This window comes from Prionailurus viverrinus, chromosome X (genome assembly GCF_022837055.1).
Source record: "Prionailurus viverrinus isolate Anna chromosome X, UM_Priviv_1.0, whole genome shotgun sequence".
Taxonomy (NCBI): domain Eukaryota; kingdom Metazoa; phylum Chordata; class Mammalia; order Carnivora; family Felidae; genus Prionailurus; species Prionailurus viverrinus.
This window is the reverse complement of record NC_062579.1, coordinates 17,927,164-17,999,252: the sequence shown is the minus strand read 5'-3', so window position 1 is coordinate 17,999,252 and position 72,089 is coordinate 17,927,164.

The following is a 72,089-nucleotide window of genomic DNA, read 5'->3' as shown; positions in this document are numbered from 1 at the left end:
AGAGCCTTTAAATAGCTAATTATGGGGCACCTGGGTGGCTCAGTCAGTTAAGTGTCTGACTCTTGGTTCCAGCTCAGGTCATGATCTCACAGTTCATGGGTTCGAGCCCTGCATCGGGCTCTGGGCTGGCAGAGGGGAACTTGCTTGGGATTCTCTCTCTCCCCCCCTCTCTCTCTCTCCCTCTCTCTCTCTCAAAATAAATAAAGTTTAAAAATCCTAAAAAAATAATAACTAATCATGCTGTGATGAGTACAATGAAAGATATGTGCATGGGGCAGTAAGAGAGAAGTAACTAACTCAGGCCCAATAGAGGACTGTGTCTGGGAAGTTTCCTCTCGGAAGAGGGAAACCATAACTGATCAGAAGGGATGAGTGAGGCAAAGAAACGGGAAACATATTCTAATCCAAAGCAACAATAGGAGCAAAGCCCCAGAAGCAGCAAACAGCATGACCCAAGTAAGAGCTCTATGGGCAACAGTGGTGGTGTGAGAAAATGGCAATGAAGGGCGCCTGGGTGGCTCAGTCGGTTAAGCATCTGACTTCGGCTCGGGTCATGATCTCGGGGTCTGTGAGTTTGAGTCCCATGTGGGGCTCTGTGCTGAGAGCTCAGAGCCTGGAGCCTGCTTGGATTCTGTGTCTCCCTCTCTCTCTGCCCCTCCCACACTCATGCTCTGTCTCTGTCTCTGTCTCTCTCTCTCTCAAAAATAAGTAAACATTAAAAAAATTTTTTAAAAAGAAAGGAAAATGGCAAGGGACGAGGAAAAGAAGCAAAGTAAGGAGGCCAGGAGAGCTGTGCTGCACAGTGTGGTCTGCATCCCAGACATAAGGGAGAAAAAGAAAGTATTCTGCATTTCAGATGGACTTCCCGGCAGGCAGGCCTGAGAAGGCCACAGCAGTAAAGGCAGGGAGCCGGCAAGGAAGTGCCGCAAACCCCAACAGCCACGTAACCCGGGACGCTAAACATCTGGGTAGGAGGATGCAGAAGGAAGGTGACCGGGCTGCCGGTGTCCCTTAGTACAGGGAACCCCCAAATCGGCAAGTATGGACAGCAGGCCAGTGTGGTAACAGCCACCAAAACCGGGAAGGGATCCTGCTTGATTTGATTTGGAAAAGGGTGCCTTCACCAAGGTGATGGTGAGGCAGTAAGCTACAAAGGGGCAGGAGCAGTCTAGGCACCACACACTTCAAAACTGACAGAACACGTCTCCCTCCCCAAATGAAAGCCCACAATGAGGATAAAATGCGGAGAAGAAAATCTACACTGAGCAAGACTGAAACAATATAAACACCTTTGATAATGAGGTCAGACAGAAGTGGAGGAGGGGCCCAGAAGAGACGATCCCAGAAAGAGTGAGATCATATTCTCTCTCACTGTGAAAAAGCCTGAGAAAAAGGTTCTGTAAATTGGTGAGGCCAGAAAAGCTACCTGGTCCACCCTTCCCTTCTAAAAGTAAAGGAGGGGCTCCTGGGTGGCTCAGCCAGTCGGGCATCTAACTCCGTCTCGGCTCAGGTCATGATCTCATGGTTTGTGAGATCGAGCCCCGTGTTGGGGTCAGCGCTGACAGCACAGAGCTTGCTTGGGATCCTTTTTGGATCCTTTTTGGGATCCTCTCTCTCTCTCTCTCTCTCTCTCTCTCTCTCTCTCTCTCTCCACCCCTCCCCCACTCGCACTTTTTCTCTCTCTCAAAAGAAATAAACTTTAAAAAATAAGTAAATAAAAGTAAAGGAAAATTCATTCACAATTGACTTTCTACAGAGTTACTTGACAAAAAGAAGGAAGAGAATAGCATTCCTACAAAGAAGGCAATCCAAGAAGTCATGCCCACAAAACTGATTAAAAACAGTAACGTGATATTGCCACACAATCTAACACTTTTTAGAAAATGGCAGAAGCTATGAAACAGCAACACAGATCAGAACTACGAAACCTCAAAAAATAAGGAGATTAGAGAAAAGGGAAATTGGAAAATTGTCTTGAAAATAATTCCAATGAAAATAGAATATATCAAAATATGTACAGTACAGCTAAAACCTATATAAAATGAAAAAACATGTAAAACCACCCATGAAGTTGTCATGCCCCCCCAAAATCAAATAGAAATCTGATAAAGCCTCCAAATCTACCAATTTACAGGCAATTCAGAGGACAGAAAATCATGTTAAATGACACTTGTACAAGGCTTCAATCAACAAATCCAGATGAATAACAAATCTATAACCATCTTCTTCAACAAATGAGTGGGGGTACAGGAAGCAGGTGAAGAGACAGAGAGAGAAAGGAAAACCAGATTAAAAGAGATTTAAGAGACATATCGGCCAATCGAACCGTAATTAAATGCAAATGAAGTACATAAACTATCTTTAAAAGTTATAAGACAACATTGAAGAGGGCATCTTTTGGGATGAGCACTGGGTGTTGTATGGAAACCAATTTGACAATAAATTTCATATATTAATAAAAATTTTTTTTTAATTTAAAAAAGTTATAAGACAATCAGGTAATTGTGAATGACTACATAGCTGATGATATTAAGGAGTTACTGTCAATTTTTAGATATGATGGTGGTATGGTGGTGAGGTATTTTTAACTCTCTATCCTTCAAAAATAAATTTTTAAATATTTTTTATGAATTCTCTCCCCTAAAATGTTTATAGACAAAACTATATGTTATTTGGGATGTTCATCAAAATAATCAGGGGTGGAAGGTAGGTAGGGCTCTATATTAAATAAGATTGGCCAGGTATTGATAATTCTTGAAGATGAGTCCCTTACCACAGCATGTCTGCTTCTGTATATGCTTTTTAAATTCCATTTAAAACTTCTAGGGTGATCTTGCACTGTTGGTGGGAATGCAAATTGGTGCAGCCGCTCTGGAAAGCAGTGTGGAGGTTCCTCAGAAAATTAAAAATAGACCTACCCTATGACCCAGCAATAGCACTGCTAGGAATTTATCCAAGGGATACAGGAGTACTGATGCATAGGGCCACTTGTACCCCAATGTTCATAGCAGCACTCTCAACAATAGCCAAATGATGGAAAGAGCCTAAATGTCCATCAACTGATGAATGGATAAAGAAATTGTGGTTTATATACACAATGGAATATTACGTGGCAATGAGAAAAAATGAAATATGGCCTTTTGTAGCAACGTGGATGGAACTGGAGAGTGTGATGCTAAGTGAAATAAGCCATACAGAGAAAGACAGATACCATATGGTTTCACTCTTATGTGGATCCTGAGAAACTTAACAGGAACCCATGGGGGAGGGGAAGGAAAAAAAAAAAAGAGGTTAGAATGGGAGAGAGCCAAAGCATAAGAGACTGTTAAAAAGTGAGAACAAACTGAGGGTTGATGGGGGGTGGGAGGGAGGGAGGGGAGGGTGGGTGATGGGTATTGAGGAGGGCACCTTTTGGGATGAGCACTGGGTGTTGTATGGAAACCAATTTGTCAATAAATTTCATAAAAAAAAAAAAATAAAAAAAAAATAAAACTTCTAGGGTGAAAACTAAAGAGTTTTTTTTGTTAATTATCCTAAAAAATAACACATTATACCAAATGAGTCAGTTACACCAGAGAGCAAATCCATTCACTGGGTTGTGTAACCAGTCACAAAGCCAGGCTCTTAGACTGGAAAAATGAACCACTGTTATTGTGGCAATGAAGCCAAGCAATTTCCCAAGTATTAAGAGAACTGCCCAAGCCCAGACCTAGGTAAGCAGCCACAGTAGAGTTTCTGGGCACCAAGCTTGCAGAACAAGCAAAAAGCTCCAAAGAGAAGGAGGATGAAAACAGAGGAGTGCCATTTCCATCATTTTGCACATTTATAGCAACTTCCCTCTGCTGATAGATTTATGGTGGCTCAAGTATCCTTCCTGAGGCCAGAAGACGCTTATCTCCCATGTTTTCAGACATTTTTGTAGAAATCCCTGGGACGAAAAAGAGGAACGTCACACTTGTTCAGTAATGTGATCAGGATTCATGTAAATGACCTACATTGAACATAAGTCAACAGACTCCTCTCCTACGGACGCCTAGAGATCAGAGATGTTGACCCTATGTTCATCATGTTCCTTCAAGATTTGAAAAAGCCGAGGAAATGCTGATAAAAGTGTGGCTTCCCCACAGTACATCAAAAGGCCTTGTCAGTTCTCATTAGTATCTACTTAGCAACTCAGATACTTGAAGTTCTCCATTTACAAATAGGAAACAATCTCTATTACATCATAACCACTTGGTGAAGACAAATAAGTTGTGTCAAGCATGGTCTTGATGCATATATAAACACTGAAGTAAGTCAATAGGTCTCACTCTACTTCAAGCTGTAGCCAACATCTTGAAAACACAGGTTTCTAGTTTCCATTGACCTGGACTCTGATACCTCAGAGCTTCTGAACTCCCATGTATTCTTTTCCTTAACTTTCCTCTTGAGCGTCCTGTCAAAGTGAGTTACATGAGATATTTATGTGCCCCCGAATGTGTGCTGAGAAAAGTTTTTCTTTGTCTTGAATTCCTTCGTCACCTTTGTCCTTAAAGCATAATTTCCATGACATAACTATGGCTCTTGGATCTAGTAAACTTGACAGGCCTTTAAAATGTCACAGTCCTGAAGGCTTCCTAACAAGGCAAAACAGATGCACTGACAACCCGTGGCAAATCTTCCTGCCAACCAGGACTAAATTTTAAGGCCTCTGGGATCTTTTGCTTCTAGTTTGATGTGATCCTGAAACCATTCTGGTATCTTACCATTAGAAAAAAATGGAAATGGTGGGGAATTGCAACCTGAGCTGCTCAAAAGCACTGGTGACTTTTTGGTTTTGTCACCAAGACAGCTCAAAAGTACCACCTTCCTCTGAGTGGAGCTGGCATCTCATCCTCTTGCACTTAAATCATCACCCTTATTCCCTTTCTGCTTCCACTGCTAAATGAGCTGTCAAAAATTACACCAAAGATAATATGAGTGTAGTAGAAAGACGCCGGGTACAAAAGAGTAATGGCAAAAGACCAAGAGCAGTGAGTGGCAACTCGCAGTGAGTTTTAAGAGGAGACACTGAAGGGCACCTGGGTGGCTCAGTCAGTTGAGCGTCGGACTTCAGCTCAGGTCATGATCTCACAGCTCGTGGGTTCAAGCCCCGTGTCAGGCTCTGTGTTGACAGCTCAGAGCCTGGAGCCTGCTTCACATTCTGTGTCTCCCTCTCTCTCTACCCTCCTCTGCTCACTCTCTCTCTCTCTCTCTCTCTCTCTCTCTCTCTCTCTCCTTCAAAGTTAAACAAACATTAAAAAATTTTTAAAAATTTAAAAAATAAATTAAAAAAATAAAAGGGGACACTGAGAAATACCAATGGACAGGCGCCTGCATGGCTCAATAGGTTGAGCATCCAACTTCAGCTCAGGTCACGATCTCACAGTTCATGGTTTCAAGCCCTGCGTCGGTCTCTGTGCTGACAGCTCAGACCCTGAAGCCTGCTTCAGATTCTGTGGCTCCCTCTCTCTCTCTCTCTCTCTCTCTCTCTCTCTCTGCCCCTCTCTTGCTCACACTCTGTCTCTGTCTCTCTCTCAAAAATAAATAAGCATTAAAATTATTTTTAAAAATACCAGTGTGTATCTCTAAAACAGAGACTCTGGCAGTATTCAATTCAATCCAATTCCTGAAGCATGTACTAAGCATCTATGACAGGTAGCATACTGGGTGGCAAAGAAAGCGGAGGAGTGGGTGGTACTAAGTCTGTGATGAATCTCAACTAGGAACAAAGCTGTGAACTCACAGCCCAGTAGAGTGAGAGCAAGTGAAAAGAAAACGATAATATTGTGTGATAGGCACAAAGAGAGCCCACCTAATTAAGACTTGGAGGTTCTAGAAAAGCCATCAAAACAAAAAGGATAATGTTTGCTACATGTAACTGGGAAAATCTGAATATGGTCTGTATACTAGTAATAGTGTTTTATGAACGTTACACTTCCTGGAGGTCATAGGTACATTGTACTTATGCAGGAGAATGCCCTTGTTCTCAGGATGATGTATTTAGGGATAAAAGGTCATGACATCTACAATTCCTCAAATAGTTCAGTGTAAAATAATGCAGTTGAGTGGGGGCAGGACAGGGAGAAAGGGGGAACGGTTGAGGGGGGGGAGACAAGAGGAGGAGAGAGAATCATTAAGAAAAAAAAATTCTCAATCTAATCCTGAATGTGAAATCTAAAATCATACTTTGCCCAGCTATGCTGCTAACTAGTTGAAAAGAAGGGATTTTACATTCTGTTTTATAAAACAGGTAAAACGAGCCCACTTCCAAAGACATAAAGGAGAGAAGACCTTATAACCAAACTGAAGGAGAGAATCACTTCCAAGCTGTGGACTGTACAAGACAAATCCCCCAGAGGCCAACGTGCACATGAAAAGGAATTCTCTGGCCAGGGGGTGGGAAACAAAGAGACCTGGTCGTGATCCTCCCCATGGGCTGTGAATTTGGCCTCATCCCCTTCTTTCCTCATTGTTTGAGCAACCAGACACCAAGACTCTAATCAAACAGAGGCCCCAGCACAAAGCTCTACCAAAATCACAGTCAGGGGAGCGATTTCCCACCCATTCCAACTCATATTTCAGACCTCACTGGAAAGTATTAGTTCCACATCACTATTAGCAGCTATGGCAGTGATCCAGCTAATACTAGACATTTCTATAAACTGGGAAGTCCTACAACCAAGTACCAGTCATTGTGCTTAGTAGTAGTAATTGTAATTGTTAACAGCTTTGTTGAGATATAATTCACATGCCATGCCAGTGTATAATTCAATGTGTTCGCTATGTTCACAAGTCTATACAACTATTACAACAATTTAACTTTAGAGCGTCTTTATCCCCCTAAAAAAAAACCCCATTAACAGTCACTCCCCTCCAATCCCCATACCCACCAAATCCTAGGTGACCGCTAATCTATTTTCTGTCTCTAGATCTGGCTATTTAGGATATTTCATATAAACGGAATCACACAATGTGTGGCCTTTTTTGTGACTGGCTTCTTTCACTTAGAGTGTTTTCAAGGCCCATCCATGCCGTAGCATTTATCAGTCCCACATTTCTTCTTACGGCCAAACAATAGTCCATGGGATGGATAGACCACATTCCCTTTACCCATGTATCAGTTGATGGGCATTTCAGTTGTTTTCACTTTGGGCTATTATGAATAAAGCTGCTATGGCATTGCATGTGCAAGCTCTTGTGTGAATGTATGTGTCTATTTTTCTTGGGTATATGCCTAGAAGTGCAATTTCTGACTCATAAGGTAACTCTTAATATTTTTAGGAACCGCCAAACTGCTTCCCAAAGAAGCTGCACCATCATCTCACATCCCCACCAGCAGTGGGTGAGGATTCCAATATCGCCACATCCTCTCAAGCATTTGTTATTATCTGTCGTTTTTTATTATAGCCATCCTAGTAAGACTGAAGTGGTATCTCGCTGTGGTTTTGACTGGCATTTTCCTGATGATTAGTGATATTGAGCATCTTGTCGTGTGCTTACTGGCCACTAGTACACTTTCTTTAGAGAAATGTCTATTCAAATCCTTTGCCCTTCTTTTAATTGGGTAATTAATTGGATTACGCCTTTTTGTTACTGACTTTCAATATTTTTTTATTTATTCTGGATACAAGTTGTTTATCAGATATATAATGTTTATAATTTAAGATAATATTTACTGAGCATCTACCATATGGTGAGCACTATACTAACTTCTCCCCAGTTATTATCTCATTCAATCCTCACAACAATTTATGAGATCAGGTACTTTATCATTCCTATTTACAGATGAGAAAACTGAGGCACGAACACCCAAGCTTATGCCACTAGTAAGTCATAAAGCAAAAATTTGATGCCAGGCAGTTAGGTGCCAGAACCCACATCTTACTACCCCAGATTTATACAGGCAGGCTCCCTTTCTGCAGCTAGAAGAATCTGGCCAATTTATCCTCTGCTTATTTCACTAGATGTTATGAGAATATGGTAGACCAGTGTCCCTGAAGGAACAGGATTCATTAGAGAAATAGGTTAGAGCAAAATTCCCCAATGTATTATCATTTTAGCCCGATATCATTCTACTCCTTGAACAGCGTTTGAGAGAAATTGCCTAGGAAATGTTGCAAGTTCCATCCCTCTCTGGAAGAGTCATAATGCATCTCAGTACATTAAAGTCTAGAATTCCTGAAATTAAAAAAAAAAAGTGTTAACTTTTTGAGTGGTCATGCGTTTGCAAAACCTATATACCCCCCAAAAATCCCAAATCTCAGAATATATTTTAGAAAATACCACACTTGGGGTGCCTGGGTCGCTCAGTCAGGTGAGTGTCTGACTTCATCTCAGGTCATGATCTCACGGCTCGTGAGTTCGAGCCCCATGTCGGGCTCTGTGCTGATAGCTCAGAGCCTGGAGCCTGCTTTGGATTCTGTGTGTCCCTCTCTCTCTGCCCCTCCCTGGCTCATACTCTGTCCCTCTCTCTCTCAAAAATAAATAAACATTAAAAAATTTCTTCTAATTAAAAAAAAAAAAGAAAATACCACACAGGATAAATGTATGATCCGCAGGAGGAGGTTTGACAGTCACTCAGTGCTTCTAAACTATATAATCTCCCAGGCTATTTTATGCCCTAAAGCTTCAGGGATTGAACATAGGTGAGATCAAACCAAGACCTTGACCTGCTTTCCACTTTTCTCGGCCCTTTTTTAAATGCATAAGATCAACATCTTAAAAGGTGAAAAACAAATTCTGTCATTGCTCAGATAGCTACTGTCCACATCTCTATCTAAATTTCACATCTCTGGACCATCAGTGCAGAACAAACCTCTTCACATTGTTAGTTATTTTTATTGTAAGTATCCAGTTTTCCATTTCCTTCCCTGTCACTGCTTTTCTGCGGATGGGAACCATTTGTGTCATTCAAAATGTGTTCACTTATCCATCTCAGATAATGTTTCAGAGTGGCAGACATGTTCCCTAACTCATAAGTGGATTATATCTGGACGCTGAGGACCAAGAAAAGCACAGGTAAGTGGTATAAACTGGTATAAACTGGTAAGTGGTATAAACTTGGTTGGTAAAACCAAGTATCTGTATTCTTGACTTTTAAAAGAAGTGAGAGAAAGAGATACGAAGACACATAACTTCTAAGAGTATTTCTATAATCATACCTATCATACGCTGTTACAGAATTAATCATTTGAGAGTACTGGCACTTCTTTTTTTTTAATGTTCATTTATTTATTTTGAGAGACAGAGAGCATAAGCACAAGTGGAAGAGGGGCAGAGACAGTAAGGGAGAGAGAGAATCCCAAGCAGGCTCCACGCTGTCAGCACAAAGCCCGACTTGGAGCTCGATCCCACAAACTGTGAGATCATGACCTGAGCTGAAATCAAGGGTCAAATGCTTAACTGACTGAGCCACCCAGGTGCCCCTACTGGAACTTATTGCTGTAGTTGTTTTAGAAATGTCAATTTAGGAATAATTCCAAATTTGATGCATTAATAGTGATTAATAGTGCAGGTTCTTAAATTTAAACTGCCAGGTTCTTTATCAGTTAGCTATTGCTACATAACAAACTGCACCAAACTCAGTGGCAGAAAACAACAATCACTTATTCTTACTCACCTATCACTCACTATAGCTGAGCTGGGGTGGCTCTGCCTGTCTAGGCTGGGATCAGCTGGGCTTGGCTTCCCCACTGTTGGTTGGGTATATGTCTGCTCAACATGTTTCTCTTTCTCTTCAGATCAGTGGGTTAACTGGGGCATGTTCTTCTCATGACAATGGCAGAAATGCGAGAGAACGGACTCAATCACATGAGCACATTTCAAGTCTCTGCCTACATCATTTCTGCTAATAGCCCATTGGCCAGTTCAAGTCTATGGCCAATCTCAAAGGCAACAAGTGGTAAACTACACTCCATCAACCATGAGACCAAAGGAAGTCACATAGCCAAGCCCAAAATCAGTGGGAAAGGCAAATATATTCCTCCCTTGGAGTTGTAGGTGAGAATATGAGGATTTGTGATCAATAATCCAATCTTTCACAAAATCCTGTCCTGGTTTTGCCACTTATGCTATGTAGCCTTGGAAAAGTGTAACCACTCTGTTCCTCACTTTAATCTTCTGGTAAAAGGGGAATAAAACAGTGCTTGCATTACAAGCTTGTTGTAAAGAGTGAACAAGGAAATTCATATAAAGTATGAGCAATCATTATTTGATTATCACCAGCATCAGCAGTTGCAAGAATGATCTAAATATTACAGAGACTTTATTTTTCTTTAGACAGTGACACAAGGTTCCCTACTTATGAGATGTAAATAACAAAGCATGTTTATAATGGCTAAAGGAGAGACTCCAAACTCCTTTTCAATATGGAAAATGTCTACATTAATACAAAGGAAGATGAGAGAGACAACCAAGGCCATGTTAAAAGCTCTGACCCAATGCTAACCTTATGACAACGATCTAGAAAAACAAATGAAAAAATACATATGTGCCTTGGTTATTTGGATACTTTATATAAAATCTTATCTACATTTTTTTACCTCAATTGTAGAAAGCTGAATTACCCAGATAGTTGTTTCAGTTCTCCCTATCATTTCATATAAATTTGTAAAAAACAAAAAACAAAAAACGGGCAGTGTATGGCACTACATTTTCCCTATAATAAACAAGTATTAAAAGGAAAAACATCTTAAGACTATTAAATAGACCTTCATATAGTATAGGAGTTTTGCCAAAGGCAAGAGACCCAGAAATAAAGTATCCTACATTGAAAGACAACTACTGCGGTCTGTTTTTCCATAACTCAGTTGTAAAAGTAATTCATCCCAAAAAGTTTCTAAGAAACTGACTTAAAATTGAACTGCCTTCCAGAGTATACATTCTACCCATCTAACTACTTCTCCAACAGCTTGAATTCTGAATCCTGCTTTCTCCTCAGGGCTTCTGAAGACCTTACTATCATTCTCAATGATTCAACACTTACCTACAGCTCTGAATTGTGACAAACCTTTTTTTAGGTACTGTAAATATGGCTCATTCTCCAATACAAATGGAATCAAGTCAGGGTTGATGTCCCTTCAAATTTCCCTAAGGAAATCTGTGCCTAGTACCTAGTACCTAGTACCTAGGCACTTGAGGGTTTCCCATAAATACCTGACTAGCTGAACCAGTTGTCTACATAATAACCCATTCCTTCAGTCCACAGAAGATGTACAAGCGATGTCCAGAGAACTCTTATTAATGACTTGAAAATCACCATGTTTGTGTGAATAGGTGAAAACTGTCCACATCTTCTCTACCTAGTAAGGTCTGTACTTCTAGTTCTCTTTCTCATGTTTACCTATAGGGTCATGTAGAGATTAAGCTTTTTAGGTTAGTCCAGTTCAGCTACAAATATATGAATATATCAATAAAGAATGCCCACAGAAGGATTTTATGGATCTCATTTCACTCAGAAGCTCAGGCTGAGAACATGAATAGAATCTATGATTCTGAACACTACACACACACACACACACACACACACACACACACACACCCTTAATTACCAAGGTCTCTTGATCCCATCTCTACAATATTTTTTGAAGTGTCTACTTCCCTCTATCTCTGGTGCCACTATCCCTCATTGCCACTCTTTCAGATGATTGCAACTGACATCTGCCTCCTCCTGCTGAGGGCTTGCCATATTCCAACCCATTCTCTATAATACAAATTTAAGCATGACAGATCAGGAAAAATCTGACCACACTATGGACAGCTCTTCCCATCAAGTAGAACATTTGTTTCTCTACCCTTTGAATCTGAGCTTGATCATGTGACTTGCTTTGGCCATTGGGACATTAATAAGCAGAGACTTCAAAAGTGCTCACACATTGGTGCTCGCCCTTTAGCCATCATTAGAACAAGCCTAGGATAGCCTAGCAGAGGATGAGGGACCACACAGAGAAGAATCCCAGCCATCTCACCTGAGGTCCCTGACGTATGAGGTCTTCTTACATCATCCAGCCTCAGCTGAGCGGGCCTAGACCAAAAGAGTAGCCCGGCCTATCCACAGATTCATGATAAATAATAAAAGGCTATCATCTTTAGCCACACTAAGTTCGGGGGTAGTTTGTCATACAGCCAAAGGTAACTGACCTTTCTGTCCCCTGTTGAAAATCCCAGAACAGATCCCCTCAAGATAAAGCCCAAACACCTCTACTTGCTAAAACGTGGCCCTTCACCATTGAGCACCAGCTAAACTCTATAGTTTCATCTCTCACCATTCTCTCTCCCCCCTCCCAACTTTTGCCATATAATTAACAGTTTTAAACCTTTAAAACCCTACCTAATAATATATCAGTTTCATTTATGTCCCTGGCTAAGCCCCCATTATTCTCTGAGTCCTTCCAGCATCCTCGTAAATAGCCATTTCTTGTTGATTTTAATTTATTAAATACATACCACTCAATTTTCAGTGCCCTGTAGGAGGTTTTTTCACTGTATAATAAAAAGTTGCTGCTGTTTATTCATATTTTAATGATACTGTGAATACAATGGTGCATATTCTGACTCCTATTCTTAGAAAAATGGTCTCTGTTGGATTCTCACTGCCATTCATTTTTCTATTTATTGTTGGACTTTGCTATTATAATTCCAGATACATCAAAATAATATCATCATGGGCCAGCTGCTTTGTTCAAAAATGAGCCACCTTGTCAATTTGTTTCCTCTTATATTCAATGACAGAGCTTACAGCCAGATTAATGTTTTAATTGAACCCCACACGTGTTTGTAGCTCCCTGTAGAAGGCAGCTCCCTGTGAAAACACTGGACTCCCTTACGCTTCTCCAGCTGCTCTAAGCTAATCCACCATCACTTAGTTAAAAGGAGTCATATTCTTTCAGGCCAACAAACATTTGCCATGATACACAATATACAGAAAAGGTCGTCATTCTGGCTGATTTGATAGCTACCTGGTTATCCTGATAAATGTATGCAATAAAACTAGATCATTCTGGCTCCAAAGCACATACCTAGTGACAGCGACCTCAGATTCCCACCTCAGATTCCCACTTGGAGCTGTGGGTCCACACCATTCACTCATGTACCTCGCAAGCTAGAATTCTCATGAAACTCAGCAGAAAGGAGTGAAGAATCTCCTCTAAATTCCAGGGTACATGGGCAAGTACTCATTTACATGGTTCAAACAGCATCCTAGAAATGTGTTCTTTTTCTCTATTCCACTGCCCACACATACAAAGCCACTTTTAGCAAGACTCTTACATTTTCACAGTGATTCTGTGGACAGAATGTTACTACAAAGAAACAAAACTAAACCTGAGCCAAGAAAGTGGTCACTTCAACAAAACACTTCACTGTGTTTCCCTGTCATGCACCCACTGGCATCACTACCCCCACCTCCTAGGGACCCTCCTACGGGGACCAGCTAAGACAGCACACAAAATCCACTGTGACGAAAGGGGGACTGGTTTTTAAAAATAGTCCTTTCAGTTTTATAGCTAAGTTACAATTATGCTATGCAACACATTTATATGAACAGCCTAGCTGCACTTCTTTATTAGACTGCAATTCATTCACAGAGTCAACAAATATTTACCTAACGTCCGCTAAATGGCAGCCATTCCCTATTTTCAAAGACTCGGATGAAACTCATGCCATGATTTACAGGACTCCAGGTAACATGGCTCCTGTTCCACACAATTCACCACGAACTCTTCCGACATCCATCGTCTTCCTTCAGGTCCCACACGCAGTCACCAAGTCCTGTCAATATCATCTTCTAAGTATCATCTAGCTCTGCCCCTTGCTCTCCATCTCTACTCCTACCACTCACATATGGGCAAGGACTTACCACCACTTCCCAGTCTTCTCTTCACGGCTTCACCTTTTTCTCTTCCAGTCAGAATGACAGCCTAAAAGGCAAACATGAACGTGTCACTCCCCAACTCAAAATCCCTCAAAGCAAAGGGCCCCCTAGTCTATAAATCCCTAGATCCTAAGGATGGCCTAAATCCCCCTTTGTCACCACCATTGAGGCTTTCTCTCTCCTTCCGGGGCTGTGAAAAGGGAGCTCATGGGGCTTTGGGGCAGCATGGCATAAAAAGTGCACAAAGGCCTGAGCCACACCGGATTCCCTCTTCCACCAAATCTTAGTCTTCTCCCTCCCAGCTCCTTTAGATGTTGAATTATGCTATTTTTGGCATCCATGAGGCAGAGAATCAGGCTTGGGCAAGTAACAAAAGAATTGGCTAAATCATCGCCTTTCTCTCAGGCTTTGCTTCACTGAAGCTGAAAATCAACGATGAGGAATTGACTCATGAGCTACTGCGCAGGCTCAGAGCAGCTTCTGTTTTCCACCCAGTTGTGGAAACCTGACCACAAGCTGTGTAATTCAGGACCAGGCACTAACACGAAGATTCTAGCCTAGAATGGTGATTATGAAAGACCTGAGCCTACCCTGAGGGTTAAAGTCTACCCACAGGCTCAGAGTGGCCCACAGAAAGACCAGAGCCTTTGTACCGACCCTGCCTTGGTTCACCATGCCCCATCAGCCTGGATACCCTGTACCAGAACATTGTGGAACTTCCCAAAAATTAATTTTAAATAACATTTATATTTTATATACCAGAAAAACATGGGCTTATTTTTTAAATGTAGAAAATATAGTCAGAAAGAAGATACCAAAATTACTTATCATCTCATTACTAAGGTATCAGGTCCATGTACATTTTTAAAAGTTTTTATTGAAGCATAATATACACACAGAAACATTTACATAATAGCACCATTTACACTTTGGTGTTATCTTGATGGTCTTTTTTTTCTATGTGTAGATATGCATATATTTTCACCAAAACAAGATTACATTGCACACACTTTTTTATCTTTCATTTTTTATTTACAACGCATTATGAACAACGAACATCTTTTGAGGGCATTAAGTATTTGTTCTATCATTTTAAAATAGCATCAGATTCCATTGTTCAATTTAGCCAATACCCCAACCTAGATGTCGATATTTACAATGTCTTCACTTTTCATTACCATAAGCAACAGGGTTTTTTGTTTTGGTTTTTTTTGTTTGTTTGTTTTGTTTTGTTTTTTGAGCAGATTCCACATCCACTGTGGAGCCCAACGCAGGGCCTGAACTTATGACCCTGAGATCAAGACTGGAGCCAAGATCAAGAGTCAGATGCTTAACCGACTAAGCCACCCAGGCACCCCTAAACAACCATTTTAGATTTAATCTTTGCATAATTCCATATTTCTGAGATACTTAAATCTTAAAAAACTCTTGAACTATATCTTGAAAATTTATCAAACCAGTACATTTTTCTTAAGCATCATTTTATCTGTGGTTAATATTAAAAATAACTGGCCAAACAATAGCATTTGGGGAAATTAATTAGATGGTTAAGTTTCTCAGAAAAGGGTTATGGTTTTACCTTTAAACATACACTACTTGGTCACACTGGGGACTAGATGAGAGAAAAATACAAATCAAATCAAATGTCTTTCATATATATAACAAAACCACAAGAGGATGTTTAATTGGGAATTCTGACTGAGATACTAGGATATCCAGTAACAAATGACTTGTAAGACAGGCCACCACATGGAAATTTCATGAAAGTAGACAGAGTGGCCAGTTAGGTATTTTACCCACATCAAGAATGCAAAAGGAGACTGTTGGAAATTAAAAGGATTTGTAAGGAGCATCACCTTTGACTTTCCAGAGAGGGCTGATTCTGAGTCTCACCACTGGGCCCTCCAAGGGGCTGGGAGGGCGTGGCGGCACCACCTCCTTCCCCAAGCCGGCTGAGATGCGCTCACAGGTACCACTTGGAGAGTGTAATAGGTGTTCAGAAGAAGAGGGCACAGGGTGAAATGATGGCTGACTCCTACTTTAGGAAGCCAGGGCAGCTGGAGACATCAGCTAAAGGGCTACATCGAGGAAGTAACTACACTTCCCTTCAGTGATAGGTCAAATCTGTATAAATCCCAGGGACCATATGTGGATCCTGCCCAAGAGGACATCCTGCTGGGGTTCGGAGCACACAGGACTGTGAGGCTGTGGGGTGCATCACCAAGGCAGAGATTGAGAGGGGGTGAGGGCAGCTGGCTGAAGGAGGAACACTGCCCAAATCCATGGAGGCACACAGAGGGTCTCTGCAAAACTCAAAAACACGCTCTAAGACAATCAACTTCCAACATTTGACCAGAGTTTTGCGAAGCCACTCTGACACAAGGCCGGCAAATGAGAACACTGCTGCTCCTCTTTCCCTTTCTCTCTTCCCATTCTCTGATTCCGAAGGGGCCAGAAACCCTAGGAAGCGCGCTGGGGAAGGCAAGCGGGGAACAAAGAGAAATTTCACTTATAGTCAGGCTTGGAATATCTGGGCCTGGACAAGTTTCACTGAAATGAGATTGAGTATACAAGTTAACTTGCTTTTTTCCTATTAGCACCCAGGAAATATCGGGACTGAAACAAGGTTTTAAACAGTGGCTGGAGAAGGATGCTTTCCACAAAACAAATGTAAAGGGACAATGGGGAACAAACAAACAAAATGCTGGCACTTTCTGAGTTCATCCCAAGATTCCCGTCCATGTGATGTACAGTTACACAGCTTAATATATGTATAAGTTACATGAGCCAAGAATTGGGCTAAATTTTTTATGCATAGTTGAACTAAATCCTTACAACTCTATGAGTAGGTACTATAATTATCCCTATTTTGTAAGTAAAGAAAACTAAGGTCCAGAAATGTGAAATAACTTATCTAAGATCATGCATCCATTAAAGTAAAAACCAGGTCTGTTTGACTCCAAAACCCATGTTTTGAACCATTACTCTGGTAAGTTACTGGTAAACACTTTGGTATGGTAAGGACGAGTCTCAAATTATAAGGCTTGGATTATCACACAACTGTTAATGTAAACAGATTGCACATACAGGACAAATTACCAAGATACAATCTTTAAAATAAAAATGGCAAGTGAAATGCTCGATTGTGTATTACTCAGGGCTTAGAGCAGCTAAAAGGTTTCAGCAACGTTATACTGCATACAAATCGCAGATTAAACATGTCCGTGGAGTGTCCCCATGCAGTCGCCATAATATTCTATTGCAGAACAACAGCACAGGTCCTGATCCCTAGCTCTTGGTAAACATGAGTAGCTGGAATCCATTGTTGGAAGGGCTTAACATCCCCCACACATGAACTTGGCCTGAAAGCAAGTTTTCCAAGGCCTGACATCAATGGAAACCTCTTTGCTGTAGATTTGATTTTTATGAATTGGGATCAACAGAATGAGCATACAGTAACCACAGTTATTAGGGAATGCTTTCATCAACTAAAGCCGACTGGAGGAGGGAGAGGGTTATCCAAACAGCTCAGCTGTACGTCTCTGCTAACTGTGACTTAATCCCAGTTTATGAAAGCACCTGTGTTATTTGTCATGGGTCTCAGTCCTGCCCAACTACACCAAACAACGCCAACCTCTGTGCAGGGGGTGCGGAGAGAGGGTTAAATGATGCACGTCAATGTCTAGAAGGATTAGGATGATGTAAGGCTCATTTTCACAAACATCCTGGAGTACATTTTGAATGTCTTTCCAGAAATGAAATTCTACAGCACCATCTACCACCTCCACTCCTTACGGCAAGTTTAACTCATCTCAGGGGGACTGGGCTGTATTTACTCCTCTGCCTTCCCTGGAATGGATACTTCTTTGTTCCTTTTGCGGGGGTGGGGGGGGGGGAATAGATTGGGTAGTGCTTTATGCCCGAGAAGCTCTCAACAAATTGTTAGGTGCACAACTTCTTTTGGTTTTCTTTCACTGACATGTCAAAATGTAAATCATCTCTCTCCCTAGGCTCAAGGCAAATCAGCACTTGAGCATAAGATCATCTGTTCTTCCCTTCACTGTCTCATCAGCCCACCCTCCTCTTTCACTGTGATTCTATTCATCCTCTCTTCCATTGACTTACCGGGTGGAAGGCAACTGCCAAAATCCCTTATATTTCCTGTAACCAAGAATTAAAAGCATGTCTGAATTAAAAGCATTTCCAGGGACTAAGGAAAGATTTCTCTGCCTTCTACAGCGTAACAAATATTAAAAGATAGGTTGCAAAGACAAATGAACCTGGATGTCTGCAAATTTAGCCCAGGAATCAGAATTCGGATATTTATAGTGTGTCCCCAAGAATTCTAAATCCTTCGTCCTTCTCTGAGAACTGCTATGCAGAGCTTTGAGTGACAGGCAGTATGGTGCAAGCCACAATTTCAATTCCGCTTGCCTCATTCTTTGCACAGGCAACATCGGGCTGATAGAATGCAACTGAAAACATAATTTAGATGGGAAAATACAACGCGGTTTTCCCAGGAAGGGGGGCGGGGAGGGAGGAAGAACGGGGACATGGCTTGATCCAACCAGCAGAGGGCGCAGCTTACACATGTAAGTGTAAACGAGCCTTCACTGGAAGCTGTAAGGGCTCCTGCGATTTTTGTCATAAATTTCGCATTTTCGAATACCATGTGCAAGCTCCCGAGGACAAAACTCTGCTATAGTCAGTAAGTTCTCCTCTCTTGTTCAAATAAGACTATTTTCTACTGCCCCCAGGTCCAGCCACTCAAACTGCCACTTTTCTGCCCCTGGCTCTGGCATGGGAAAGAGAGTGAAGATAAACTCCCTGAAAAACAGCTTCCCAGAAAGGGTGACCTGTATTCCCAAGCAGCCTTCATTTGTTTAAGAGACTTGCACCTAGAATTTCTTGATCAAAGCTAATGCGCTGTAAATTTCTTCATTTAACAGACTTAGTCTGTTCAACTCTTGACACTGGGAATTGGGATTTCCCAGAACTATTAGCACTGCACAGTAGGCGCTCCACGCCGGCCAAGAACGGGGGATTAACAGGTATTTGTCTCAGCTAATTTCACTCTCTATACCGGGTCTATAGAGACTGGGGCTTCTTGGCGGAGTGTGCGCCACCCTGCTAATTGGCTACGAATGTAACTAGTCCAGCATGCCAATGGAGAGCACAGACTACTCCGCAGTCTTAGCAGGCTAGAGGCAAAGGGATCCTTACATCGGGCGTTTGGGAAAGTTGAGGGTTGCTGGGCAGCACTGTAATTGTAAATGGTTCATTTGCCAACTCTTACCTCCAGCTGGCCATCAAACGCTCACTCTGTAGAGCATTTGGTGATCCTTTTTAAAATTATGCTCAATGACAAATGCATCTGTGAAATCCCGTAGTCACAAAGAATCTCCGTACATTCTATTCAGAATGCATCTGCAGAATCAAAGGTCCTAGAGGTAGCTCACATAAAATACATAATTCCCCGAGTCAGATAAAATCATTACACTCATCGGGATATTCACAGATTATGTATGTCATTTCTGGGAAGAAGACCATAAATAGAGAGTTGCTAGGCCCTTTTCACATACTCCACTCTTTCCCTCCCTGCTGAAAATGAGACTCTATTATTGATAGATCCTCCTTCTGAAGCTTCTGATACAGGAACCGAAGAGTCAAATATTAAATAATATTATGTGTATTGGCTACACAACAAATCTTCTCGAACTCAGCAACTGAAAACAGCAAACGTTTATTATTTCACAGTTTCCTTGGTCCAAGAATGCAGTAGCAGTTTAGCTGGATGATGTCGATGTAGTCTCTCATGATGCTACCAAGTGTGGATGGGGGCTGCAGTCACCTCTAGCCTCATTGAGGGAGAAGCCACGTCAAAGAGCGCCCATGGCTGTAGCAGACCAAAGAAGACCCCCTTCCAAGCTCACTAACATGTGCCTCTCCACAGGCTTGCCTCATAACATGGCAGTCCACTTCCCCCACGTTGTAGACTGAACATTTGTGTCCCCTTACAAAGTTGAAGCCCTAACCCCCAGTGTGGCTGGAACTGAAGATGGCACTTTTAAGGAAGTAATTAAGGATCACGAGGTCATAAGAGTGGAGGCCATATCCAAGAGGATTAACGTTGTTAGAAGAGACACCAGGGTGGCTCAGTCAGTTAAGCATCCTACTTTGGCTCAGGTCATGATCTCGGGTTCCGTGGGTTCGAGCCCCATGTCAGGCTCTGTGCTGACAGCTCGGAGCCTGGAGCCTGCTTCGGATTCTGTGTCTCCCTCTCTCTGCCCCTCCCCCGCTCACACTCTGTCTCTTTCTCTCTCAAAAATAATTAAACATTAAAAAAAAAGAATAAAAAAAGATACCAGATGCTTGCTTGCTCTCTCTCTCTGTCTCCTCTCACACACACAAAGAGTACATGCCAGCCCATTCAAGATGGCGGCCGTTTATAAGCCAGGAAATAGGTCCTCACCAAGAACACAATCAAGGAGCACCTTGATCTCGGACTTCCAGTTTCCAGGGTTATGAGAAACTAAATTTCTGTTGTTTAAGCCACCACATGTGTGGTATTTTGTTATGGCAGCCCGAGAGGACTAATATACCCCAGAACAAGCAGTCCAAGAGAAAGCATCCTGAGATGGAAGTCACAGTCTTTTTATAACCTAGTACCACAAATGGCACCCCCTCACTTCTGCCATACTCTATTCATTATAAGCAAGTCAATAAATCCAGCCCACACTCCAGGGGATGTAATTACCCAAGGGTGTGGATACCAGGAGGCAGAGATCATGGAGGGTCATCTTGGAGACTGCCTGCCACACTATGTGTGAGCCAATTTATTAAATAAAAATGTATCTATACTTACACTATTACCATTGTATAGGTTACAATACAAGCAGTACATGTTACATTATTAGCATTTGTAAGGAAACAAAACCAGATTTCAAATCGTGGGTGCATTTTGAAAGCTGGCTCATAATTTGGGAATCCACTGCTTTACAATCCCATTCATGCATGTACTCTTCTTTTTCTCCCCTTTTCCACTCCTCTAAGTAAATACGTGCATATGGATACTACTTCCGGTGCCACAAATGTTGCCAGGGGGGATGCGTGGTTCACCATTCCAAGCTTGCCGTCTGGGCTGTCTGCCACATCTGCCACCCAATAGTAAACCTCTTATTACAAATCCCATCTTTCTATCAGATGGCTACACCCTTGATTGATTAATTGAGCCCCTCTCAACACTGTCATAATGATAATAATAACAATAATACACTTCCAAGTGTGTTTGCTTTACCATGATGAACTGTAGTGGTCTCATTATCATTTAGCCACCACATAGGCCTTGGGATATAGTATTGTTCACCTCAAATTTATTCTTACATCTGCACTAATACTTGAAATGGAAACTTCTTCAAAGATAAACACTGGGGGAATAAAGTAAGTTTATGGTAGGATAAAAAATTTCTATGTCAGGTTTATTCTATCTTGCATAATTTTTTTCAACAGATGAGTTTCTGGATTATAGTTCCTGCATTTCCTTCATTGTATGCACTGAAATGATATTAAGTCTTTTAAGGGATATCTAATAATTCTATTGTATCAAACTAATGTAAGTGTCCCATGTGTCATACAGAATGCACTTGACAGCATTCATCAAATTCTTAATATTTAATTTGGCATTTAAACATAACTCCAACATTAGGAAATACTGAAATGCTGAATTATTGCTTAAAATAAAGAACTGCTGTTTGGAGTAATGAAATGATTTGTGTAAAATATCTCATACAGCTGCAGAGAGCTCAAAGTCATATTCCAAATAAATACTACTTGATATTAAATTCTGGCCATAAAATAAAGTGTAAACAAAAAGAACTAAAGAGAAACCACCCCTGCCCCTGGAAAAAAACACACACACAAAAAAAAACAAAACAAAAGGGTGAAATGGATTCTGTATGGATCCAGAACTGAAAATAGGAAACAGGTTATACTGACAGGCAATCCTTCGGCCTCCCCATCCCATTAACATACAAATCATTAACACTATGCAAATCAGTAACACAATCAAGACTCCCAGAGTAATTTCTATTCCCACCTCTGCACAGAGATCTAGTCTAGTTAGTTGTAGGGAGAGAGCTTCCGGAAAATTTGATTAATTGGGGGAAAATATGATAGTCAAAAGCAAAAACTTGCACTTAATCCAAGTTCAGTTAGTCAAGGTTACAAAGAGGGGAATGATCTAGGCTACTTAACCTTGTTTTAGTAAGAATTCCATTCCTCAGCCACTAATCTACCTCTCACTGCAGCCAAGCAACTCATAAAACTAGGTGTTTGGGTAAAGGCATGCATAATGAAGAATCTGAATGATTTTTAGCATTCCTACTGAAAAGTAACCCCACAAAGCATTCCTGCTACAGTGGAGCAAGATGTGACTGAGACAGTCATATCTTCTTCTATAAATACTGGCACCAACAACTCCCAACTCAAAACCCTGCTGGCTAAAAGGCTAAAATAACATTTAGGAGAGAAAATTCCTCCTTGAATTTGCTAGTGCCACCCAATATTTCTATGTGACAGTCAAGCTTCAAAATAACAGAGAAACCTAAAAATAACATTCCATTTTGGAAAATATACTTAATTTACATTAAGTTAAAAACAAAATTTTTCAGCAAATAATGGTGAGGTTTTTCTGTTTAAGATGTGTTCTTTTTTAAATAAGCACAATTTACAGGCAATCGCAAAGACAGTAAGGCACTGTCTATCCCATGTCCCCTACACCCAGTTTCTCCCAACAGCTACATCTTATGTAACTACAATACAATTTTAAACCAGGAAAGAGACGTTGGTTCAACACATGTGTATAGTTCTATGCCTTCTTATCATGTGCTGATTTGTACAACAACCACTATAATCAAGATACAAAACTCAACGGCACCTGGGTGTCAGTCAGTTAAGCATCTAACTCTTGATTTCGGCTCAGGTCAGGTCACGATCTCACGGTTCGTGAGTTCGAGCCCCGAGTGGGGCTCCAGGCTCCGTGCAGACAACACGAAGCCTGCTTGGGATTCTCTATCTTCCTATATCTCTGCTCTTCCTCTGCTCTCTCTCTCTCTCTCTCTCTCTCTCTCTCAAAATAAATACACTTAAAAGATAAAAACTATTCCATCACCACAAAGATTTCATCATGCTACCTGTAGAGTCAGGTCCACCCCCACCACCACCCTTAGCTCTTGACAGCCACTCATTTGCTCTCCATCATCTTAAGGGTGCTATTTTGAAAATGTTATTTAAATGTAGTACACTGTGTGACCTTTTAAGACTGGCTTTTTACATTCAGCAGAATGCCCTTGAGGTCCATGAAAACTTGGTTCATACATAAATTTTTAGTGGTTGCTCTAAGTATTACAGCATACGTTCATAACTTTTCACAATATGTTGGTGGTGAAACTTTACCAGTTCAAGGGAAATGTAGAAACTTTACTTGCCTTCAGATACCTTTGTGCTCCTCCATTGATAATTATCTTAAACATTTCCTCTACACACATTACAACCACATCAAAACATGAATTTTATGCTTCCCCTGCCAGATAGGAGTTAGAAGACTGAAGAGGAGGAAGTCTACAACCCATATTTTTACTCTTTCCTTTGTTCTCTCTTCCGTCCTGAGGCTTCAAGATTCATTTCCATGTAGGCAAGAACTTCCTTCGGACATTTTTAAGGGTAGGTCTGCTAGGTACAAATTCTTTCAGTTTGCCGTGATCTGAGAATGTCTTTATTTCCCTTTTACTCCTGAAGGATAGTTTCACCAAATATAGAATTTGTTGTTGACACTTTTCTTTCAGCACTTGAAAAATGTGCCATTTCTTTCTAGCCTCATGATTTCTGCTGAGAAACGCTGTCATTCAAATTATCTTTTCCCTACAGATAATGTGTCATTTCTCTCTGCCTGTTTTCATGATATTTTCTTGGTCTTAACTTTTTGAAGTTTGATTATGAAGTGTCCTGGTTTAGATTGCTTTGGGCTCATCTTATTTGGGATTCTCTAAGCTTTCTGAATTTGTAGGTTTGTGTCTTTTGCCAAATTGGAATTTTCAACCATTGTTTTTTTGATATCTTGTCGGCCTCGCCCTCTTTGTTCTCCCCTTTTGGCACTCCAACCACACAAATGCTACAGCTTTTGTTATAATCCCCCAGGTCTCTGAGCCTCCATTCCGTTTTTTCAGTCTATCTTCTCTCTGTTGTTCAGACTGGGTATTTCTATGGTTGTATCTTTAAGTTCACTGATTTTTTCCTCTGTCCTCTCCATTCTGCTGAGGGTTTTTTTTTTTGGGGGGGGGGGTTGGGGGTTTTTTTTTTGCCTTTGGTTAATTTATTATTCAGTGATCAAATTTCCATTTGATTCTTCTTTATATATTCTATAGAATATATTTCCTCTTAATGGACTGGTTGAAACCAAAAATAACAATCCCAGCCACCTGAGTCTCATACAGGAGATTTGTTTATTTTGATGAAATGCACAGAATGGCACAATAGCAAACACACTATCAGAGCATTAACTGAAGATATAAGAAAACAGAAGCCAATATTCTGCCGGCAAGAAAACATAGAGATATATATACCCGGTCATGAAGAAGCCACCGAATTACTCTGTTTGTGCAAGCTTTAGTGTTTCCGTAGGACTGAAAAGCAGCTATAGAATTATTCACTGGTCAGTCCAGGCACCGATGCACCTCCAACTGCCCAAAAGAGAAAAGGCAGAGGCATGACTTCAGGCATCTGAGGAGATCGGGGTTTCCCAGCATTGCAATCTCAGCTGATAGGACAAGCAGACACAGGAATTGAAATTAACGTATCACTTGAGAAACAGGGACAAACCATATAACCCTGTGCTTTACTTTCTACAGAGACTCCTTCCCATCTTTCTCACTAACCACACAAAATGAATTGGGGGACTTTCTCACTATGTGTAGTCTCTAAAACAGTGTGTATGGAAGGGTCCAAGATGGCAGTGTAGTAAGATACAGAACTCACCTTCTCTCACAGACACACTAAATCTACAGCTACATATGAATCACTTCCCTCTAAAAAAAATTAGGAAAACCAGCTGAACTGCTTGTCCACAGCAAAGGGTGAAACGACCCCATGAAGATGCATAAGACAGGCAGAGACAGGTCTCAGCAAAAAACTCTACCCCCCAGCATGGCAACACACAAGAGAGAAATTTCATCAAACAGGTACTTTTCCCAGAGAAGCAAGGGGTTGGTGCCCCACATCGGGCATCCTAACTTGAGATCTGCACTGGAGAGATGAGTTCCCAGTCTGGCTGAGACAAGCCAACACATGGCTTAGAAAACCAATAGGGCCAATGTCCAAGGGACTGAAAGTGCTATCGGAAACTGAGATTCTCCCTTTAAAGAGAATCTCACTCAACCCAGGATTCAGCACAAAAGTGCCAATTTGAAAAGCACCTGACTGTAAAGGAGTTTCATTTGCTGGTCAATGGCATCTGCCAGACAGGCAGGGAGTACTTCGGGCTCTCTGCAGAGACGAAGGGGCTGGGAGACATCATTTGCCTACTCTCTACCTACCCTGCTAGCACAGACAGGCTTGCTCAGACACAGCGCCCTCCTTCTCCCTCACCTGAATGGGCAGAACAGTCTTATTTAGCACTGTCTCACTGCCTTTCTGAGGCCAGAGAGCAAGGGCAGTCACAGCGATCCCCCACTTCCTGGCTGGGGCAGGCACACAAACAGCCACGGCATTCTCTCGCTCCTTTGGTAAGGTCAGCAAGCACGGCTGGTTGCAACACTCCTCAACACCCTGGCTGAGGCTGCAAGCATGAGCGGTCATGGCATCCTCCTGCCCCTCACATGGGGCCAGTGCACAGCCACAGCCAGAGCGCGCTCCTACAGCCTCACTGAGGCCGATGGGCACGTGCAGGTGAGGCATTTTACCATGGCCTTTCCGAAGCCAGGGAGCCTACCCCACCCCCTACACTTTCCAGCTGTCCTGTTAGGACTAGCGGGTATGTGCAAACCTCACAGGGGGTGACCCTTGTTCGTGTGGCCCTGGTGTCCAAGGGGGCTGGCGTTCCTGAGCTCCAAGTAACTCTAATAACCAGAAAGACACTTCTTGGCAAGCCAACACCCACAGGGCGCTGCACACAGAGCAAACAGAAACACAGCCCCAGTCTTCTGGGAAAATTTACTTACCAGAGAGCTTTAGCCCAACGGACAGGTTTTAGGTTTTCCACAAATCTAAAGACTAAAGAGGCACTCCCTGGGAATGCAAGTAAGGGGACACCATTCTTGTGCACCCCTCCTTGGCCTCACTACAGCTCAAGGAGACCTCCTAAACAGCTTATACACTCATCTAGAGCCCCAATTCTTGTCACTGTTGCCCAGGGAAAACCTCCAGGGCTCCCATTCTGGAGGCCAGGAGGGTTTTACAACTGCAAGCTCACAAGACTATATATATTTGTATACCTTAGAAGGTACTGCTGGAGTGTCAGGCTTCCGATCAGCCTGAAAATAGGTGCTCAATGAGATTCCTGTCCCTTGCATCACTGACAGGTCTGGGCACACCCTCAACAATGGGAACATATCAAAAATAAATTCGGTGGTTTAGACAATCACAAAGGTTTGGGCAAGGGTGAATGACAAGGTTCATCACCTTCACAAGGCCATTCCTTCAAGACTGAAATACACTGGAGAGCCTGGGTGGTTCAGTCAGTTAAGCGTCCGACTTCGGCTCAGGTCATGATCTCACTGTTCGAGCGTTTGAGCTTCTGTCCGGCTCTGTGCTGGCAGCTCAGAGCCTGGAACCTGCTTTGGATTCTGTGCCTCCCTCTCTCTCTGCCCCGCCCCAGCTCACACTACTCACACTCTGTTTCTGTCTCAAAAACAAATAAACATTAAAAAAAGACCAAAATACCTATTTCACATAAAGCACAGAAGAAAATCAGAGTGCCAAGCAAAATGAGGAAACAGAAATATGTTCCAAATGAGAGAGAACAATACAAAAGGTACGGAAATAAGAAATCAACCCAATAAATAATTCAAAGTAGTGATCACAGAGATGCTCACCAACTTGGATAAATATGGATGAACAAGCAAGAACCTCAAAAAAGAAAGAAAAAGTAAGAAAGTACCACACAAAAATCACAGAGCCGAAGAATATAATAACTAAACTGATGAATACTCTAGAAGGAGTTCAACAGCAGACTGAATGAAACAGAAGAACAGATCAGTGAGCCGGAATACAAAGCACTGGAAGGCACACAGACAGAGCAGCAAAAACAAAAAAAGAATTTTAAAACAGGAAGATGACTTAAGAGATCTACAGGACAGCATCAAGGAGAATAGCAACCACATTATAGAGGTCCCAGAGAAGAGACAAGGAAGGGACAAATAACTTATTTGAAGAAAAAGTGGCTGAAAACTTCTGTAACCTGGAGAAGGAAACATCCAGTTCCAGGAAGCCCAGAGAGTTCCAAAGAAAAATGAACCCAAAGAGATCCACACGAAGACACATTATAATTAAAATGTCAAACATTAAAGGTAAAGTGAGAAGCTCAAAAGCAGGAAGAGAAAAGCAACCTGTTACATACAAGAGAACCTCTGTAAGATTATCAGCTAATTTTTCAGTAGAAACTTTGCACACTAGAAGAGAGTATCATGACATAGTTGAAGTGTTAAAAGGAAAAAAAAAACTTCCAATCAAGAATACCTTGCTAAGTTATCGCCCAGAATTGAAAAAAAGGTAATGAGTTTTGCAAATAAGCAAAACTAAAAGAATTCATCACCACTAAAGCAGCCTTACAAGAAATGTTAAAGGGATTTCTTTAAGCTGAACAGAAATAGCACTATTAACAACAAGAAAACATACAAAAGCAAAAACCTCACTGAAAAAGGTGCATGTATAATAAAAGTAGTGGATAAATCACTTACAAAGCTAGTATGGTAAGCTCCCTGATGTCATTCTAAGCAATGCTTTTTTGCATCTGAGTCAAAAGGAAAGGACAACAAAAGCAAAAATAAATAACATTACATCAAGGTAAAAAGCTTCTGCACAGCAAAGAGACTATCAACAAAATAAAAAGGCAACCTACTGAATGGGAGAAAATATTTGCAAATCATATATCTGATAAGGGGTTAACACCCAAATTATGAAGAACTCACACAACTCAATAACAAAAACACAAACAATCCAATTAAAAATGGGCAGAGGGGAGTGGGGTTAGGAGGGACAAAACAGGTGAAGAAAACCAAAAAGTACAAACTTTCACTTACAAAATAAATAAGTCATGGGGATGTAACATACAGTATAGGGAAGAGAGTCAGTTTTATTGTATTAACTTTGTAAGGTGACACATGGTAACCAGACTTATTGAGGTGACCATTTCACAGTGTATACATTGTGAAAGGTTGAAATACTCTGTACTACACTTGAAACTAATATAATATTCTATGTCAATTATACTTTAATAAAATTTTTTTTAAGTTTTTATAAGATAAGATTCATGTTGCTCTAAATTTTCATAAACTTCATTTGTAGAAACATCCAACCCAGGTGTTTGTGTTTTGTTTGATGTTAAGGGTGGGCTTTTGGGGAGGATTTTATGGGCAAATTCTTGACTACAGATAAATCTTTTTAAAGAGTATGGATTTATTCATGTTTAGTATTTCCTTTAAAGTCAATTTTAATAATTTGTATCTTTTAACAAAATTATCCATTTTGTCTCAGTTTTGAAACGCAATACTCCCAATGAATATATCCTTAATATATAGGCAGTTTGTAAAAGTAGAGAAGAAACTCCTACACTAAAGAAACTGTATGATAAATCAAAATGGGGAGACTGCCTGCTAAAATAAAAGAATAGGACCCAGAGTTTCCTAACATAATAGCCGAAATGTCCAAAATACAACCAAAAGTCACCCATCATACAATGGACTGGGAAACTCACAATTTGAATGAGGGAAGACAAGCAAATGATGTCAACACCAAGACAAATCAGCTGTTGGACTTAACCTGACAACAATTTAAAAGCAACCATGATAAATATGCTTCAATAAGCTATTATATATTCTCTTAGAACAAATGCTAAGGTAGAAAAATCTCAGCAAAAGAAATAGAAGTTATTTTAAAAAGAACCAAATGGAAATCACAGAACTAAAAAACAAACTAACCAAAATTAAAAATTCTATCACTGGGTTCAACCAAAAAATTTATAGAGCAGAAGAATCAAAGAATTTGAGGACACATCAATGGAATTCACTCAATTTATACAACAGAGAGAAAATAGACTAAAAGATTTAACAAAGCCTCAGACACCTGTGGACCTATGAGCAAAGACCCAAAAAAAGAAGTCTGTGAAGTCCAAAAAAAGAGGAGCAAAATCCAAATGGAGAACATGAGGCTGAAAGAATATTCAAGGAAATAATGGCAAAAAAAAACTTCCCAAATTTGGGGGAAAAAAAACAAAACATGAACCTACATACTGAAGGCTCAACAACCCTCAAATCAGATAGGCACAAATAAATCTATGCCAAGATGTGTCATTAGTACACTTATAAAAACTAAAGACAAATAATATTGAAATCAGCCAATGAGAAACAATCTATAGGAAAAAAATCAATTCAAATGGCAACAGATTTCTCCTTTGAATCTACAGAGGCCAAAAGGAAGTGGCCCAACGTTTTCCAAGTGCTGGAAGAAAAGAAATGTCAACTGTGAATTCTATATCTGATGAAACTATTCTTTCAGAATGAAGAGGGAATAAAGACATTCTCAGATGAAGGGGAACTAAAAGAATGTGTCACTAATAAACCTACCCTTAAAGAATGGCTAAAGGAACTTCTCCAAACAGAATGAAAATAATCACTTGGATGTATATTGGTTAATTTCCAAATGATCAGAGAGGAAGTCAAAAATGAAATAAATTACCCATGACACCAAAATAAAATGAAAACAAAACATGACAAAACAAGCAGAAGTACAGAAATACAGAAGTTCTGAGAGAGGAGTTTATAGCACCACATACTTACAGTACAAAAGAGAAAAGGTCTCAAAACAATTATCTCCTTTATTAACTCAAAGCAAGCAGAGGATGAGATAGGAAATAAATGCACTTGAAAACATAAAAACAATAGAGAAAATCAATTTAAAAAGCTGATTCTTTTGGTGCCTGGCTGGCTCAGTCAGAAAAGCATACGACTCAATCACAGAGTCATGAGTTCGAGCCCCACGTGGGGTGTAAAGATCACTTAAAAAAATAAAACTTTTTACAAAGCTGATTCTTGGGGCACCTGGGTGGGCTCAGTCAGTTAAGCATCTGACTTCCGTTCAGGTCATGATCTCATGGTCTGTGAGTTCAAGCCCCATGTCAGGCTCTGTCCTGACAGCTCAGAGCCTGGAGCCTGCTTGAGATTCTGTCTGTTTGTCTCTCTCTCTGCCCCTCCCCTGCTCACTCATGCGTGCTCTCTCTCTCTCTCTCTGTTAAAAATAAATATCAAAAAAAAATTAAAAATAAATAAAACTAAAAAAGCTGATCTTCAAAAAATTCAACAAAATTAATAAATCTTTGGAAGACTGACAAAAAATAAAACAGAGAAACACATCACCAAAATCAGGAATGAAATGGAACATTAGTAAAGATCCTGGAGCTGTTAAAAAGATAATAAGAGAATATGACAAACAAATTTATACTCATAAATTTGAAAACTTCGGAAAAAGAGACTGATACTTTTAAAGCCATGAAATTCCAAAATTAAACCAAGATGGAATAAATAATCTAAATAGTCCCATAACTATCAAAGAAATTAAGTTCATTATTGTAAAATCCTCAAAAAATAAAGCTCCATGCCCAGATGATTTTATTGGAGAATTCTACCAAATTTTTAAAGGAGAAGTAACACCAATTCTACACAATCTCACGCAGAAAATAAGAAATGAAGGACACTCCCAACTCATTATATGAGGCCAGCATCACCCTGATACCAAAATTAGACAAATACAAAAAAAAAAAAAAAGGAAAACTACAAATCAGTATCTCTTATGGGAGATAAAAAGCTAAGATGGAAAGAAGATGAAAGATAAAAAGGGACAGCAGAGAACTGTCCTATAGAATCCTTTAGCACTAGTTAAGAAAGAAGATTATACTACCCAAAGCTATCTACACATTCAATGCAATCCCAATCAAAATTGCACCAGCCTTCTTCTCAAAACTAGAACAAGCAATCCTAAAATTCATATGGAACCACAAAAGGCCCCGAATAGCCAAAGGAATTTTGAAGAAGAAGACCAAAGCAGGAGGCATCACAATCCCAGACTTTAGCCTCTACTACAAAGCTGTCATCATCAAGACAGCATGGTATTGGCACCAAAACAGACACATAGACCAATGGAATAGAATAGAAACCCCAGAACTAGACCCACAAACGTATGGCCAACTCATCTTTGACAAAGCAGGAAAGAACATCCAATGGAAAAAAGACAGCCTCTTTAACAAATGGTGCTGGGAGAACTGGACAGCAACATGCAGAAGGTTGAAACTAGACCACTTTCTCACACCATTCACAAAAATAAACTCAAAATGGATAAAGGACCTAAATGTGAGACAGGAAACCATCAAAACCTTAGAGGAGAAAGCAGGAAAAGACCTCTCTGACCTCAGCCGTAGCAATCTCTTCCTCGACACATCCCCAAAGGCAAGGGAATTAAAAGCAAAAGTGAATTACTGGGACCTTATGAAGATAAAAAGCTTCTGCACAGCAAAGGAAACAACCAACAAAACTAAAAGGCAACCAACGGAATGGGAAAAGATATTCGCAAATGACATATCGGACAAAGGGCTAGTATCCAAAATCTATAAAGAGCTCACCAAACTCCACACCCGAAAAACAAATAACCCAGTGAAGAAATGGGCAGAAAACATGAATAGACACTTCTCTAAAGAAGACATCCGGATGGCCAACAGGCACATGAAAAGATGTTCAGCGTCGCTCCTTATCAGGGAAATACAAATCAAAACCACACTCAGGTATCACCTCACGCCAGTCAGAGTGGCCAAAATGAGCAAATCAGGAGACTATAGATGCTGGAGAGGATGTGGAGAAACGGGAACCCTCTTGCACTGTTGGTGGGAATGCAAATTGGTGCAGCCGCTCTGGAAAGCAGTGTGGAGGTTCCTCAGAAAATTAAAAATAGACCTACCCTATGACCCAGCAATAGCACTGCTAGGAATTTATCCAAGGGATACAGGAGCACTGATGCATAGGGGCACTTGTACCCCAATGTTCATAGCAGCACTCTCAACAATAGCCAAATTATGGAAAGAGCCTAAATGTCCATCAACTGATGAATGGATAAAGAAATTGTGGTTTATATACACAATGGAATATTACGTGGCAATGAGAAAAAATGAAATATGGCCTTTCGTAGCAACGTGGAGGGAACTGGAGAGTGTGATGCTAAGTGAAATAAGCCATACAGAGAAAGACAGATACCATATGGTTTCACTCTTATGTGGATCCTGAGAAACTTCACAGGAACCCATGGGGGAGGGGAAGGAAAAAAAAAAAAAAAAAGAGGTTAGAATGGGAGACAGCCAAAGCATAAGAGACTTAAAAACTGAGAACAAACTGAGGGTTGATGGGGGGTGGGAGGGAGGAGAGGGTGGGTGATGGGTATTGAGGAGGGCACCTTTTGGGATGAGCACTGGGTGTTGTATGGAAACCAATTTGTCAATAATTTTCATAAAAAAAAAAAAAAAAAAAAAAAAAAGAAAACATTAAAAAAAAAATTAAAAAGAAAGAAGATTAAGGAGGGAGAGGGAGACCAACAGAGAAACAGAGGGAATCATGCACACTCATGTACAGAGAAAAAAGGATACAGAGAGAAAGAGCCCAAAAGAAAGAAAGTAAAACACACTGTGAAAACATTAGTGAGCAGCAGATTTCCCACAAGAGACAAGAACCACACACAGAGACCTAAATGAACCAATTAAACTGAGACTTAAAGAGAGAGACTCCTCAAATGTGTAGAGGTAGTTGTAACTTTGTGCCACGGAAGACTCTAAAACCTTGCTGCAGTTTTGTAACCATGAGAAGTTTCTATCTCTGGTGTAAAGAAGAGGTGACAGGACTGGAAGAAAAAAAAAAACCTCTGCAATAAGCCACCATTGTGGACTTCAGGAGCTCCCCTAATTCTTGGGTTTTCATTTTTTTAAGCTACAAAATGAAGACAAACCAGATGTCCAGTAAGTTTCCTACCAGGTCCAAGCTTTCATCACGATATGGTAAACTTTCTTGGCATTTGGCAAGTGACGTAAAGGCTTTTTCTAAAATAAGGGCTTGGGGCACCCGGGTGGTTCAGCAGGTTGGGCTTCAACTCAGATCATGAACTCACAGATCATGGGTTTGAGCCCCATGTCAAGCTCTCCTCTCTCAGCGCAGAGCCCTCTTCAGATTCTCTCTCCCTCTCTCTCTGCCCCTCCCCTTCTTGCTCTCTCCCTCTGTCTCTCTCTCTGAAAAAAAAATTAAAATTAAAAAATAAATAAATTAAATAAGGGCATATCTTAAGAGTCAGCCTGTGGGTCAGCTCTCTCTCTCTCAAAAAAAATTATTAATTAAAAAAAATAAATTAAATAAGGGCTTATCCTAAGAATCACCCCGTGAGTCAGGAACTCTTCTTCCCAGACCTACACTTTTCCATGGAAAAGTGAAAAGAAAAAAAAAAGATAAGTAAGCTCTCATCTTTAGGGGAGATTTATGAAAGAGAAAGGTCTATAATGTTCCAGATTGATGGGAAAAGTTCTTAATTTTAAAATGTTCCCCATAAAAAGGTATTCATTAAATCACTTGCCTTTGTGTTAATCACATGAAGTAAAAAAAAGAATTGTAAAAAATATTATGCTTCTATTTCTCAAACTGAATTTTCTTCTCAACCTAAGGCACTCCTAGTTTAATTTTCTCCTTTGTTTCTTTTAGTTGTTCCAGTCTTACTCAACATTTCAAGAAAGACTTGAACTCTGAAGACATTCAAAATAAAGTGCTGCTAACAAAGCAGTGAATCGGCCTCTTACGTACATATGCACATGGAGATAACACACAAGCTCTCCCAGCCTAAATATATAAAGTCTAGTGCAATAGAGACCTACTTGGAGGCATATCCACCATAGGAATGGGGGCCACAATCCCAAACACTGGGCTTTGGAGAGCTTCTCTTCCAAGTAGCCCTGCTAATTAGTGCTAAAAATACCCAAGGTTTAAATACTCAAAAATATGTCATATATACACATACATACAACTAGCTCATAAACATCATCTTATAAAACCAAGTAAAAAAGATATGTCCCTCCCCTACTGTACTCACACATTTCAGGCCTAGGACGCTTTTGTTGATCTCTCTTTTCAACTATTGGGATTCACTGGGATTAAAGTGTGGTAGAAAAGGCTCCTGGGGTCGGGGCGCCTGAATGGCTTAGTTCGTTAAATTGATTTCAGCTCAGGTCATGATCTCACAGTTCGTGAGTTTGAGCCCCCATCAGACTCTGTGCTGACAGTGCGGAGTCTGCTTGGGATCCTGTCTCTCCCCCATCCCCCCTTCCCCTGCATGCTCTCTAAATAAATAAACTTTAAAAAGAAAAGGCTGGGCGCTTGGGTGGCTCAGTCGGTTAAGCGTCAGACTTCGGCTGGGGTCACGATCTCGCGGTTCGTGAGTTTGAGCCCCCAGTCGGGCTCTGTGCTGACGGCTCGGAGCCTGGAGCCTGCTTCACATTCTGTGTGTCCATCTCTCTCTGCCCCTTTCCTGCTCATGCTTTGTCTCTGTCTCAAAAAAAACAAACATTAAAAAAAATTTTTTTTTTTAAAGAAAAGGCTCCTGGGGTTAGCATCCAGCTCAAGATATTCCCTGCATTTTCCTAGAAATGCAGATTCCTGCTCACAGAAACACTTAAACCTTCACACAGCTAGCATCTCACTTTGCAGTATGCATATAAACAACCTATAGAAATAAGCTTCACAGCACCGCATCAATTCCTGTCCCATTCTGTAGCCCCTCAATCCTGTTTTAGAGAAAAGTGAAAGTAATGGAGGTGAAATCTATCAACCGCCTCCACTCCTCCACACATATTTATAGCTACATCTATCCTGACGGCTCTATCCTACCTACCTCCTCTCTTTAAGAAGGTGAACTCTCTATCCATATTGGTACATTCCTTCAATTATACCTCCCTCTCTGGAATTTTCTCTTTCCTGGCTCCTTCTGTTCCAGTCATAGCACTTTCAAATTTCCTCCCACACTATAAGTCAGTGTGGTTCTCAAAATGTGGTCCAAGAACCCTTGTGGGAGGCTTCCGAGGTCCTTTGAGGGGATCCACAAGGGTCTTCCTTTTACCAGCTACACACCTGTGTAAGGCCAGATTTTTTCTTATTTACTTCAACCATGGCAACATATTACGACAGATTGGATGCAGAAGAATCTGTTTTTTTTTTTTTAACTAAGTCAGATATTAGAGAGATGTGCAAAAATGAAAAACAGTGCTGCTCTTTTCACTAAATGTTTTTGTTCTGAAAAAGTTATTTTTCATTAAAATATGATATGTTAAATAATGAGCTTATTATTTTAAAATAAATCAATACCTATTTTTAAAGTTCTGTGTTAATATGTAATACGGTAAATATTATCCCACATAAAACATGCAAGATCTTTGGGGTCCCCAATAACTTTCGAAGACTAGAAATGGGTCCTGGAGCAAAGGGTTTAAGAACTGCTACTATAAAAATTTTCTCAGTCCTGCTACCCCTCAGGATATTTCTCTTTCTCTTTCCTTGCCTTTGCCACTAACATCCCCTGTTTCCATTTCCTCAGTTCCAATGATCTTCTCAGTCCACTGGAATCCAACTTCTGCTTCCCATCACACCACTGAAATTATGCTCACCAAGGTCACCGGTAACGTCCTCTTGTAAGAATTTTTATCATATTCTTTTAAGATTACAAGAGTAGTGCATGGTCACTGTAGGACATTTAGAAAATGCATATAAGCAAAAACACACAAAAAAGAGCAATAAAAAAAAATCACCCCCGATCAGACTGGGAAGAAGCGTGCCAGGAGCCAAGAAATTCACGCAGCCTCTAGAAGCTGGAAAAGATCAGAAAACTAAAGAAGTTAAATAACATGATAAAGACCATCTGGCTAGAAAGTCACATACGAAAATACAACAAGGGGCTTTTCACGCCAAAGTCCATGTTCATTCTTCTGTGCTCTGCTGCCGCTGTATGGATGGGAATCGCCAAGTTTTTTTGTCCCCTGCTCAGCTACTATCTCTTCAGAGAGATTTAAAGAATGAGGATGACTCAATCTCTCATTGCTGGTTTGAGATAGAGGAAGGAGGGCAACAGGGAAGGAATGTAGGCAGCATCTGGAAGCTGAAATTAACCCCAGCTGACAGCCAGCAAGAACTGGGACCTCAGAAAGCAACCTCAATGAGGTTCAAAGTAGAGTCCTCCCTTTAAAAAAACAAAACAAAACACTGCTAATCCCACCAACCAGAGGTAACCACTCTTAGAAATTGGTCCCTTCAGAGTTCCAAATGCACTGTGCTATAAAAATGGTATCAAAGAGTACAGATTGTTTGGACGTGTGTTCTACATATTGTTTTGGAAACCGGCCTGTTAACCGACTTAGTCACTTATTACTTCCTAAGTGATAAATCCTGAGGTTTTTCTTATCAATGTTTAGTCTCCTTAACATCATCTGGCATCATCTGGCAGTGCCAACCATTTGGTCTTTTTGGACTCTTTGCTTTCCATGCAGGAGTCTCTCTTGGTTCCCTTCTCCTCTCTGTCTGCTCCTTCCCTGTTCCCTCACATGAGCCTATTCTAAAGCTTTAAATGCCCCCTATATGTAAACAACCCCCAAATCGAACCCCTATTTTCTCCAGGGCTCCAGACCCAAATTTCTAACATTCCACTGGTCAATTCCACCCCTACATTTCACAGAGTCTTCAAACCCAATATCCCAAAACGAATTTTTTCATATCCGTCTCCCAATTTACTTATTCTGAAATTCCTTATCTCAGTTAATGGCACCACTTTGCCTAAGAGAAACCTGAAACTGAAGGACTACTCCGCACTTTCCTTCAACCACACTGAACAATTCGTTTTCAAACACAGCGAGTAGTCTCCCCCCAAGGTCTATAGACCCTCTCTTACTCGTGCCCTGCCACTGCTCTCATCAGTACCCATCTTCCAGGCGTCCCCCTCTCTCCAGTCCTCCCTTCCTCAAACCCAACCAGAATATGGAGTTAACTTCCTGAAACACAAACCCGATTATACTTTTCTATCCTTCTATGGCCCTCCATGGCTCAGGGGACCCCTTCACTGTGTGGTTTCATCTCACCTCTCCAAGCTCTTCTCTCTCAAGTCACACATACATATTCTGCCCTTCAGCCACACCAAGCCACTCGTGGCTCCACAAACACTCCGTGCCCTTTGATACACTTTGCGTTTGCAAGAGCTCTCCTTCCCCATCCAACAAGCTCCTCATCTTTAAAGACTCAACTCAAAAGCCACCTCCCTTGAGAAGCTTTCCATGAATCTTCCATAGACAGTTAGTTGCTCCCTTATCTCTCCTCTTAGGACTTGGCAGCTCTTAGTCCTTGTTATACTGTATCGGGGCAGCCACACAACCTGTGTATGGTCACATCAAGGGCTGAGATCTTGTGTTAACCTGTCCCCTCATCTATATTGGACAGCCGTTGGATAGATAACTGAACCGATATTGAACAAAATTTGCTTTGTACCCTCCCTACTTGGTATACCATTCTATGAAGAAACTATAAATCAAATAGATAAACTGCCAGACATCAGCACTCATTCATTTATGTTCACAGAAGCAACATCGGAGGTGCGAAGAGAGTCAATCCTCCAGCAAACCAGCACAGTTAAACACACCCCCAAAGTAGTACAGGGATGTTTTCTCAGACGACACGTTCAATGAACTCGTGCTAAATCCTTTTCTGAAATGTAATGCAATGAACTACAGTAACAATTGAGCAATGTAGACAGAAAAACAAGTAGCACTATTCGATGGGGTCAGCTCCGGCTTTTATTTGTTGTGTCACCTTAGGCAAGTTACTAACTCCCTCCGAACCTTCGTTTCCTCATCGGTGAGATGAAGACAGATCTTTGGAAGACGTTTTTAAATGGAGAGACAATATTTGTAAAGACTCGAATACAGTTCTCTTCAATAAGGTAGAAATTTCAAAAAATTGGCCCTCTGAAAATGTCTACGTTGGGAAATATCTGCGACTAGTCAGCTTTAATAAAGGCCATTTCAGACTGCACCAGATAAAAAGTTCAGTACAGAACCAACTCTAAGGGGGGAAAAACTGCTCACGACCAGAATGTTGTCTTAACACCAAGACTTGATCATCAGCCAGGCTCAATTCTTCGCTAATTAATAAACCTCAGCCCTTCCACACACACACACAAAAATGCCTGGTAGGACATCCCACTCTTAAACCAAGAACATATTACCCAGGGACTAGGAAAATCCAAATGTTATTCTTGATCATTTAGGAACCTGTCTGCTTAATGAGCATTACACGCAGCTGTGCACGAAGACATGCTCCTCCAACCTTTGGGTGATTTCAGAATTTCTGAAATCCTCCGAAGTCTCTTTCAGATTTACTCCCAGACCAGAAAATTATACAGAGCCTATCCACGGATTTCAACTGGCTGGGCAGCAGCCTTCTAAGCTAGCTAATTTCTGTCACCACCCGTGGCCGTCTGTGGGTAATTAAGAGGTTAACAGAACAAGAGTGGCGAGTATACACTTATGGTGGGAACCTGTACAAAGGGTAACCTTTGAGCCTTCCACCTGTCGCTGCCCATTCTGGCCACACACCAGCTTTCTTTGTGAATCATGAAAAAGTGCTCTGGGGCCTCAGCAAAGGTGGCCAGCTGTCCTGAAATGCTAAAATTTCCCAACAGCAAGGGGACAGGAAACTGCAGTGTGAGTTAACAAAAATGAACTAACAACTATATATGTAGTTATATAGTAACATATCAGCATGTAAGTTAAAGACTCCTCAGAAACAATGCAGAAAATGGGATTTCAGAAGAGGGACCATATTAAATTGGTCTGTTGTAACTCCTGGTTTTTTCACGACAGCAATAGGATTTTTACACACACACACCCACGCACACGCACACCACTCCTTTAGAATAAACAATTACATCTGACAGAAAGATAGAATGGATACAAACAAGCTTGGAATCAATCAATGCATTATTAACTTTAGACAAAACAAGTTGACTAGAGATAGAATTGGGAGGACAAAAATATGGAAATGTTTTCCTGAAATAGCCTCTCTAAAGATCACCTATAGGGGAAAGAACCTGTTTCCATTTTTCCACTTCCGCCCCCGAGCTCTAATGCAAATATATTTGTATAATTTATGCACATAATAGTACTTAATAGCAGCAACTCACACCGGCTGATTTTCCTCCGTGCGAAAGGAGGAATATAAAAGTCAACCAGATGATTTCCCTTCAGGTAGTGGAACTATACAGAATGCAATTCAAATCCCGGTGCTGCCGTTTACCAGCTGTGTGACTCTAGGAAGTTATTTAACCTTTCTGTGCCTCAGTTTTCTCCTATGAAAATAGGATTGATAAAAGAACTGATCTCATGGCTTTGTTACGAAGATTACATGAATCAATACAGAAAATGCATTTAGAACTAAATGAGGCCCACAGAAAACTACTGTTATTGTCATTATCACTCCATTATTTACACTCTAAGAGACTGTGGTAGTGAAGTAATCAGCATGTCACTTGAGTTTATCCGACAAGGGCCAGCGTTTACTATCAGTTCACGAGGCCCTCATTGGAAAAAAAGCAAAAAATGAGTGATGTGTAAAAAATTTGCAAGAACACTGCCAGTCCCAAGCCCTCAACCTAGAGCACGTTTGTTTCTTAAAGCCTCCTGAGAAAAAACTATCCACATACGTGTAGATGAAAGACAGCTGCAAAGTCTTTACTACCTCTCTCATGGGGAGTTCTGTGTCCCCTTCTCTTAAATGTGGGAATGCTCTGTGACTGCTGTGGCCAACAAAATACAGTATAAGTGACATTATACCAATTTTCTGACTCCAGCATTAAAAGTCTGGTAGGCTCTGGGTCACCTGGGTGGCTCAGTCATTTAAGCATCTGACTTAGGCTCAGGTCATGATGTGGGTTTGAGCCCCACATCAAGCTCTGTGCTGACACCTTAGAGCCTGGAGCCTGCTTTGGATTCTATGTCTCCATCTCTCTCTGCCCCTCCCCTGCTCACACTCTGTCTGTCTCTCTCCCTCAAAAATAAACATTAGAAAAAAAAAAAAGACTGGTAGGTTCTACTTCATGTCTCTCAGAATACTCACTCTTGGGAATACAGACAGCCACCATGTTTTGAGAAGCCCAAACCACATAGGGAGACCATGTGTAGGCACTTCAGGGGACAGCCCCAGCTCGGCTTCCAGCTGACAGTCAACATCAACTGCCAGCCATCCTAGCCCAGGTGCCCAGCATGTGAATGAAGTAGCCGTCTTTGAAGTGGACTGTCATACCCCAGGCACCCAGATAATGCCACATGGATCAGAGATGAACCAACTAGCCAAACCCTTCCTGAACTACTAATCCGCAAAATAAAAGTGGACAAAATAAAATGATTTTTTTCAAGCCACTAAAATTTGGAGTAATTTGTTACTCAGCAATAAAAAACCAGCACATCCTAATGATAATGATCCTTTGTCTAACACTGAATGAGATAAATGGAGCCAAAATTTAAGCTCTGCCTGGAGTTATTTTCCCCTTTCTGCCAGAGCACACATTGACTTATCAATGTCTCAGATAGTGTTCGGAAGAAAACTGTTTTGAGGGATGATGGGGGAAGGGTCCAGAATAGGGATACTATGACTGTGCAAGGCTCAGCCATGATACCTACAAAGCCAGCAAGCACTTAACCTGCTAAAATTGGAAAGAGCGTAAGACCTCCTAAGGGAACAAGGAGGAAAGAAGAAAGATGGTGGCCGTGAAGGCCAATATGTCATCAGTGGATCCATCAAGGTGACAGCATCCTCCAGGACCATGAATGTGTGGTGACAGAGAGAGAGAGAGAGAGAGAGAGAGAGAGAGAGAGAGAGAGAGAGAAGGGGGGGAGGGAGAGAGAGAGAATGTATTCAAATCAACAATAAAGGTCCAGGTTGTCTGGCTGAAAAATGAAACCAATGAAGGCAACTTCAGAGTGATGCCTCTATGCATGCTACAAAGCGTGTACATTATTTTACTGTGTATTAGTCAGGTTTCTGCTGCAAAAATACTGCATAACAAGCCAAAATTTCAGTGGCTCACAACAATCAAGTTTTCTTTTTCTTGTTCACAGCTCTGAGGGTCAACTGGGGTGTTTCTGCAGCTGCAGATTGAATTCAGGCTGCAGGTAGAGTCCAGGTCACCCCACACGTCTCTGCATTCCGTTTGGACCGGTGACTATTTGAGATATGTTCTTCTAATGGCAAAAGCACAAAAGAGTAAGCTGAATCATCAGAGGCATTTGAAGGACATCAAGGCATCTCTTTCACTAACATTCCATTGGCCAAAGCAAGTCCACGGCCAAACCAACATCAGTAGGGTAGAGGAATACACTCTACCTACTCTAGTGGGAAAAAACCAAAGTCACATGACAAAGGGCACAGTTACATAATTCTATGTCCACAAGAGACGGACGAATTGGTGACATTTATCATTTTTGTCTTGTTTTCAGATTTTATTTTAATTTTTTACGTGTTCATTTATTTTTGAGAGAGAGGGAGAGCACACGCGCAGGGGAGAGGCAAGGGGGACAGAGGATCCAAACCAGGCTCTGTGCTGACAGCAGAAAGCCCGATGCGGGGCTCGAACTCATGAACCATGAGATCATGACCTGAGCCAAAGTTGGACGCTTAAGCGACTGAGCCACCTGGATGCCCCAACAGTTATCAGATTATTTTTAAGTAATCTCTACACCCAATGTGGGGCTCGAACTCATAAGCCTGAGATCAAAAGTAGCACGTTCTTCTGACTAAGCCAGCCAGGTGTCCCCAAAGATATCGTTTCTTACTTCACTAACAGTTTCACAAATTTTCCAAATGCCCAATTGCACCTGAAGTTGCCCTGGAGCCACTAATGGCATTAAAGTCACAAAATTGTTGGGGAGCCTGGGTGGCTCAGTCGGTTGAGCATCCTACTTCGGCTCAGGTCATGATCTCGTGGTCCATGAGTTCAAGCCCTGCATGGGGCTCTGTGCTGACAGCTCAGAGCCTGCAGCCTGCTTCGGATTCTGTGTCTCCCTCTCTCTCTCCCCCTCCCCCACTCATGCTCTGTGTCTCTCTCTCTCTCTCTCTCTCTCAAAAATGAATAAACACTAAAAAAAAATTTTAAGTCACAAAATTGTTAAATACGTTGTTGGTTTTAAATGCTTTGCTTATATTACACTAGTAGAAAAAAAAAACACTAGAAACACTTCTTCCTGCACTATGTTCATTCAGTAACCATAAGCCATAACAACTAATTTTTGCATAATGTGTTACACGTTGTGAAGCATTTGCACATATACTGCTGTATCTGTGATTATAACAACTCTGTGAGTTGGATGCAGCAGGTTTCTCTACCCTACTTACAGATGGATGAACACCAGTGACTTGTCCAAGATCACATCAGAAGTGGCAGGATGCTCACACCCAGGCCTCCACATCCTAGGGCCATGCTCTTTCCACTCCCCTTCCCGTTGCTTCCCCTTCCCAGTTACGTGGCCCCCTTCTGAGACAAGCAACGGGGCCCTAATGGGATCTGATCTGGCTGTTACTTGTTCTCTCTCTCCCTCCCTGACTTCGTGACATAAAAACTTTAGCACTAGTTCGTAAGTCTTCACAAAATCAGTGATGACAACGGGGCCAGGAGGAGGATCAGTTAAAGTCTAGAATGCCGAGATGGTGTCTATGCACACACACAAAAAGATCTGACTGTTTGAATGAGATGAGTGGAAACTAACCAATTACTAACCAGCTCAGTTAATATTTCAGCCTGACATGTAAGTAGTCTCAGCTTGAAGTGAAGCGACAGGTGCTGCATTTTACTTCTGTTGTACTGTTGACAAGACTCGTGTGTGATTCATAATCTCATTGGCACCTATTTACTGCACCTGTCTTGCAAGTGTAATAATAATAACAACAATAATACAGGCCAGGCACGTTGGCAAGTTAAAGCAGTAACGCGAGTTGTTCCAAGATAATGAGAAATGAGGCTCTTTATTAAGTTGGCTCCATAGCAATAAAAGAAGGGACCGACAAGATGATAATCTTCAGCATAAAATGGCCTCAGTGGGCTGGTAGAGAAGCCCAGACTCTGCCACCTGGTTTCTTTCCATCAGGCACACTAGAGGGCACGTGAGGGCTGCTTGGGAGGATGGGGTATGAGGGAAAGCCAGGTTTTCCCTTCCTCTGCGTTTCCTCTCCTCAAACGAAGGCCCACCAGCGCTCAGTCTCTGACGTGCCCAACAGCCTGGCATTACATCCTCGACCTACCACCCGGACCCACAAAAGGCTGTAGCTGGAGAGTACCTGAGGAGTGCTCCTCCAACGCCTTCCCCTGCAGATAAGAAGACAGAAGTCTAGGGAAGCATGTCACCGGCCCAAGGTCCCGTGGTGAGTCCTTGGCCTCTTGAGTCCGCAGTTCACGAGGCTTTTCACAGCTAATCCTAGTGGCATCGTGCTATATAAGCTAGCTAATGAGAACAACAGATGACAGATACCGAGCGCTGAACAACTCGGGCACCATTCTAAGCGCCCGGTATATGCGGACCCATCCCACAAATGAGGGGGCGAAGTACAGAAGCAGCGCCCGAAGGCCCAGGGCCAGAAGTGGCCAAGCTGGAACCTGAACCCAGACAGCCTGACACCAGAGCCCTGTGCTTTACCGCCACTCTACACCGCTTCCCCCACAACACTGTGGACACACCTTTGTGCCAGGCGCTGCTCTAGATACCAAAGATACAATGGAGAGTAAGACACAGGCTCCACCTTCAACGAGTTTTCATTTCCGGGGAAGAGATGAGGCATAAATAGGTCAACAGCAGGTACATTCACTCAAATAAATACTTATCAAGCACTGTATTTATTCCTACAGCGGCCGTGAGAAAGCACCACAAAGTGAGTGGCTTAAAACGATACAAACGTATTCTCCCACGGTTCTGGAGGCTAGAAGTTGGAGATCAAGGTTACAAGTACCAGTAGGGCCATGTGCCCTGTGGGACTCTGGCTGAGATCCTTCCTCGCCTCTTCCCAGTTCCTGGTGGTGGTTACACCTGCTGCTGTTGCCACATGGCATTTTCCTCCTTTTATAAGGACACCAGTCATACTGGATTAGAGCTCACCCTATAACTTCCTCTTGATCACATCTGCAAAGACCTATTTCCAAACAAGGTCATATTCACAGCTACTGAGGGTCAGCACTTGAGCACATCTTTTTGAGGGACACGACTCAGCCCAGAGCAAGTATCTACTATGTGCCAGACACTGTTCTAGGCATGTGGATACTGCGATGAATAAAATAGGAAAAAAAAATCCCTGCCTTGTGGACCACATTTTCTGGAAATGGGTAAGAGGCAGTAATATGATAGATAAATAAAGTCTGTAGAATGTTAAAAAGGAACCGGCCAGGGCACAGCCACTAACTGTGGCAAGAGCAAGTCTGGCTTGCTCGATGAACAGCCAGGAGACCAATGTTGTGGGAATGAAACAAGTGAGGGGGAGAACAGCAGGAGAGAAGTCAGACCGGTCACAGTGGGCCAGATCATGAGGACCCTAGAGGCCGTTATGAAATACTTTGGCTTCCTCTCGGAGAGTAACGGAGTCTCACACGATGTGACTCCCGTTTTAAAAGGATTCCCCTGGCCGATGCATTAAGAAAAGGCTGGTGAGAGTACACTGAGGGTGGGCCAAGGACACCACTGCAGAGGCGACCGCGGCCATCCTGGTGACAGATGATGGCGGCTCTGACCAGGGAGGGAAGTGTGGAGGGGTGAAGGTAAATAAAGTAATTCCAGGCGGTTGTAAGTACCGTAAGGAAAATAAAAATGGAGTCATGCTTGAGCTGAGACCGAGTAATGAGAAAGAAGTAGCCATCAAAGATCTAGGGGGAAAGCATTCCAGCAAAGGAATAGGCCCCAAGATGAAAATGAGCTTGGAGAAGAAAATCAGGGGGAAGAGAGGAAGCAGGCAGATAGGTAGGGACCACCCCTGGGGCCGAATTCTATGCATTTGCAGACTCTTCCCTCTCTTTTCTCCTCTTCAGGATAATATTCAGATGTGATTTTACAAAGGCCTTTCTGCCCACCCACATCCAGATGTTCCAATGAAAAATTTTAAATGTCGAGGTGCCAAAGCCTCAATAAGTTAGGAAGCGGTCGCCTTACTTCTGCCTACAGCTGATCAGCATGAAAACAGTTTTGAATTCCTCCGACTCCAGAGAAAGAAAGTGCACAGCTGCCTTCAGGAACCCACTCGAGAGTCTAGCAGCCTCCACTGTGAGGAAACATGTTCAGTGTATCTTCACTAAATCCCCTCTGATTACACTGTAAGACCGTGTCCTCATATTCCAGGCTCCTGGCGCTGAAAGACAGCTGCTTTCTATCCTCTACAAAATAAGGCTCTCTATGCTTAGAGACTTCTGGTAAGTCCTCTTCTGCAGGCTAAACAGTCTCAATTAATTTAAGCTTTTCTTCCATAAAATCTCTTTCTCAATGTTCCACATTCCCACATTCCCATTTCAGTTGTTCATGACTGGTTGTAGTCCTCCCTGAAGGATAGGAAGAACAAGAAAATGCAAGAATGGGTTAAAGGAAACATAATTATAAAGAATTATGGAGCACCAGGGCAAATGTCAAATTTTCCAGTTTCATCAACACCATTAACAATTTTTTTTTGAAACTACCACCTTTTTAAGTTAATTAACGAATATACAGTAGTTATGAATTTCAGATGATCATAGATAATTGCGTGACACAGTTCACCAAATACTGTTTATCTTACACAACCAACAAAACATGGGGAAAACAGAGCAAATGGTAAATGCCACTAACTTCACCTGTGTAATAATGGTTACATATTCTATTTAAGTGGCAAATGAAGAAATGCTCACCTATATGACAATGACCAAATTACAAAGAGCAATGGCAATTAGCTCTGGGTTGCTTAATTCAAGCAGATGCATGTGACAGAAAATGTGTAACATCACACCAGTAAGTCTTTGTAAGGCACACAATTGCAATCCCATTGAAATTTAGGCATTATGACGAAAGTCCTTGGGCCCCACATTAATCGATTTTCAGAGCCTCTTACAGTGTTTCTCTTATGTTCTTTTCTTTTTTTTTTTTTCAACGTTTATTTATTTTTTGGGACAGAGAGACAGAGCATGAACGGGGGGGGGGGGGGGGGGGCAGAGAGAGAGGGAGACACAGAATCGGAAACAGGCTCCAGGCTCTGAGCCATCAGCCCAGAGCCCGACGCGGGGCTCGAACTCACGGACCGTGAGATCGTGACCTGGCTGAAGTCGGACGCTTAACCGACTGCGCCACCCAGGCGCCCCTCTTATGTTCTTTTCAACAGTGGTCCATGTGTATGTTTGTGGAGCAGCAAGTCTCAGACTTTTTAGCATCAAGACCCCTTATACTCTGAAAAATTACTGAAAACTCCAGAGAGCTCTTGTTTATATGGGTTCTATCTATTGATACTTACCATATTAGAAATGAAAACTGAGAATTTTTTAAATATTTATTAACTCATGTGCAAATAACAATAGACCCGTTACACATTTATACACATAACATGTTTTGTGCAAAACAGACTTATTTGCCAAAACAAAAACCAATGAGGCAAATGGCATTGTTTTTCTATTTTTGCAAGTCTCTTTAATGTCTGACTTACTAAGAGACACCTTTCATATATCTGTTTCTGCATGCAGTCTGTTGTGGTAGCACATCACATAGCTTCTAGAAACTGCCACTCTACACTCAAAAAATCAAAGTTACAAATGCAAATAGATTCTTAATATCAGTAGAGGTTGCAGGGACTGAAATGCTTTCTAGGAAACCGAACTGACTAAGAACAAAGCCTCTAGAGTCCGGGCATCATGAAAAGTAAACTATACCTGTTTGTGAAATGCCCTGTGCTTTAAACCAAGCTAATCATATCAAATTCAGAGGCAACAGGATTGCCAACAAGATGGTCACCAATCACCAAGTGTTATTCAAACATTGTTTTCATTTCATTCTGAGAGTTAGTTTTCACCAGATTAAAGAGAAAGTATCCTTGCCTCTTAAGGCATACAACATGATTTCCAGACTTCCTTCAGCCTATTATATTCTCGTTTCTCTCTCCTTCCTTGTTCCTAGAATCCCAAGACAAATGGCTTCAAGGTATCAAACAAGGCAAGGAAGGCTCCATTTAAGCAGATTTTATTTTTTATTTAATTTCTTTTTATTTAAGATTTTATTTATTTTTACTTAAGACCATTTAAGCAGATTTTATTCAGTCCCAGGGAAATTTATATAACGTGATCTTTTCTGAACCTGAAACCAAATTCCAGTCTTCTCACAAAAGGCTACAAATGTTATGTTAAAATATCTGTATCACAGTGTAGAACAAAGCTTGCCACTCTCCTACGACCCTAAGACATGAAAAATTATTTTGAGGGGCACCTGGCTAGCTCAGTCAGTAGAACATGCAATTCTTGATCTCAGGGTCATGAGTTTGGGCCCCACACTGGGTGCAGAGATTACTTAAATAAACTTTAAAAAAATTATCTCACGACTCAATGTTTAGTTGAATATCTGAGAAAATACATATGTGTGGGGCACCTGGGTGGCTCAGTCGGTTGAGCCTCTGACTCTTGGTTTTGGCTCAGGTCATGATCTCACTGTTCACTGGTTCAAGCCCCACCTCGGGCTCCAAGCTGATGGCGTGGAACCTGCTCAGGATTCTCTCTCTCCCGCTCTCTGCCCCTCCCCCACTTGCACATGCTTGTGCTCTCTTTCTCTCAAAATAAATAAATAAACATTAAAAGAAAGAAAATACATATGTGACCACTTAGTTTACACATTTTTATCTTTTACCCCTTCATACTAACCTATTAGAGGAGAAATGTGTGTGTTGGAGATGGGCAGTATGTTAATTTCTATTAAGATAAGAAAAGTAACAACGTCATCAATCCCATTTCTACTCATAAAAAAATGACAGTTATTTGGCTCTTGGGAAATATTTTACTTATCCATTGCTGACTGTAAAAAAAAATTGTCAAACAAAAAAAGAGCTTAACTGACCCAATCCAGGAACTAAATCCCTGTGAACAAAGCCATATTGCTGTTGAGAGATGGCAGAACAGCCCCCACAAAATTACACTGGAGTATATGCTTCTATGTGTATCTTTCACCTCTGTAACTAGAAGGAGAAAACTGGTTGGTTCTATCTTATAGTGGAACATGTATTATAACCAAACGTAGTTTATAAAAACAAAAGTAACAAAGAGTTTTTTTTTGTTTTTTTTTTTTTTTAAATAAAAGGAGCCGTGGGGTTTTGCCTTTTTGGATAAGATATCACCGGGGACATTTTTTTTTTTTTAAATTCACTAAAATACTCAAATAGCAAGTGTCAAGGTATTGTATATCCACCCAGTTGGTAAAATAAGTCAGTTAATTTGGCAGGTAAGTATTAAGTAATCATGCTGTCAGAATCTGGTGAGTATCAAAGGGAGAAAGACAAAGACTGAACAAAAGAGCAAAAATAAAATAAGTAGCAGATTATCAAATAAGTAAATAAAAATGAGAACTTCTCAATGCTCTATTGTATCCCCCATAAACCAGTTCAACCCTACAGATTTTGTCCCTCCTACTCCGGAGTCGGGAAAGCAACGTGGGTGTGAGGAAACCGGGGCCTGCCTGCCTGTGAACTGTGCTGTTGCGAGGGGTTTTTGAAGGTTTCGGGGAAGAAAGGCCTGGTCCCTTTAAGAATTAAAAGCTGGCCTCTGACAAGCAGGGAAGTGGAGAATGGCCCAGCCCGCTTGTCCACACAGCAGCTTTTCTCCTGAAGGAGGGGCTGAATTAGAAGCATAGTTATCAGGAAAAGCCTGAATAGAGGGCATTTAAGCAGATTTTATTCAAGCCCAGGGAAATTCACCTAACTTGGTCTTTTCTCACTTCTTACAACAGAAACCTTATCTGTGAGTGCACTGAAACCACCCTGTCTGGGGGGCCAGGGCGGAACATTTATTTATGTGTGAAACTTACCAGTGCTTTGCAGAGCTGGGCACAGAGTAGGCCCTCAATACATGTTTGGGGAATCAAAAAAAAGAGATAATGTCTCTAGACAACTATGCACATGGAGTTATTAGGATTTTCTTGGCTCTGCAAGAAATAGTGTGATTTCAGGCCTCTTCTAAGGCTAACGTTGAGTTCTTTTTCATAAAAAAGACCAGAGACCTCAAGTAGAATTATGCAGTAGAAATGAAAGGGATAGTGGAGCTTAATGTACGATAAACCTCTTACTTTACAGATCAGGAAACTGAGGCCCAAAGAGGTTGATGGGTTTGCCTAACTAAGGTGGCCTAACTACTTAATGACAGAGCCAAGAGTAGCCCAGACCTCCTACCTTCCCAAGTACATCATCTGTAGAGCTGAGATAATGAGCCTACATCCATGGATGAGCTCTAAGAACTCCAAAACCCAGCCCAATAACATGTATGTAAAATTCCATATGCAATGTATCTGACAGGGAGAGGGTCCAAAGTTGTCACATGATTTACAAAGCTCCTCAAAACTGTTAAGAATCCCAGTCTCAAAGGGACAGTCATGAGGGACTGATAAGGAGCCATTTAATGTCATTTCTCCCATGTTGTGAGGGGCTGAGATCAGAATTTTCATGACAAGCTCCTCTGAGACCTTCAGCAGGCAGAAACAACACACTACAACAGGACCTGTAGAAGCTTAGGCCTTCCAGTGTGTGAAGGTGCTAAAGGTTCTCTTAATGCAAAATAAGAACATTTAAAGGTAGATTAAAAACTGTATGGTAAGGGGGCGCCTGGGTGGCTCAGTCAGTTGAGCGTCCAACTTCGGCTCAGGTCATGATCTCATGGATCGTGAGTTTGAGCCTCGTGTCGGGCTCTGCGCTGACAGCTCAGGGCCTGGAGCCTGCTTCAGATTCTGTGTCTCCCTCTCTCTCTGCACCTCCCCTGCTCACACTCTGTCTCTCTCTCAAAAATAAATAAAGATTTAAAAAAAACTGTATGGTAGGGCACCTGGGTGGCTCAGTTGGTTAAGTGACCTACTCTTGATTTTGGCTCAGGTCATGATCTCAAGGTTCATGAGATCGAGCCCCAGGTCAGGCTCTGCGCTGACGGTGTAGAGCCTGCTTAGGATTCTCTCTCTCCCTTTCTCTCTTCCCCTCTCTCTCTCTCTCAATCTTAAACATTTTAAAAAGTGGCTAGTAATAACTGGTACTCCGTGTGACAATGGTACCACATTGCACTTGGGTATTTGGATTCCTTTAAACTCTGCTAAAAATTATGTGACCTTCTGTACATATTTATTAATTAGAAAACATCCATCCTGGTATTAAAGCAGCTAACATATGGTAACAAAATATAATGGATGGCCTCTTCAAGCATGGATTTTCAGGCAAGAAGTGTGCCCAATGCAATATGAAAACGTGGCTGGCTGGTTAACAAAATAAATCAGGTAAAGCTAGGAGTTACAAAAATAATGCAATCATACATTAACTATTAGATTTAACTTAAAAAAGAAATGTAAAAACTCAAATATTTGCTAATATTTTGAGGAAAGTTCAAGGCCTTTGAATACGGGTCTGCTAATTGGGAGTTGTATATAGTCTTTTTGCATAAACCATACCCATAATGGATCATCTATGATTTCCAGGTTCCATTTCTTCGGGGTGTATTGAAAACTCTAAGACACTTACAGGCAATTGAGGGGAGAATCCCTGGAGAAATCTAATTATTTTTTCCCATCTTTCACAGATGTCTCCCCACACCTAATTACTCAATAACTGTTTTTAGCAAATCATATGTAGTAAGTCTTACAAACACATTCAACCTAATTTTCATAGAAACAACATTACACTCACATTTCATCCATTCATTTAACATTTAATTAATTTATGTAACTTATACTACTAACTACAACTGGCATAACCAGTTTGGGGAACAAACACAACTAGCCTCTGTTAAGGACAGAGTTCATTTGGTAGGAACAGCAAGTATAGTATTCAGGAATCTGTGAGCATCAGTCAGTAGGGCTTAAGAGATAAAATGGAGAACGTCAGTTCTTCCAACAACATAATTAGGTCTAGGTCAATTAAGAGAGCTTCTATTGTTCACTTGTCAGTCATATGGTTTTGGCCTCAGTTTTGCTATTTCAAAATACAGGATTTTGGCAATGGGGTAACTGGTTCACAGCCATAAAAATTAAAGCAACTGAGCCATAAACCAGAATGCAAAAGTGTTCTCTTGTGGTATATTAAACACTGATGCCCAAGGCTGCGATGGTCCATCCCATAGCTTCTCTCCCTACCAACCCGAACATTAACCTGACGTCCTAAAACCTACAGCACACAGAGGTGGTGGGGATGAATATCAAGCATCTCAAAAAGTCTTTCTCATAAAGGGATGATGGGGAGGCATGATGGCATTGTGATTAAGAGCATGGGCTTTGGGGTTAGATAGACCTCAGTCCCATCCCTGATATGAAACTTACCAGCTGAAGCAAGTCACTAAAAGTCTCTAAGTATAGGTTTTCACATCCCTGAGACAGAAGTTTTAATACCAACATGTACTTCATAGCATTATTGTAAAGGGTAAGTAAGACAAAGAATGTACAGCACCTAGCATAGTCCCTGGCACATAAGAAACACTCACTTTATGGTAGTTATTTTTGTCATTAATATGAATGCAGACTCAATCCTAGAAGAAAAGTTAACATGATTCCATCTTTCTTGTCACTCCAAGCAATGGTCCCCAATCTGGCCTCATGCATTTTCAAGGATAAGGACTGGTACATAACACTTTACCCTTAGGCTCTGAGAATATGTGTACACACACACAGAGGCAACTATCATGGAGAGCAATCTGAAAGAAATGAATCATAGTATTTGTATCCTATGATACAATAATCCTAGTCCTGGGAATATATCCAAAAGAAATTCACATACGGCCCCAAAGAAGATATTTATGAGGAGTGTTACTTGTGGTAAAGGAAGCTGGAGTAACCTAAGTGTCTGACACTAGGGTATAATGGGTAAGGAGAATGTGAATGGTGCATTCTGTCGCATATCATGCAGCAGTCAGGAGCAACAAAGTAGAAGGACACACAACAACATGGTGAGATATTAAGGATGCAGTCCCAAATGAAAAAAATATTAAGAAGCAGAATGACTTTTTTGGAAAAACCATTAATGCGAATCTCTAAAACATACCCACAATATAATCTTGCATATTCTGTAAGACTCTTCTTATATAACCTACATATTCTGATACATACAAATATGAATATACACATTAGACACATTGGAATCATTGCCAGTGAAGAGTGGCAGTAAAAGGGAAGGAAGGAAAGAAAGAGTCACGGAAAGTAAAGAAGGAAAGAGAGAGGAAAGGAGGGAGGGGAGAGTCTTGTGGGTTTTAAGGATAATACTGTATTTTGTATTGGGGAATATACCTCAACCCTCCAATATGTTAAATAAACAGCACCACCAGATGGTTGCCAATAACGCTTGGCTGGTACAATAAACTTGGGGTCATCTCATTTTTTTAATCTTTTTTTTTTTTTGAGAGAGAAAAAGAGAGAGAATGCATGATGGAGGAGCAGAGAGAGAGGTAGCGAAAGAATTTCAAGCAGGCTCCATGCCCAACACAAAGCCCAATGCAGGGCTCAATCCCACGACCCTGAGATCATGACCTGAGCCAAAATTAAGAGTTGGACAGTCAACTTACTGAGCCACCCAGGCGAACTTGGGGCCATTTCAAAACCAAATTTTGGGCAACTACGGTAATATGTTCTATTTTCAAATAATTGGACTGTTCTGCTGTTCTCATTGCTCATTTGACTAAATGCTCTTTCCTCTTTCATTGTAAATATCTCAACTTGGAGAAATGAAAAGGGAGTCTAGAAAGTGAACAAGAATGGAGGATATTATTAATTTTAATATTAATTTATTAATCTTCATTGAACTAAAGTCAAACAGCAAAAGAGACACAATATACTGTGATGCATACTTTAATTCAAAACAAGCCAATTACCAATACTGTACCAATATTTGAATGCTGGCACCATTATTTATTCATCATGGACACACAAAAAATGCAATAAAATACTCAAATAGCAAGTGTCAAGGTATTGTATATCCACCCAGTTGGTAAAATAAGTCACTTAATTTGGCAGGTAAGTATTAAGTAATCACGCTGTCAAAGTCGGGTGAGTATCTAAGGGAGAAAGACAAAGAATGAACAAGGAAGGGGGGGGAATTACAGAAAAGAAATAAGAAGGGGGTCAAAAATAGGCATAAGGAGAAAATAAATACAGTGTGACAGGTTCAACAGTGGGATGGATGTCTCCATTCCATCACAGAGAGATTATCCTAGAAATAAGGACATACACTTCAAAGTGACGCCAGCGGAGTGGAGGGGTTCTGTCTATCAGAATGAGGCTGTACATGAAAGTGAACTGTGGATTAAAGTGGTCTTTCAGTGTTAGCTTTCTCCATCTTCTATCTTAATGTTTTACTTGACCTACAACATGTTGGGCAGCATACATAACACACTCACATAGAGGTGACTAACCTTCACTGCCTAGGCCAGGGGCTGCCAAACTCACCTTTTTTTCTTTTTCTTTTTTTTTTTCTTTGCAGGCCAATGATGACACCATGGTTCCTCAGGCCTTCCCTCTCTGTTTGACTATCCATTATTTTCTCAACTCATGTTTTCCTCATATTACTGTGTTGTGTCCTTTGTCTTTGTAAGAGGGAGGAAATCAGTGTCAGTCAGAGATGAAAAATGGATTTAGGTGATAGCCAATACCCTGGCTTCTGGGTATCTCCTTTCCACCAAGGCCAGTTCCCTCTCTGTCTTCAGCCTGCGAGTTCCTTATTTCCCAGACCTTTACTCCAATCACTTGACTTACAGGTGCCCTATTTCTCAAGTCAGTCTTTGAATTTTTTTAAGACGCCTAGTCCTCAAAGAGAGGCAAGGAAGTACCATCTAAGACATCTCAATATGGCCTCAACTCCTCTTTCTCTTCCCCTTACAACCAATCCGTCAGCAAATCTGTTGCTTATACATTCCAAATATATCCAGAATCCAGTATCTCATCTCTCTGTTGCAATATCCTGTTACAAACCACCATCATTTCTTGCCTGGACCATGTGTAATAAAATCTGAATGGGTTCCTCCTTCAGCCCTTGCCCCACGCTACACCTATACACACAGTTTGTGTTCCACATGTAACTCACTTTTTAATGTTTTATTTTAAAATAGTTTTATACTTGCAGTAATGTTGCAAAAACAGGACAGAGAATTCCACTTATACGTGTAATCTAAAAAACAAAACAAATGAGGCACCTAGGTGGCTCAGTCCGTTAAGCATCTGACTTGGGCTCAGGTCATGATCTCGCAGTTTGTGAGTTTGTTTGAGCCCCACGTCAGGCTCTGTGCTGACAGCTCAGAGCCTGGAGCCTGCTTCAGATTCTGTGTCTCCCTCTCTCTCCGCCCCTTCCCCACTCTCACTCTGTCTCTCTCTCTCTCTCAAAATAAATAAATATTAATTAAAAAACAAACAAACAGGGGCGCCTGGGTGGCGCAGTCGGTTAAGCGTCCGACTTCAGCCAGGTCACGATCTCGCGGTCCGTGAGTTCGAGCCCCACGTCAGGCTCTGGACTGATGGCTCAGAGCCTGGAGCCTGTTTCCGATTCTGTGTCTCCCTCTCTCTCTGCCCCTCCCCCGTTCATGCTCTGTCTCTCTCTGTCCCAAAAATAAATAAACGTTAAAAAAAAAAATTAAAAAAAAACAAACAAACAAACCAAAAGACCAAAAAAAAAAATAGACTCTTAAATACAGAGAACAAACTGATGGCTCCTAGAGGGGAGGTGGGTGGGGGAACAGGCAAAATAAATAAAAGGGAATAAGAGGTACAAACTTCCAGTTATAAAATAAATAAGCCACAGGAATGAAAAGTGCAGCATAGGGAATACAGTCAATAATATTGTAACAACATTGTGTTGTGACAGATGGTGACTACACTTACAGTGATGAGCACTGAGTAATGTACAGAATTGTTGAATCAGTATGTTGTAACCCTGAAACTAACATAACACTGTATGTCAATTATAATTTAAAAAAAAGAGCAAAGGATCACTGTATACCTTTCACCCAGCTTCCCCTAATGTTAGTATTTTGCAAAACCATAGTTCATATATCAAAACTAAGAAATATATGTTAACATATTAACTCAATTATAGGTTATATTTGAATTTCACTAGTTTGACTAATGTCCTTTTTCTGATATAGGATCTAATCCAGGATACCATGTTGCATTTAGTCAGCATGTCTCCTTAGTCTCTGCCACTCTGTGGGGTGCATTTCATGCTCTTGACACTTTTGACAAGTACCAGTCAAGTATTCTGTGCCATGTCCCTCAAGTTGGGTTCGTCAATTTTTTTTCACGATCAGACCGAGGTTACAAATTTTCGGCAAAAACACCACAGAAGTGATGTGTTCTTCTCAGTGCATCATATCAGGTGTAAATGATATCAATATGTCCTATTATTAGTAATGTCAACCTTGATCACTTGGTTAAGGCGATGTCTGCCAACTTTCTCCACACTAAGATGACCATTTTCTCTTTTCTAATCAGTAAAGTCTCATGGGGAGACACTTTGAGACCATGCAAATATCCTGCTTCTCATCATACTCTGTCTGCTGATTTAACCATCCACTGATAACCCTAGCCCCTAAGATTTATTATTGTGATGTCTGCCAATGATGATTGTCTATCTCCTTCATTCTTGCTACATCTACATTTCCTGCCACCCAACTGAGCCCAGCCCAGATGGCAAAATCCTGAGGAAAACAAAACAAAACAAAACAAACAAACAAAAACCCATGGCTGTTGTTCGAAGACACTATGTTGTGGCGCAATTGTTATGTAGCAATAACTAACCAGTACAGTGTCTTCAGTCAGACCCTCCCTTACTCTAGCACCTTGAAAAAAGCTTACTATGTTAGCAAATCTGGGGCTCCTTTAGAACAGGGAGGAAAAACAGAGCTTCAAGTTAAAAAAATTACAGAAATATAAAAGTTACTGTATTGGGTGTATTCGGACACTAGTAATGGAGTGGTATTCGACTGGCAAAGCTAGAAAATTCAGAACGAGAGAAAACAGTGAGCTTTTAAGGGCACCAAGAAGCCCCCTTTGCCTCCAAAAATAAATTTTTCCACTGATTAATTCCTTTCCTTGTTCATTCAATATTTATTGAGCCTTTGCCAGGTTCTGTATGTGCAAAGATGTGATCCTGGACTTTGATTCCAACTTTATTAAAATACAAGCATGGTTTGTATGTCAATGATACTCAAATAAAAATGTTTTTTAATACATGCATGGCGAGTGCTTACACTTTCCTCTGTTGTTAGTCACCTGTACCTTCCAAAGAAATCAGGACCTGAGCACAAATGCGGCCAAAGAAAAGGGGGAAAGAGACCTGAACACATACATTTCTTAGCCTGGAGAACCTAGGGCCAGCCCCACCCAGTCACAGAGGGCTGACACATTTCCTTGTTCTACCAAGGGCTATTCCAGAAACTGTCATAAACCAATTTAGTCATCTGTCCCATGGAGGCTGTGCATCCAGCCTATAGTGAGTGAAATGAATGGAAGGCAAAGATGTGAATTTTTATAAGATACTGAGAAAAGAGGAAGGGCAAAAAGCAAGTTTTTTGTTCTCCTTATCACAATGACTTTGAAATGTTCCCTGACCTTGAAAAGACCATCTTGAAATCCTTTTTCCTGTGAAATTCAGGCTCCACAGAAGAATGACTTAGGAAGCAGCAACAGTAATAACAACAATAATTATTATTATTACAACAATGATTCATTTTTACTGAGCATCTGCTGTGTGTTAGGCACTTTGTTCTAAATATCTAACTAGCGGGGTTTAGAGAAGGATGCAGTGAAGGAGGGCACCAAGAGTTATGCATAAATATAAGTGCACTAGATACCTTAAAAGAAACCAGCAACCTTAAAATTATCATTTGGTTCAGGGCACCTGGGTGGCTCAGTCGGTTAAGCGACTGACTCTTGACTTCGGCTCGGGTCAAGATCTCACAGTTTGTGAGTTTGAGCCCCATCGGGGTCTGCGCTGACAGTGTGGAGCCTGCTTGGGATTCTCTCTCTCTCTCTCTCTCTCTCTCTCTCTCTCTCTCTCCCCTTCTCTCTCTGCCCCTCCTGTGCTCTCTCTCTCTCTCTAAAAATAAGTAAAATAATTTTTTTTAAAAAGTATCATTTGGTTCACACTTGTGTTCAAAGTGTTCCATAAGCCTTCCATTTGTTGGACGTGCAATGTAAACACGATGTCAATATAGCAATAACAAGAGTAACTACTGCCATTTCTTGAACACCCACGTACTCAAAAGCCAAGAAAATGGCCTCATTTTACTCACACAACAGCCCTTAAAGGGTCCTACAATGTTCCCCATTTCACGAATGAAGAAACTCAGCAAAGTCCTGGGGCTACTAAATAATGGCAGCAGTGTGGGAGCTCAACTGTCTACACCTGTCCCTTCACTAACCCATGTCTTTCTATCCATCAAATAGGCTACAATAAACACCATTAAATATAAAGGTATAAAGGTAGGGACTCTTAATCTGGGGCCATAATTTCAAGGGTTCTGTGAACCCCTGAAATTAAATGTCTGAAGCATGTATAAATATGTGCCTCTGGTGGGGGGTGGGGGCTATTTATTGCTTTTATTAGTCTTAAAGGAGTCCCTTATTCTAACTAAATAAGACTAAAACCCTAATTAAAAGGAAGTCCACACTAGAAGATGTGCTACCCCAGTTCACACTGGGTGTTAACAGAACAAGGCAGGCAACGCCCCAATATGCGTGATGGTGGCTGTTCATCCGCACCTGCCTCTAAAACACCGCATCCAATAAGAGCCCGTTTCTTCTAAACTATTTTTTTAAATTTATTCACTTATTTTGAGAGAGAGTGTGGCACGCATGCAGGGGAGGAGCAGAGGGAGTGGGAGAGAGAGAGAAGCCCAAGCAGGCTCCGCACTGTCAGTGTGGAGCCTGATTCAGGGCTTGAACCCACGAGTCATGAGATCATGACCTGAGGGGAAACCAAGAGTTGGACACTCAACTGACTGAGCCACCCAGGTGCCCCAAGAGCCTATTTCTTTATCCACACAATGTCCTCACACAAAGCACAGCTGGGCTTTCTGAGTGATGTTAAACCTGCTTTGCAGTTCCAGGGCCTTGCCCAGCAGAACAGCCAGATGAGCCGAGAGCCTCGGTGCACAGTGGCTGGGAGACCACCCTGTTTAGAAACAGAAGTAGCAACGGATGCCTGTTGTAGGTCTCCTCTAGGCTTATTTGTCTACAGACACGGATTAGATTCTGATTCTGATCCAAACAGAAATTAGGTCAGTTATTCCATTTCTGAAAACCTGGCAGGAATACCTTTTGTTAAACACACTCATTAGGCCAACTGAGTATTTTCCAAATAGGAATTAGAGGGAAATTTCCAAGGCTCATTCGAGCCCATGGCTTGATTTTGCTTTTCTTTTTTGTTGCTGTTTTTTGTTTTGTTTTGTTTTGCTTTGCTTTGCTTTTCAATCTCCTTACAGAATGATCCATGGGTCACCCACTGTCATGGCTCTCTCCTGACCATACTCACTAGAAGACTTTTACTCGCAATGTTGGAAGAACTCAAGTTCTTATGGGAAAATTCTTCATCTCAGTGAGAAAGAGAAATGCTAGACCTTTTCCTGTGGAAAAAAAGGGGGGCGGGGGTTGAGGGGGATTTGTTGTGTTTTTATTTGGGCAAAGCAGGGAGGAGAAAGCAACATCTCAACAAATACCAGCTCAGCTCTCCTCTCTTTCTTGTCTGGCGAAGTGCCAGGGTAAGTTGTGAGATACAGGTAGGCCCGTGTATTGCCCACAGAAGGATGATTCAGCAAGGCCCACTCAGACTCATCATTCCGTCAAACGCTTAAATGGGAGACACATTCCTTCCAAATACAGGGCTCGTGATGACGGTATACCGGTAGTGTGGGAAGACGGGCGCTCACTCCTCCTCACGACCGAAATCACAAATTTCAGCTAAGAAAGCAGAGAGGAAACTGCTATGCCCTCTCCTTCTACATGTTCCCCACTTGCCTACATGTTTAATATCTTCACACAGACCTAGAATGGTGGGGAACGGTAGTAAGGGCTCACTAAGTCCATGTGGCTTACTCAAGGAACTCACACGAGCGATTCATCTTATGTTCAGGCTATTCTAAATCTTAGTGTTCCGATATATACTTTTTAAATTAAAACTCATCAAGTCCTTTGATTTCACTTCAGGTTAGTGAAACTGTGGGGAAAATTACAAATAGCATTCCAATAACCCCAAGACCTTTCTCTAATGGCGGCCTTCTACGGTAGGTTGGATTACTATTCCCAACTCTTCACTCTCTCCCCGTAAAAAGGATTATAAAAATCCACAGCCTTTGCCACTGGGCTTTGCAATAGAGTGGAGTTCACAAAGTAAACATCCCCACTCAACCGACTTTAGGTCCGGCCTTATGACTTGTTTTGACCAATAGAATGTTGGTAGAAGTGACATGTGTTTGTAATGAGGTGAAATTTTAACAGGTGTGGCAAATTTGCACCAGCAACTTCTGTCCTTCTGTCATTCACGACGCCCACAGCACATCTCAGATAACTGTTGTTCCTTAGCCTGGGTCCCATGGATGTGGGCCCATGTGAACTGGGCCCATGTCCTGGGTTCACAGCCAGCTGAGCATAGGAAGGCCAAGCCAACCAGCAGACCCATGAACAATAAATAAAGGAGGATTTTTGTCAGCTACTCAAATACCGGGTTTGTTACTGTGGCTAAAGCTGACTGACACATCTTTCAAATCCAATGCGTCAACAGGTTTCTGTGTACCTTGCAAAGCTTCATAAAGGTATGGGGCACTTGTCAATTTCTGTTGCTAACATACAAACAACCAAAAAGAGGTACCCTTATCAAACTACCCAGATCCATGTCAGTTCATTAGAAAATAGCATCCTAGGAGCGCCTGGGTGGCTCAGTTGGTTAAGTGTCCAACTCTCGATCCCAGCTCAGGTCTTGGTCTCAGGATCGTGAGTTCAAGCCCCACGTTGGGCTCCACACTGAGAGTGTGGAGCCTGCTTGGGATTCTCTCTCTCTCCCCCCCTCTCTCTCTCTGACCCTCCCCCACTCAGACTTTGAAAAAAAGATAGCATTCTATTTCTTCCTCCTTTATTAACTGCAGAAGTATCTCTGGCAGTCATTTCAGAATTGTTAGCTCAATTTTTCTTCTTTAAACCTACATAGAAAGGAAAGCTGACAACAGTTTTATTTCTTGAAGCCTTTTGACACACTGTATTGTTTGGGGTAGTTTAGAATCTCCACCACTGAGGCTTACCATTCTTTTATTTACCCTCCTCTGTGCTTGAGAAATATCTACAGCTGTTAGAGTCAGTACTGAGATAAGCATACACTGTAAGCACACTGTATGTTACCAGCTGATCCAAAGAAAACAACAAAATGAATGAAAAGCAAGAAATGACTGAAGTCTCTAATAATATAGACGACTGAGGACACTAGGAATGGAGCATAGATTGCAAGGTCTTGACACTGATTTTTCAGACCCTTAAGCCCATCTGTTCTTCATAATATTAACCTGTCATCGTATTTCTCAGTCTCTGAATTTCTCCCCTTTTTCTCCCTTTTTTTGTTTCTCTATTTCTTTTATAGAAGACTGAATAATGTTGAGCTGCTTTCACCCTAAGAAGCTGTGAATTGCTGGGTTCTGTTTAGTTCCCGGTATAATTGGAAACAATTGAATTTGAATAGCAATTTGGTTTTCACATCTTTTATTTATTAACGTTCTTCAAAATATAGAAGTAAAAGGGTAAAAACAGCTTTACATAATATAGAGAATGTCAAGAATAGAAAAAATGAGGACAAAGAAAAAATAGAAACTGAATAAAAATATGAGTTTAGTTCTATCTAGAGACGTTCAGTTTTTCCAATTCATACCAATGCGTATTTCTCATCTGAAGCAGTGTTAATCCACATATATTATAGCTACAGGGTTTATTCATTGAATAAATAGACCCAGTGGTTAGGTAACTAAACATTCAGAAAGAGGTGAAGTGTTTTCCTTGGTCTTCACTTAAAATGTAAGAATAGCAAAGAAGTAGGTATGGCTTGCCAAAGTCCGTATATAAACGGTTGGCATCAGCAGATGTGAAACGACTATTTGCTCTGTCCCTAGCACACATAAGCATGTTCAGTTTGTCCTAAGCGCACTCTTCTGTGTACACATCATACTTTAATAAAAACTGCTTTTGGGGCATCTGGGTGGCTTAGTCGGTTAAGTGTCTGACTTCGGATCTCATGGTTCGTGAGTTCGAGCCCCACGTCGGGCTCTGTGCTGACAGCTCGGAGCCTGGAGCCTGCTTCGGATTCTGTGTCTCCCTCGCTCCCTGCCCCTCCCCCACTCATGCTCTGTCTCTCTGTCTCTCAAAAATAAACATTTAACAAATTTTTTAAAAAGAGGATAGAGGAAAAAGGATTTTAAAAAACTGCTTTTTAAAACTCTAAAGAACAAGTAAGAATGTAATGCTTGGTCATTTTCTTTCCTGAGAATTGGTGGTAAACATACTTATGAACTAACTATACAGTGATCAAAAGCCAAGGGGGAATTTGCCAAAAAAAAAAAAAAATTCAGAAAGTTAAAAAGTCCACTAATCAGAAAATCCTTCCCATACCATACAGTTCTCACAGTCCTTGTCATCCCTTACCAGTTATGGAACCTTCAAGTTACCCTTTCCTCTTGGGCACTAGACCTGCAATCCTGGGTACTCTTCTTGGTGGTTCAGGGATCAGGTTCTTAAGTCAAAGTGCAAGGGTTCAAGTACCAGCCCAGTCACATCCTGATGATACAACCTTGGGCAGGTATTTAACTCACCATATCTAAGCCTCATCATCTGTAAATGAGGATAATAATAATACCCACTTCATGAGATTGTGGCACAGAAATATGTGCTTGAGCACCTAGGCAGTGTCAAAAAAAGTTGTTATATAACTTCTATTGTAATGTTTCAATATACAAAACAGGAATAACTAGGAGAAGAAAAATAACACTTAATTCTGCCAAAATGGCTTTCTCCATAAAATTTTTTTAAGTTTAGGGGCGCCTGGGTGGCTCAGTCGGTTAAGCGTCTGACTAAGGCTCAGGTCATGATCTCACGGTCCGTGGGTTTGGGCCCCGCATCGGGCTCTGGGCTGACAGCTCAGAGCCTGAAGCCTGCTTCCTATTCTGTGAATCCCTCTCTCTCTGCCCCTCTCCCACTCGTGCTCTGTCTCTCTCTGTCTCAAAAATAAAAAAATTAAAACGTTAAAAAAATTTTTTTTAAGTTTATTTATTTATTTATTTATTTTGAGAGAGAGTGTGTGAGTAGGGGAGGGGCAGAGAGAGAGAGAAGGAAAGAGAATCCTAGCCCGATGCAGGGCTCAAACTCAGTAACCAAAACTGAACCGTGAAATCATGACCTGAGCAGAGATCAAGAGTCAATAGCTTAACTGACAGAGCCACCCAGGCACCCCTCCACGAATTTTTTTTTTAAATGGCCAAAGTGGTCATGGGAGAAATGTACTGCTGCTCGCAACTTACTTTATTTTTTTAAAGATTTTTTTAAATGTTTATTTATTGGGGTACCTGGGAGGCTCAGTCGGTTAAGCATCCAACTCTTGGTTTCGGCTCAGGTCATGATCTCACAGTTTATGAGTTCGAGCCCCACAATGGGCTCCGCGCTGACAGTGCAGAGCCTGCTTGGGATTCTCTGTCTCCCTCTCTCTCTGCCCCTCCCCTGCTCGTGCTCTGTCTCTCTCTCAGAATAAATAAATAAACATGAAAAAATGTTTATTTACTTCAGGGAGACAGAGAGCAGGCACACATGCAAGCAGAGGAGGGGCAGAGAGGATCCGAAGTAGGCTCTGTGCTGACAGCATAAAGCCCCCTGTAGGGCTCAAACTCACAAACCATAAAATCATGACCTGAGCCAAAGTCAGGCACTCAACCAACTGAGCCACCCAGGTGCCCCCGCAACTTACTTTAAAATGCACCAAAAAATAAGTTATGTGGATTAATGGATGGATGGCAGGATCAATAGATCACTATGTGATAAGACAAATATACCAAAAGGTTCACTGTAGAATCTACGTAATGGGTATGTAAGTGTTCACAGCACAACTTTTCAATTTTTCTGTATATAGGTGATGGGGGGAAAAGTAAATGGCATAAATATTTAAATTCTGCATAATTACTAAGTATAAGCAGAGCCTCTGTACTGTACAACTTGAAGTTAAATATATACACCTAGTTATGGATTTGTTCTTCTCTTTCTTGGCTTAAGTGTTAAACTTCAGGTTTCCTTTCTAATTTCAGAAAAATGTTTACTTTCACCCCAATTCTTCCATCTTGTCAGATATTCCAATGAATGCTTCTTTCTTGTTCAGTCTATAAACAGATTCTGTGTTCGAAGCCTTTTTCCTAACAAATTGTTAAGAACCAGAAAGCCCACCTGGTCCGTCCTATCCCAAGACAATAAAAAAAGGAGTGTGGGTCCCCTTCTCTTTTAAGAGCCCAACAGGCATGATCCAATTATCCCAGAGATATAAGTTATTTATATTTTAACCATCCTTTAAAATTAGGCAAATTCTAAGGCTATGTGTTCCAAGAGTACATTATTTCTCCATAGAAAAGTGTGGTCTTCTTTGTTCAAAATTCTATCATTATTATCTCTTTTTGTAAAGAGGTTCTTATTTGGCCCATTATTTATTATTGTCCCATTTTGGATCAACAAAAGGAGAGAAATTTCTGGCAGACACAGTTGGTTTGCCTTCCATATAGCCTTTCCCCACTTTCTTCCTTGCTTACCAGCCCATGAGAATATCTACAGGTCAAAAATTAGGGACGCCTGGGTGGCTCAGTCGGATAAGCATCAGACTCTTGATTTCGACTCAGGTCATGATCTTGTGGCTCATGAAATCAAGCCCCGTGTTGGGCTCTGCACTGACAGTGCAGAGCCTGCTTGGGATTCTCTCTCTCTGACACTCCTCTGCTTGTGCACAAGCTCACTCTCTCGCTCTCTCGCTCACTCGCTCTCTCTCGCTCTCTCTCAAATAAAAATTTTAAAAAAGAAATTAAATTGGAGGCATGGCAGAATCCCAGTGAGTTGTACTAGACTTCCCATTTCTCCTTAGTTAAAATAATATGATTGTTGGGGGTGCCTGGGTGGCTTAGTAGGTTAAGCATCTGACTTTGGCTCGGCTCATGATCTCACGGTGCATGAGTTCAAGCCCTGTATTGGGCTCTGTGCTGACAGCTCAGAGGCTGGAGCCTGCTTCCGATTCTGTGTCTCCCTCTCTCTCTGCCCCTCCCCTGCTCACACTCTGTCTCTCTCTCTCAAAAATACACATTTAAAAAAAGCTAAAAAATAAAAATTAAAAAATGGATAATTTCCACTTTTAAAAAAATTTTAAATAAAGTAACATGATTGAAAGCTGAAAATGCATATGAATTTTTATCAGTCATGGATGCTGTAGCAGCGTAAAACATGCCCACAAATTCTGTTTTCCCAATGAAAGATAGGAAAGATCTCCATGCAATATTTCAAAGAGAGGCTGAGAAAATGAGACTCTAGTTTTTCCAACATTTATAATAAGAGATATACAAGGAATATGAGGTTGGGAATGGCTTTTAGGTAGTCAACCATGCAACAAATATCTTTATAATAAATACAAAATAAAATGACCATCTTATTGGTAGAGGATAAGAACCAACAGATTTATTTTGCTATCAGGTGATTGTTTTGAGGGCTAGTAAGTTATCAACACCTGAAAACAATTTCTAGTTATGTTATAAAACTCTTGACATTTTTATTATGATGGCTTGACATCAATGCCTCTCCCTATCTGTGTTTCTTCTTAAGGTTTTTGTCTTTGTTTTGTTTACTTTAATTGAAATGTAATATACATACAGTCATTATAGAATGTGCTGTAATTTCAGCTCAAGACATTTTGACATATGTGCACATCTGGGTCACCACCCCCAGACCAAGATCTAGAATATTTCTAGCACCCAGAAGGCTTTCATAACCCTTCTCTCAAAAATAACAACTATTCTGACTTCTATCATCATGTATTACTATTGCCTGCTCTTGAACTTTCTATCAATGACTTATATAGTACGTACTCTTTTGTAACTGGCCTCTTTCATGATGTCCATGATAATCAATGGGGTTTTTATGTTTATTTGGTTTTGGCTGAGCAGTATTTCATCATATGCACATATTATAAATTATTCATCCATCCTTCTACTGATGAACATTCAGGTTGCTTCCAATTCAGGGCTATTATGAGAAGGCCACTGTAAACATTCTTACAATGCAGGTCTTTTGACAAACATGTGCACTCACTTCCCTGGGGTATCTATCTACAAGTGGAATTTCAGGATTGGATGATAGAGATATACTCAGCTGTAGCAAATACTGCTGAGCCACTTTGCAAAGTTGTTTTATCCCCCTGTTTGTGTGCAGTTTCCAAGGGAAGGCACTAATATGCTCCCTGATGCACCTCTTCTCAGCTATTCCGTACTTATAAACAGAACTCCAACAACACCTCGTTTTTCCTCCATGACTGGCCCCATATCACCCTCGCAGTCTTTCTCTGTCATTCCAACTACAAAGGCCAGCTCAAAGAAGCCTATGTTAGGTGAAGATTTAAGGCTCTCTCAAGACCTAATAAAAAACAAGCAGGTAAAAGCAAATGATTTTTAGGTCTACTTTAATTGCATCTCATTGCATAAACTTGAGTAACATTTTTTTTTTTTTGCCTTTGGTTCACACCTTGGTGGTTTCAAGAAACAAATGCAACTGAACTATGGGCACATTGTGAAAATAAATGAGTAAAGTTCTCTAGGCTTCCTGGGGACAGGAAGGAGGATGGGAGGAAACTGTTCCAGAAATGTAATCATTATTGTAATAGGCCTGCAGTGCTATGAATAAGTCATAATTATCTCACAATATGAGTTAATGCTGTGATGCTTTCTCTTGTCATGTCAACATATGCACTTACATATCAAGAAGAGCCACAGAGCCGCTCCATGCTGAACACCCCAAGCCCACACTGCACATGCGTACTGACCTCACATTCTAGGAAAATGCTCAATACCCTCAGGACTAGGAGGGGCATTTTCACCCACAGTGGCCTCACCTTTCCCTATTCCAATCCCTACTCATATTTTGTGTGGAAACCCCCATAGGATTCAACTATAATAAAGGCCTATTTATATTATATTGGAAGGGGGCCTATTTCTGACATTTCTGCAGGTGCATTCTCAACTTAAACTAACAAAAGTCCAAGAAAAATGTCATATTCTTGTGCATATGGATGTTCCCAACCTCATCTTCCTTCCATTTTTATGGGTTGTAAGGAAGAAAGAAAAGAAAAGAAAAGGAAAGAAAACAAAACAAAACTAGAAGAATAAGATACTGAGAATGAAATTTGGAAAACTTTCGTGTTCGTAAAATGGGTCCATTCTAAGTGTGCTCAATTGGATGCCAGCAGTTTAACTCTGGCCCAGCTACTTTGTTGTTCTCAGATTTCTAAGACACATCAAGAGGCGATGCTAAATCCAGGATGTGTGTGGTGATTTCTGAAGATTAAGTGGTCCCTGTGTTCAAAGTTCAGGGTTTCCTCAAATGCTCTGTCTCTTCATCACCAAGACTCGGTTGACACACAGTCCTTATTGGGCCCCTGATGAACTAACGGCAAAGCTCTGGAGGAGGAAGGGCCCAGACACTGGTAGGTTTTATCTTTGGTGAGGGGGGAGGTAGAAACCACTATTCTATCACATTCCTGGGTACATTCCCACCATTCAAGAGAGATGAACCATCCACAGAACTGGAATGACTCACAGATCCAGAGGCAGCAAATGGCTCTGATAAACTCCTGGTTTCTCATCATAAGGATTTCTGTTCTCATAACTTAAGCCACCCACATTGGCTTTATTTGTTGTCCAACCATACTGGCCTCTCTCATACACACATTAAAAAAAAGGGGGGCCTCAAAGAGTGAATCCAAGGGACTAATAAGCTCGGAAAAATGCTAGCAAACCATGGCAGGTTAGGGAGCAAATTCCAGACAGCGAGCCTGACTCTCAAGATCTCTGCTTAATAACTTCCACTAAATATAATTTAGACAAACTCTTACTTGTGGTGTTCTGAACAGGGCCATCAGTGCAACAATTGAAAGAAAAAGTCAAAAACACTCCTGAACTTTCTGAAGTTAAAAAAGGAAAAAGCTCTGTTTTTCCTACTGAGTTTCCCTTTTACATTCTCCTACTTTGAGGACATAAATATTTCCACTTTTCAGCACTTGGTCATAGCAGAAGAAAGAAGTGCCCATTGCTCAAGAAAATTACAGTCATGAAAAGATAGAAATAAACAATGAAAGCTTTGCTCTAATATTATATTTAGGAGTCCAGACCATAGGACCACCTTGCAGGCAAAACTACTTTCTACCTCGTCGTGAGCATGCCTTGATAATTAGAATCCTTTGGATGAGGTCCAAGACAGAATCCCATATACCCACTTCTGTGTTAATAATCAGAACACTAAAGAAGTGCCAATTTGTTTCCCCAAAGCTAAGAGCCACCCAGCAGAAAGGGGTTCTACTTTCTAAATGAAATAATACTTAAAAACCCCTAGCACACCATTTGTATTGGCCAAAACACTGTTGCTATCCCAATGAGAGTTATGTTTAGGGAGAGCAGCGACTGGGAAGCCACAGTACAGCTTTGTCATTAGTTGGGTTTATGCCCAAAGTACTGATACAGAGCTCTCATATCTAGGATGGAAAGCAGTGCTGAGGCTCAAGGTCCAAAAAGGGTCTCTCTCTGTTCTGAATCCAAATGTGAGAAAGGAGAAAAAGAGATGGCGTGGCCTCCAATGCCATGGACAAGAGGGCCAGACTCTGACCCATATAAGGAGAAAGCAGAAGAATTCCAATGTGCTGCCCCAGCTTTGTGGAGGAAGAGTAAGAATAAAGAGCCACATCCTTGTGTCTGACCTGTGAATACTAAGACCCCAGACGCTGGGATGGGTGAAACATCCTGGCCAACCCAACCTTGGCAGTCCAGACCAGTCAAACAGATGCTCGCAATAGGGTTTCCATGGACCAGGAGTGCTGTCGGCAAAGAAAAAAATGTGGAGTGTGTCAATGAGCATGCTGGTAGGGGAAGTCTGTCATACCAAGTTAACAGAGGCAGCTAATACAGCTGGAGAATTTGAGAGCTAGGTACAAAGTTTGAATCCTGAGTTTCCTGTTTACCAACTTTGTGATTTTGTCAAGTTACTTCTCCCAGGCCTCAACTTCATCATCTGTAAAATGAAGCTGGTTAAGGCACCTACCTCATAAGGGCAAACAAGTTAAAGCACTTAAAGCACAGAACATTACTTGGTACATCATAAACAGGCTGTGAGCTATTATTATTTAGAACTTTTTCTGATGGTTTCAAATTATAACCTTTAGCCAGAAATGGATTACGATGAACAACAGGATACTTGAAACAAAAAAAGTCAGTGAGGGGGTGATGAGATTGATTGGGCTGGAGATGAAACAACACAAAATAACATACTGGAATCAAATGACTCCTTCTCTAGCAAGTGACAGTACATAAAATGAAAATAATGTACCTAAAATGCTCTCACAATGTCATTTAAAGACAAAATAAAATGGTGGCTGAATTTGTTACAGGCTTTAAGCTTTTATCATGTTAAAACAGTGCACAAGCCATCAGCAGAGTCGAAGCAGTGAAATTTTTCAAAATAGTTCTGCGGCCCTTGCCAAGTTACAACATCATTTGGAAACAACACGCGGTGAGCATAAAAATAAGGCTCTTGGTTCTTTCAGCATAAATTAAACAACTTAATGTTATTGAAAAAATTATGCAAACAAAATTTAAATCGGATTTTGTAAGTACACATAAGATCTTTCAAAGAAAAATGCCACGGTGCACATAGGAAAAAGCTCACTAAAAAGAAAGAGACAATGTAGTTTTTAAAAATGCGCAAAAAACTTAATCAGACACTTCACCAAAGAGGATATCCAAATGGCTGTTACAAATATATGGAAAGGGGCCGCTTTAGTCCTAACACTATGGCTGTGTGGTATGGCAATGCCATATCACTGCACACCCACAGGAGAGGTAAAATGGAAAAGACAGACAATACCAAGTGTTGACAAGGATGGGGAGCAACTAAAACCCTCCACCAATGGCGGGGGCGGGGGGTGCAGTGAGTAGAATAAATGGGTTCAAACATTTTGGAAAACTATCAGTATCTACTGAAGTTGAACATAACTACACTCTCTGAGGCAGTGATTTCATGCCTATTTATATATCCAACTGAAATGCATACAAATGACTACTGAAAAGCAGGCACAAGACTGTTTACAGCAGCACTAGGCATAAACAGCCAAAAATAGGAGACCACCAAATGCACGCTAACAGGAGAAGGGGAAAGAACACATTGTGGTATATTCATACAATGGAATATGATACGGTAAGGAGAATAAATGAACTACAACTACACAAAACAATTCAATGAATCTCATGAACAAAACTTTGAGAAAAAGAATCCAGTGGGAGAAGAGCACATATTATATGATACCATTTAGATAAAGTTCAAAGGCAGGCACCCTAATCTATGGCATTAGAGATCAGGATAGTGGTGACTCCCAGGAGACAAGAGACTGAGGCTACACAAACAGGATCTGGGGTTCTGGTTATACTGGCTTACTCACCTTGTAAAAATTTATTAAGTTTTTCCATTATGAATTGTGTACTTTTCTCTATATGGCATATTTCAGTAAAAATTTCACATCTTTAAAAAAATGCTCAGTAAATCCTGATCTACTGATCTTGCAACACAAATGGAAGCTCCATGAAGGGAAGACATATTTCTTTCTTTTGTTCACTAATGTGTCCTAAGCACCTAGAACAGTACCTGATACATAACAGGTGCTCAACAGAATGAATGGTAGATAAGCACACTGCTCCAAACATAAAATTTGTACCACAATCTGAAACAGCTAGAAGAGAATCCAAGAACAGTGCCTAATATACAGTAGGTGCTCCACTGATGTTTACTGAATAAATGGTTATCTGTTCAAGGACTGATAGTATATGAAGTCCACAATTCACCTGCATATGAGTATGGATTTGTGTATTTCTCCTTTTTGCCTGTTTTTATATATGTTCTTCCAGGTCACTACAAAGAAGATTAAGTACATAAACCACTTATCAACTTATATTCAACAGGAATATAAGTCTTCAAGTATACTGATAAAGTTTTAGTTTATTAACAAAACCATATAATAGGGAGCACTTTACTGAATAAACAGGGGAAACGGGCTTCAATCAATGCTGGTGCCACAATGTTTTAACCACAGTAGTTCTTATTCTATTGAGACTAGCTCTAAGCATTAATAAGATGTCAGCATGTCTCAAATTAGGATTCAAAAATGCCCTGTAGACTGTCAATTTTATTAAGGAGCAGACTTTAAATTGCAGACTTTTCAGAGATGTTTGTAATTATATGGGCAGCAAGTATCATAATTTCCTTTTTTGTATTAAAGGCCAATCAAGTAATGCACTGGGAAGACAGAGGAAGGGGTCATGAGAAAAGGAAAGCAGGTGGCCTCTAGAAGGTAGACAAGGCAAGGACACTGATTCTCCCTTAGAGCCTGAAGAAGGAATTCAGCTCTGCTGACACCTTAATTTTAGCCCCATTAGACCCATGTCAGATGTCTGACCTCCAGAACTATAAAATAATATATTTGTGGTTATTTGTTGCAGCAGCGATACCAAACTGATATAGTACATGTGCCTCACACACATGGGTCTTGCAATGTTTCAAACGTACCAAGCGTTTTCATGCCTCAGAACCACCATCCATGGTTTTCCCACTGCTTCAAATTGTCTGGAATAATTTGTCTTCTTCCAAATTTTTAAATGGCAGTTTCCTTTTTGCAATTAGGGCTCATGCTAAATGCCACCTTCTCAGAGAGGTCTTCCCCGCCCAATCTAAAGTAGTCACCATTAGGGGCACCTGGGTGGATCAGTCATTTGAGCATCCAACTCTTGATTTTGGCTCAGATCATGATCCCAGGGTCGCAGGATCGAGCCCCACGTTGGGCTCTATGCTGAGCATGGAGCCTGCTTGGGATATTCTCTCTCTCTCTCTCTCTCTCTCTCTCTCTCTCTCTCTCTCTCTCTCTCTCCCCTCTGCCCCTCACCCCCACTCAGGTTCTCTATCTGAAAATAAAAATTAAAAAAATTTTTAAAAATAAAGCAGTCACCATTATCTCTGTCACAGTATACTGCTCTTTTCCATCATAAAAACCATTTTTGTAAGTATTTATCTAGTTGTTTGTTTACTTATTTATTATTCAGCAATCCTACTAAACTGTGAGTTCATGAAGTCAAGGGTCGTATCTGTTTTCTTCTTCATTTGTGAATTATGGACCTGGCATGGACATCCCATAAGTTTGTGGAATATCAATTGAGCAATACAGAGATTGTTACCAAGTTTTAAAATTGCAAAAAAGAAAGAAAAGACACTGAAACAAAGTATAGAATCATCAGGGGCGCCTGGGTGGCGCAGTCGGTTAAGCGTCCGACTTCAGCCAGGTCACGATCTCGCGGTCCGTGAGTTCGAGCCCCGCGTCAGTCTCTGGGCTGATGGCTCAGAGCCTGG